Here is a 72089-nt window from a genome sequence, read left to right as displayed (position 1 = left end):
ATCAAACTCAAACCCCCAAAAGTGACAACAACAAAAAAAAAAAAAATGAAAAACAAGCCAAATTATGTAGTAGAAGTTGCTTGTCGATTAATTTGAAGCAAGAGTAAAAACAGCAGATATAGGGTTTCCAAAAATAGCTGAAAATAGTAGCTTGAAAATCACAACAGCTATCTTTGTGTACTTGCTCATAGTCCTTGTTCTTCTTGACCGTGTGAGAACAAGTTGAGCTTCTCTATCTCCTTCAGAAAAATAACCCATCCTCCAATTCTGAAGAATCAAATCCTTGAAACAAGACACATGATAGCAAGAATTTCCATCATAATAAGACCATCCTTGAACTTTTCCCATAACATGCTTATGCTTACATTTACCACACTTTGAATGAACTCTCTTTGACAAATTCAACGTCACGTTTCCGTTATCATCAGATATACTATGTTGCAACTTCAAACAACATGGATGAAGATCATAGTCTGTGCTAGAGCAATGATAAACAAACCCTAACACATCTTTTCCACAAGCATTACAGTATCTTGTTTTATATCCAGGTGGTTTTCGATGGAACTCGAAATAGCTTTTCTCGAAAAATGGATGAAAGGCGTAAGGATCGGGATTTGCACATACTTCATGAAGGACATAACTGCAATTGATATTTTCGCAATGGTAGCTTGATCCGAACCCTAGTTCTCCACAACCAGTGCATGTGTATGGGGCTCCTGGAGGCTTTCTTTGCAATGAGTGTTCATGATCCATCTTAATTATTTTTTGTAAATCCTGTTGAAAAAATACAATAAAGAATTTACAAAGTTAATAAATGTTTGGTAAAAGAAATGGAAAATTAAACTTATGTGTTTACTAATGCTTTCGGTAAAAAAAATAAAAAATAAAAACTAGTAATGGTTAAAAGTGTATCTAACTATTTGGCATGAAATACGTACCCAAATACTTTATACTGTTGATATCAATTAAAGATACATAAGTTGGCTATTTATAGGCAAAAGAATCTTGTCACACAAGTGACTTCTTTTATCAATTATTGATAATTTTCCTTGAAATTCTCTCAAAAAATACGTAATTTAATTTACCAAATACTTCGTATTATACGCATAGTTACCAAGTTGTTGTTTTTTGGCGCGTGTGAGTAAGACTGTTGTCATTGAAGCTTCGTTGGCGGAAGGAGAGATTTTCTCTTCAATTTAATTTTTTTTTAAACGTTATCTTTAATTTCATTTCCTTCTAAGATAAGTTATCGTTAATGATTTATTATTTAGAATATAAAACTCGGTCCAACCCATCAAAACAGCGTTCCGAATATTTAAGTAAAAAAAAGACAAAGAAGACGTAAAGAATAACGAAGATTAGTACGCAATGTGCCGGAAAGAGAGAAGAAGAACACGGTACCATTCCTTTCTTCTTGCTACTATAAATATTGCATGCTTAATACATCTAAAGTTTCAATTTCAAATCCATGAGTAGAGCCACACAAATTATTACAAATTCACTGTTGGGATGGATTTGCCATTTAGCTACAAAGCTTAGGAGGATTGGGGAAAACCACTTTGGCTACAAAGCTTTGTTGGGATGAACAAGTTAAGGGTAAGTGATAAATCCTCTTTGGCTCTCTCATGCATGTTTGGATTAGCAGTGTGTTAGAATGAATTGCAGAAATTTCGAAACAAACATAATATTTTTTTGTCTGACAAACTGTCTTTGGTTTTACTAGGTAAATCCATGGAAAACATTATTATATTTGTCACCTTCTCAAAAATGCCCACGTTGAAGACTATTGTAGAGAAGATATGATGAACACTGTGGATATCCAGTGCCTGAGTTTCAAAGTGATGAAGATATGGTGTCAATAGGTTAGGACTTCTGTTCAAGAAAGTTGAGGGAAGTCCACTATTGTTGGTTCTGGATGATGTTTGGCCAAGCTCAGAATCCCTAAGAAGTCACTAAGAAGTGATTGCGACATCACTAAGAAGTCGGCCAGATGACTTGTGGCGTAAGATAGTGACGGAACTGTCACGAGGTCTTCTGTTCTTGATTCTAATACCGAATTACTTACTCGCCTCCAAAAGATATTCGATGTTTTAGAAGATAATCCCACAATCATGATTCATGAAGTGCTTCATGGACATAGCCTTATTTCCTGAAGCCCATAGAATTCATGTCGCTGCTCTCGTTGGCAGAGCTGAATAGACTAGATGACAACGGAATAGAAGCAATGGAAATCATCAATAAATTAGGCCTCATGAATTTGGCTAATGTGATAATACCAAGGTACTAGGACTATTATTATTATATTTTCTTCTTGGCTAATAAAATTGTTAAATATCTCACATGAATGATACTCTACATAAATCCTGTGAAATAATTTCTTATCTTTAAGTAACTAATTAACCTCTGCTCATTTACCTGAAAAAGTGAAAGTGACACGGACAATAACAACTACAATAATCACTTCATCATCCTTCATGATATTCTAAGAGAACTTGGAATTTACCAAAGCACCAAGGAACCATTTGAGCAAAGAGAAAAACTGATTATTGACAAGAATAAAAATAAAAGTGGGCTCGCGGAGAAGCAGCAAGGTTTGATGACCCGTATATTGTCAAAGTTTATGAGATTTTGTGTTAAACAAAATCCTCAACATTTCGCTGCCCGTATATTGTCGGTATCAACTGGTTAGTAATACTTATACTAACTTTCTCTAAATTTGACCAACTAAAAAATGCTATCGAAAAATTTCTTGCAATCTGTTGCTATTCATTTCTTTTCCGCAATTGACCACGTGAGTTTCACATTTGCAGATGAAACATATGCGTTGGATTGGTCTCAAATACAAACAGCTCAGGCCGAGGTTCTAATTTTAAATCTTCATACCAAGCAGTACTCATTAACCGAGTGGATTGCAAAAATGAGTAAACTAAAAGTTCTGATAATCACAAACTACAGTTTCCATCCTTCTAAACTGAATAACATTGAGCTTCTCTACAGAACCTAAAAAGAGTCAGATTAGAGCGGATTTCCGTTCCATCCCTCGACACATTGAAGAATCTGAGAAAATTATCTGTCTACATGTGTAATACAAGAATGACTTTTGAAATGGGTAGCATCTGATAGAATTTTGGCAAGTGTACCAAATACTATCGAAGTAGTAAAAATATCGTTACCACGAGGACTGTGTTAATCTCAATTTAGAAATAAAGTAAATATTTAGGATGTATAAATTATTTTGTTTAGATTTTATTTGATTGAATAAAATTAAATAACATAAAAATAAAGATTGAGTAAGAAAATATAGATTTGGTTAGAAAATATGAAGAGAGATGAGATCAGGTCTTTCGAAGCATCTATGTTCCCCTAATTGGTATAATGCACCTATTCTTATGAATGATTTTCTAGTTCCACGATAGTTAACAAAATAGTCCTAATCAATCCCTTGAGTTAGGACCCTCTTCTCAAACTATAGCCCCTAATTCCTTAGGTGGTCTAATAATCTTTGAAGGTTTTAAGAACGTTAACCTAATATCACTAACAAACGATTATCAATTCCTAGACTAACCCTGTTTATTAGAACAATTCAATTCTGTCTAAGTAGAAAGCTATGGTCAGTAGTCATTCATTCTCACTAAATCATGTTTATATTTGATCAGGATATAAAAAGCATTAAGAACAATTGAATTGAATAAAAACTAGATTGTCATTAACAATAAATAGAGTTTCACAGCAACATGGTTCAATCAGGGTTACACAGAATCATCTTAGACTTAAGACATGATAAAAGAAATAAACAACATAATAAAGAAAATAAACTGATAGAGTTCCGTCGTTGCCGGCTTGCTCCTCAATTTTCTTTCAATCGGTGTTGTTCTTTGTTTTCATCTCCATGTGCAAGCCTTATTTCTTTTTCTCCTGTAGCGTGAATACGGCTGCCTTTCTTTCCAAATCGTGACTCTACTGTACCAAAAGTGATGTCACCAGCGTGAATCAATAAAACATGTTGTGCAACCTCCTTATATAGTCTTCTGTAACCTAATTTTCCAAAATCTAAACATATGTTACGTTTTCTTCTTTTCTTTTTGCTCAAGCCACACATTTCATTTTTTTTTTAGTACAATGACCTAAGATAACATCAAGCCCATTTGTTTCTTCTTTTTGCACCTTCCATGTTGTGAGATTATTTTCTTTCCTTTCATTTCTTTCCTTGTGCCACATGTCCCTAAAATCGTGTCACGAAATAGCCATCGTGACACGTTTTAACCAATGTCGAATGAACCTCATCATGTGCTCCAAATCGTGATACGTTTTCAACAATCATGACACGATTTTGTTTTCTTCAAAATCTTCTATTTTTCTTGCTTTTCTTGCTGCTTGAGCTTGCTTGTGAACTCAAAAATATCATAAAAAGACTCTAAAAATATGGAATGACAGACTGTCATCAGCATCCTAATTTCAGATGCATTTCCAAATCCTGAAGAATTGAACATTGATTCCTGCAAAGATTTGGTGGTATTGCCAATTAGTATATGTGATATCATCTCACTAAAGATGCTCGGTGTTACTATTTGCCACAAGCTTTCTTCAATTCCCCAAGATATTGGAAAGTTTACAAATTTGGAACTTCTAAGCCTCGGTTCATGTACTGACTTGGAAGCTATACCGACTTCCATTGGAAAGTTGTTAAATCTAAGACATCTTGACATTTCAAACTGCATCAGCCTTTCAAGTTTACCCGAGGAATTTGGTAATTTGTGCAACCTAAGGAATCTATACATGGCAAGTTGTGCAAGTATTGAGCTTCCATTTTCAGATGTCAATCTTCAGAATTTGAAGACGAAAACCTGCGATGAAGAGACGGCTGCTACATGGGAAGATTTCCATCATACGCTTCCTAGTATGAAGATAGAGGTTCCTCATGTTGATGTTAACTTAAATTGCCATCATTAAAGGATCTGCTACGACCGCTTCTTTGAATGGATTTTGTATCACCCCCCTTCCTTCCTTTGAATGGCATTCCAACCTTTCCTAGCACTTGTATCTGTAAAGTGCTCTAGTATTATAGTATATAACTAAAATTCTTTTGTAATCTTTTGTAAATTCTTTTGTATAAATGCATGATTTGTATTAGCTATTCTTAATCAATAGATTAAATTTTTAATTTTTATCTACTCATTCTATAGATTTGTTTACATGATAATAAGGTGCTAGTAAATCCTCCTATGCTTCTCCAAACCCACCACCCTCTTCATCTCCCTCAATCGATATTAGTTAATGTTTCATGTCACCATCAATACCGGAAAATAAATAATCAGACACCATTTTCATAATTGATTTGAACAACCGGCAACAAACAAGAATGAAAATTCTTCAATTTAGAAGTAAAATTCCCAAGAAACGGCAGATAATCGCCATCATCTTTAATCTTGTTGTTCTTCACCAAATACAACCCAATTCATCCTTTTGTGACTAATTCCTTCATTTTCTATTAGAATTACACCAAAATTACATCAGGAAGAAATTGCAAGAGCCAAACCAATAGCTTCAAGGCTCGTCTACAAGCTCACCATCCTTCACAGTCTTGAAAGAATCCAAGCCGCAAAGATTGTGGTCAGGGAAGAAGTGGTGGACTTGTTCTTTGTCTCGATAAAACCCTCCGTCAAAAGTTTCTGCCACCTCTATCTTGTTGTCCTTCAAATCAGACTAAGACTTGGCAAGATCAGCCTCCAACTGTGCAGCCTTCTCTTTCAAAATATCCCCCTCTGTAGTCAAATCTTGCACCTTCTTGTCGGCTTTCTCTTTTCCCTACTGAATGTCTTTCAGACTCTTCATAGACGCGCTCGCCTTATGCTTATACTTCTCCGCATCTTGCATGGCGTCCTTATAGTTGACCTCCAAAGCTTTGTTCTTCCCCTCCTTGGAATGAACCAACAAGAGAGATCGGAGGATGGACATTCCCACGTCCAGAACTAGCTCCGAAAACTTACCATGGCGACCCGCTTCGACATCAACGCTGGAAAAAGGCACATATTCCTCTACATACTTGCGATAATCAAAGATGTGGTACCAGAAGGACCCCGCCACCTCGTCATCGATATTAATAACTTGAGCACTCGCCTCCGCCTTTCAAGTTTTAGTTTTTTTCTTTTGAGGTGAGTCCTTCTGATCCTTCTCTCAAGTAACATCATCTTCCATGTTCCTGCCAGACGTCTCCTCCTTCGCGTTATTATTCTTACTTTTGTTTTATCTAAGAAGAATTCTGCAAGGGTCGCTAGTACCCCTCCACAACCCGCTTGTTCTTCTGCTCGGCTAGATATTTCTTCTGCTGCGCTCCAGACATTGGAATCATTGGCACTACCAAAACAAAAGCAAAGAGGCAATCAATAAACAAACAGAAAAAGAGATAAAAAGCAAAAATAAAGGTAAATACTCATGCAAATACATCTCAATGCTCTCGGGATCGCTCTCCCTATTTAGAAGCTCATGGATGTCCATAAGTAACATCCTCTCCAGAAAGCCTACTACACCGTGCTCATAAGGCATCATCTTATCAAAATCAAAGCCCACAACATAAACAGGAACACTCGTCCAACATAAGGGAAACCTCAACACCCCGTCTACCTTCACAGAAGTCTCGACACATCCATTCTCCCCCTGCACCCTGACGAACGTCTCCCTCCAATCCTTTTTGAAGTTAGAAGAATACGTAGGAAACAACTTCTTGTAAGGATGGGCGTTGATAGAGACCCATGATAACTTTTCCACACCCTTTGTACCGTAGAAATGAAAGAAGACCCCTATAGAAGGCTCCAAATCTAAGGCATCACAAAGAACCTCGAAACCCCGAATAAACGCCTAACTGTTGGGCTTGATTTGAGACGGAGCTACGTTGAGATACTTTAGCACATCCATCTTAAAGGGGTAAATGGAATCCTCACACCCAACTCCTCCAAAACTACAACATACATATGGAACATCTCGTCCTTAACCCCCTTTGGGCGTTGAATGCACACCTTCTCACCAGGAACACATGGCATCAGAATCACGTCCTCCTCAAGACCGGTAGACGAGATATGCAATTTGCTCCAGAAAATGGAGATATGCTTCTCATCAGTGTACATAGATACTGGTCATAGAACATCCTCGGAAAACGTTTCCATCACAGAATAACTAGATGACATAAGATATAAAATTTCCCTTTTACGGATCGGCACTGGGGAGAATAAAGGCAGATTTCCCTCCAATAAAGTGGTCGTGGGGGAAGAATAAAGGAAAATATAATCACTATCGCTACTATCAAAATCGTAACTTTCACCATCACTACTACTCGACAGTCCACCTAACAGCGAGTGACCAAAGTACCCTGCTCAAAGACACTTCGCCTTATCCCAAGACTCGTGCTTGGGAGGTTGTGGACCATCAACCTTACAAATTCATCACTTCGCCTTGTCTCAAGACTCATGCTTGGGGGGGGGGGGACCGTTAATCTATCCTTAAACGTAGAAATGCCCTACAGAAGGGCTCAGGCGTCCTCCAGAAGAGCTCCTTAAGCCATAGGCGTGTTCCCCTAAGGCCACCGCCTCACCAGGCTTCTAGAAGCGTCTGTAAAGTGACTTAGGGCCCAAGCTTCTTGGGGCTTAAGTCACCGAATCACAAGCCCACAAGAAGATAGATATATATACCCCTCTTGAGAGCAATCTCAAGGCAGAACCTAAACAAACTAAACCTTAGTTCTAGATATTGTACTCACTGCAGGTACAGTTCAATTAAAAGTGAACCATATATTCAATTTACATTTATTAAAAAAAATGTTTTATGAGTGTACCCAAAAAAATGTTTTATGATGTTCATGTGCTTTTATGTCACGATGAGTCTATTTGATGCAATAAAACTACATTCCTATGCTTTTTTATTTTTTAGGATGTAATACAACTACCTTCCTATGAGTTTTTCTTTTGTATGTAATCCAATGAAAAAATGACAATTGTTTACATATTTATTCTAAAAAACTATTCATTAATATAAATTTTAATAAAAATATATTCCTAAATAAAATTTTTAATAAAAAAACATTAATAAATACATTTCATTTATCAATAAAATAACAAAATAAGGTTGAGACAATTATCGTTGATACTAACAAAACACTGAAAAAATATTTTCACAAATAGAGAAAAAAAATTCAGTTATATCTGATTGATAATCCCAAAATAACATAACTTCATTCTTTAACAAAAAATCATAACTTCAAGAAAGTTACAAAATATTTATTACAAGACATATATACCTACTTTTCAAAAAAATTACACATTTTCAATATTGTTTCTTTTCTAAATAATTTGCCTTTATCTTTTTTTAGTTAAAAGAAAAATTATAGTGAATAATAAATAGATAAAGAGACCGGGTGTATTAGACCTGACTCAAGTACAATCCAAAATGGGGATAAAAGATAATAAATCAGATCAAGTGGATCAACCCTAATATATCCTAAAAAAAAATTCACTAATTACGAGCACAACCCAGCGAACCTGTATACGGGCGTGAAATCAGGTTACAAAAAAATATGAAAAGTGAACATATGTGAAAAACAATTAATGGATCGACCGACAACAAGATATCAAAATCCAAGTGCTAGTAGCTCTCTGAACAAATCAGCGAGCATAAAAGCTCTCTTGAACTTAAAGAGCTAGAGTGTAGGAAAACAAGACACCTTAAAAACTGCATATCTCTGCATATTTAGAAACAACCGAGAATCAAAGAAGTCAGACCACCATGTCATATTATAAAATAAATTTTTTTATTATTGTAGATTATTAATTATTATATCTTTTAGAAATATGACTATAAAAAACATTGAAAAATGATAAATGTGTCACTAAATAATACAGTTGTACAATTCTTACATGGGAATCATAATGAAATCTTTATTATTTTTACATATTTTTAATATACTGCTTCATAGTATTTAATAACAACTATTTCAATGATTCCTTAAAAAAAAAAAAAAAAAAAACTATTTCAATGATTTTTATCATGGACAAATTACTCTTTTAAAAAAATCATGGGCAAATTACACTAACCTCCCTTAAGGGCTTCTTAAATAACATAAACACCCGCTCTATTTTTTAACTAAACACTAATCTCCCTTTTTTTTTCTTTTTTATCAAATTGACAAGCACTTCTCTTATAAAATAACATGGGTAATCTTTCCCAACTAAACACTAATTCCATTTTTTTGAACAATTAACTTCTTCATACGAGTATTAAACCCACTTAATTTAATTTTCGACCATTTTTTTTTCCATTTTTCACTTAGGTAATCTTTCCCAACTTATTGTTTCTAGTCAAGGTGGTTTAGTTTTTAAACACTAATGTAATAAAACGGATATATCAAAGTTATTTCCTTTTCATTGATCAACCACAATGTCCATCCACCAAAATTCTTCTCATCTCTATATTCTCTTTTGATCTGTTCTGTCGATGTTTGATTTTATTTGGTGGTAAAAACAGATGTTGTTATTATTTCTCCATTGCGAGAAAAAAAATCTAATTTAACTTGATTTTGAAAAAAATTGAAAATTAAATTTATTTATTTTTACTAATGGTTTCTGTCAAAAAGGAAAAAAAAAATTCAAAAATACTAATGCTTAAAAGTGTATCTAACTATTTGGCATGAAATACGTACCAAAAACTATTTATAGGCAAAACAATTCTTGTCCAACAAGTGACTTCTTTTATCAATTGTTGATAACTTTTCCAAGAAATTACTTCATAGTTACTTTTTTTAGTGTGACAAAAATAGTATTAATTAGTAAGACTGTTGTCATTGAAGCTTCGTCGGCAAAAGGACGGATTTTCTCTTCAATTTCATTTGCTTCTAAGATAGGTTATCATTACTTTCGTCATACAAGTTTGAATTATTTCGGCAATTTAATAATGATTTATTATTTAGATTATAAAACTTGGTCAAACACATCAAATTTTGGTTAAGTAAAATGGCTCAACATTTGCATGAGGACATTTTGGAAAAGGCAGGATCATCTTCATGCTTTTTAATTAAAATAAACATATACTAGTTAATTATATTTCTGGAACATTTATGGAATTTTTACATACGATTTTTTTTAAGTAATTTAGTAACCTGAATTCAGCTTTATTAGGAATAAGTGATGTTTTTGAAGTTCGGATTTTAAATTTTATATATTACAATGCATTGTCTCTATCAACTAAATAATGCTCATAAAGACGTAAAATTAAATTTTATAAAATTAAAAGGTGGAAACCAAATATAATGTTTTATTAAAATTTACTAAAGAATTAGTAAGATTCATCTAAGAACCATGTACTGACTTAGTTAGTTACTTGGCAGGGCCAAACAATTCAAAACGTGTCCAATAAGTGACCTCTTTTATTTATTTTTGATAACTTTTCCAAGAAAAAGACTTCATACTACTCCATTCGGTCTCAAATGTAAGCAACTTTTCACTTTTTTGTTCATTCAATAAATAATGTATGTAGTCTTTATTATAAACCATATATATTATTAATTGAACGAACCTAACAAATGAAAAATTGTCTACATTTGAAACCGGAGGTGGTATACGAAGTTACCTGGTATTTTTTATATTTTGTTTTTGTGAGAAACGAAAAGTTTCTTAATCCGCAAGACTGTTGTCATTGAAGCTCCGTTGGCCTCATGACGGATTTTCTCTTCAATTTCATTTGTTCCATAGATAGTTATCATCACTTTGGTCATACAAATTTGAATTATTTCGGAAATTTAATAATGATGTATTTTTTAAAATATAAAACTTGGTCAAACGCATCAAATTTGGATTAAGTTAAATGGCTTAACATTTGTATTGAACTCATGAGGACATTTTGGAAAACGCAACTGCATCTTCATGTTTTTCAATTACAAATATAAATCATTATCTGTCCAAACAAAATCATTATTTTCCTAGACATTTTCTGTAGTTAGAGACGTCACTGTTTCGGTTAGTGGATATGGTTATTGAAACATTAGTGTTATGTTGAAAAATAAATTGGAAAATTAAAAGTAATTATACTTTGATCTAATATTGTGTGAATTGAATAAATAGAGTGTGAGAGTTCCACATAAAAAAAAAAAAAGAACTTATACATTAGAAGTGTTTAAACTGCGATATTTAATTTTAAATACTTGATAATGATAAAAATAATAGTAATTATTATTTTTATTCGTGAATATCACTTTCCATAAATTTAACTTATGGTGGTTGTGATAAGGATAAGAATTTAATTAAATTTCTTATATTTCCTTCATTCAAATCCAATAGTTTGTTTCCTCCACTTTTGTGGAATCGTTTCTTTTGATCCAATTCACAAGTGTTGTTGAACTGATTAATGGATAAACTCCATTTTAATCTTATCCATTAGAGTAACTTCCGTCGCAATTTTTGCTAAAACAGTTATAAAATCTCTAAATAAATAGAGGACTCTACTCGGTTCAAAAATTACACCAAAGAGTTTCATTGAGTTGTCGAGAACTCTTTCTCTCTTCTCCCTTTGTTGACTTGTGTTGACGAGTCTTTCTTCTCTTCATCTCATTTTTCTATCCCTTCGAAATTAACAGTGTTCTTAAGACGATAGTCCCTTTTTCGGTTTAATGTCCCTTCGGAATTAAGAATGGTCTTAAAAACATAGTCCATTCGATAATATATGTCCCTTCGGAATAAAGAGTACTTTTAAGATCATAGTCCCTATTTGGAATAACAATGTCTCGTCGGAATTAAGAATGATCTTAACGGTATATAAATATTATTCTATATTTTTCTAATTGAGGAGATATGGTGGTATCACCATATTTGAATGGTCGTAGTACCATATAGATAGTTTGGAGAACTTAAAGTTAGAATGGTGTTAACAACATATTTGAGTGGTCTCAACACCATAACAGAGTGGTAACAATACCATATTAAAGTGGTTTCAGTACTAAAGAGTGATCTTAGTACCATATTTGGAGGTGTAATTATCGAACGGTTTTTCTACGGTGCAGTAGTTAATCGAACAGTTGTAGCTGGACTTGTTTTATCATGGAGGTGGCGTGGTTGATAGTCTGTCTTGCACAATTTTGGACAGTGCCACAAAACGTCTTAAAGAGAGCGACCTGGTCGTGACTCAATATAGTAACAACTTCGGTAGATAATAGAATTTGGAAATGCAAATACAACAGTTTGGAAATCCAAAAACAACAATTTTAAGACGTTTCGATCTGCTATGTCTACCGAAGAAATTACTAATTGTGGTTATGTTGTCCCGAAATAAAACAATGATAAATCAAGCTATAGAAATACGTCTTTCGACTAAAACGATGAAGTGCTTGTTGTTTCAACAACAACACTAAGAAATTTGCATATCTCTTTCAACATTAAACATGAAAACAAAGGTCATTCAAACATGATTCACCAAATCAACCCATTTTCACAAAACCAACAACAACAACTTATTTCACATCACAAAATCATGATTTATGAACATCCAAGCTATGAATCCTCAACAACAACATCATCAATTAAACATAATTCTCATCACAAATCAACAACAACATAGCACAATTCAACAATTAGAGCACAATTCACAATATATCATTTTCACATACTATGAACATGCAATTTCATCAACAACAATTCAATTATCACCAATTTCATGTACTCAAACATATCATCATAACAAGAGCACAAATTTCAACAACTAAGTGCAAAATAATCACTTATTCAAATAAGCACTTATGCATACAATTAGGGAAAAATTACAACTAAGTGGTTATGATTGAAATCTAACCTCTTTACCTCAATAAGCAATAATCCTAGCAAAAGCTTCAATTTAGCTCCTAGAATCTCTATCACCTCTTGGGTCTTCAAGCTTTTCTCCCTTCTAACCCTTTTCCTCTTCTCTTGAACTTTCTCTCTCTTACTCTCTCAAAATTCTTATGAAATGAAATGAAAACCTATTTTTCTCTAAAGTCTAGAACTTATATAGGCTCCTCTCAAATGGGCTTAACCCTAATGCCTTGTTTTATTGAGAGAATTCACATCTATCAATCACCAGTAGTGTAACGCTCTATTTTATTATTTATTTATTTTATTAAGTTTAGATGTCTTTTTTATAATTTAGTCGATTTATTTTGATGAGTGATATTTTGTTATGTTATATGTTGGTATTTATTAGTATAATATATATGTTATTTGGTGTAGAAATATATATGTTATCTGGTGTAGAAATATATATGTTATTTGGTTTAGAAATATATATGTTATCTAGTGTAGAAATATATTTGTTATCTGGTGTAGAAATATATTTCTTATTTGGTGTAGAAATATATATGTTATAGAAATATATTTGTTATAGAGATATATTTGTTATTTGTTATAGAAATATTTTATATTATATATATATATATATATATATATATATATATATATATATATGCAGATTATATGTGAGATTTTTAAGTTGGGAAAACGGGGTGTTACAAGTAGCTCATGTACTTTAATGATTTTTCTTCTTGTGGGAAGTTCTCTTTCTTGATTGTTTGAGCTTGAAGGGCTTGTTGAACTGATCTTTCTGAACCTCTATCAATCACCAGTAGCTCATGTGCTTTAAGGGAAGTCTGCAATTCTTTAATCTTCATAGTTTTCACATCCTTTACTTCTTGAATTAATACTACTATGAAATCAAATTTCTAACTTAAGGATCTCAAGACTTTCTCAACTACCATCTGATATGAGATGGTTTCACCATAATTCTTCATTAAATTCACAATCTCAATCATCTTGGTGAAATAATCACTTACTTTCTAATCTTCCTCCATTTGCATCATCTGATACTTTCTTCTATAAGACTACAACTTGACATGTTTCACCTTTTCTCCCCCATTATGATAATTCTTCAAATCTTGTTGCCTTTGAAATCTTCTCAAAATGTTAATTATCAACATTTTGCTGAATGTTAAACAATGTCTTGCAATCTTTCTTCTTGTATTCTTTGAAAGTTGCTCTCTTCATATCAGTAGTATTTGCAGCAAGATCTTCATACCTATTCTCCACCAATTCAAGACCATCATGTGCTCCAAATAATGACTTCATCAATGCACTCCACCTTTCCTAGTTCTTCCCATCAAGAGTAAGAATGTTTGTTCCAAAACCATTGTTATTCATCTTGCTTTCTCAAGAAATCTATGCTTACACCTCACTCAGTGTTTCCCAACGATGATTCCCCTCACACTTCACTTGTGTTTCCCTTAGATTTAATCCAGATTCTCTATACCAATTGTCAGAACATAAACTGTGTTCTTATGCACAACAGAAATGCCTATGTAGATAAGCTGTTTTGTAAGCAAGATGAAACTAAGAACAAAAACTTGTAAAACTAAAAGATAAAAGTATGGAGAAATTATGCTTGCAATGTGAATCTCATTAGTATTTTTTATTTTTTTTGGAAAGAGTGAATCTCATTAGTTATGATTGTGCACATTACAAAGCCTTTATATAGGCAAAACTAACACTTTCTTGTAGAACAAGCTAACTTCCTAACTAACTAGTTTTCTAACAAAATCTCAACTAACTTGCTTAGGTGGCAGTTATGAATTAATTCTTAACACAAAATACATGTACATAACGGGTAACAAAGATATAGGTATCCACCCTAACTCATATCCAAACCTGTTTCGAATGTAGAAAATCAATTCATTATCCATTTCTCTCTTATCTCCTTCCATATGTCACACTCTCGACCTCTCTCTTCTTCATCACCATAACCTTTGATCTCTATCATATCTTTCTTGGATAATGCATTACAACATTGTGCTCGTGGCTAAAAGAAATTCTTATTAAAAAAAATATCCACTTCTGGGGATGGGGCGGGTATACCGAATCCGTCGGGGATGAGATTCGATTTCTCATCCTCGCTGTGTATGGGTAGGGTAACAGGTAAGTATATAAGAGTAGGGTATAGGAAAGAAGAAGATAAAACCCGTCCCCACCCCGCCCATTGCATGCATAAAAACAATAACTTATAAGCTCAAACGCTATTTGAAATAGCGCTTGAAAAATAAGCTATAAGCTCCTAATGAAAAGACGGTTACCAAACAAGTATTTTTCTATTAAATGAACTTATAAACTCACGTGTGTCTTGCCAAACCGAGTCTAAATATCACACCAAACCGAGTCTAAATATCACATAAGACAAAAGCCGAGTTTACTTTTTACTACCTCCGTTCTTTTTTAATTGTCACATTTTGAAATTTTACACAAACCAAGACAATCAACAATTGATACTCCTTTTGATGCAATAAACTATATTTTTACTATAATAACCTTATTAATTTAATATCTCATTACATATCTCTCTCTCCGCAATAAATAACTAAGGATAATATTAGTAAAACAACATTTAATGTTGGTTGCATTGAACTTTGAAAGTGACAGTTAAATAGGAACAAAAATTTTCTCTAAAAGTGACACTTAAAAAGGAACGGAAGGAGTACTTTTTTGGCGTTAATTTCGTAGCAAGGAACGTTGTCTCTTAAATTGAGGCTAATGCGTGTGTAAGACTTATAAGTGTGTAACAATATAAACTAAATAATAAACCGATTCACTTTCCTAGCAAAGAAATCGAAAATGACATTCCTATGACTTGACTAGCGAATTTATTCTGTTCATACGTTCGTTTTTAATCTTTCTTTTTTACTAAAAAAAAAAATGAAAAATAGTTATTTTAAATTTCGTTAGAGATATGGGGTTACATGTCTTTTTTTTTTTTTTTTTTTTTGGTTTACAAATGGGTTTACACGTCTAATGAAAAGTTAGTTAGAACTTAGAAGTATATAGGAGATAGATAAAAAAAAGATAGTGAGGATGGGAGATATGAACATGACGAAAAAGTGAAAGTAAAAGAATGAAAGGGTATACTTTTCTATAACTAATGAGGGTGTCTATTATGGAGGGAAGCGATCCAGAGGTGGATCTTATTAATTTTTGTAACAAATTTTATATTAAATGTTACTCAAATTTTTTAATATTCATAGATCCTGGTTCAACCGACAAATATATTAAAATTGTTGGTTGGATGCTCTGTTTGAGATTTCAACTCCGATTTTTTTATTTATTTGTATTAATTTCTAATGACTATTGTCATCTCTACGGTCCATCCTTGGACCGTATTTAAGTGGTCCAAAACTGATAATTTTATTATTTGATATAAATTTTAGTCAATTTAATATAGACTTTTAAAAATTGTCAAAACATGGACGCTTACAAAATTCAGCAAAACAGAATTTTGTAATAAAAAGAAAATTTCCATAAAAAAAGAAAAAGAAAATAGAGAACAAATATAATATTTAATTAAAATTTACTACAAATAAATAAATTCACGTTTGGATCCGACTATATTAGACGAGTTAAGATACTCTTCATTTCCTATAATAAATTACAATGTTCATTACTATATAAATGTATCTCAACTCATATTAGACACCCTTAAAATTTGATTTTAAAGTTCGTAATTATCTAACACTGAATATTTTTGTTCAAAAAAGAACACAAAGTATTAATTTTTTTTTTTTTTTGAAGGAAACGTTCAAAGATGCTAATGATATATATTGTAATTAAAAATCAAGAAGATGCCATTGCATTTTCCATAATGTCTCCGCGGTATAATTTTTTTTTTTAGTATTTACTTTTTTTAATTATAACTCTGCGGTATATAAAAGTTCAATGTAAATTTCAAGCTGTTACCACGAACCATAAATTTGTTGGGTTTGACCAAGTATTATATTTTAAATAATAGATCATTATCAAATTGCTTATATAATTCAAATTTGTAGAACCAAAGTGTCAACAGCCAAAATAAGATCTAGGTAAATTATGTGTATAGTATGAAGTGATTTCTTGGAAAAGTTATCAAACATAGAAACAGAAGTCACTTGTTTATATATATATATATATATATATATATATATATATATATATATATATATATATATATATATATAAAGAAGAATTAAGTCATTTGTTCCTCAGAAAAAAAAAGAAAAAAAGAAAAAAAAAAGAATAAGTCATTTGCTTTTTTTCTTGACAAGACAAAATGTCACTTGGTGGACACGCTTTCTTTGAGCTATTATAAATAGGTTTTCATCATATAAACACATCTTATTATCAACAAAATATAAACCCATCTTATAGTTCAGCAGAAACATAAACGCATCATAATCAATTACAACACTGGAACTTTTGGTAAGTATTTCATGTCAAAAAATAGGATACGTTGTAGGCATGATCTTCGTTTTCCGTTTTTTGAGGGGCTTTTCGTTTATACACTTTGGATTATATATATATATATATATATATATATATATATATATATATATATATATATATTACCCGTTTGCTTTAGATTTTCTAAAAATCAATTTTTATTTTTACAATAATATGCATATTAAAATAGTTTTAAATTAATATGATTGAAAAAATATAGACATCATAGATTATGCTTTTCTCAATCTCTTATTAAATTTGATTTTCTTTTAAAACAAATCAAAATATCTATTTAATTTTCAACATAAAAATATTTTTTTTAACATAATGATTTTTGAGAAAGGTGAAAATTAATTTAGTTCTTATCTTATATATCTAAAAATTAATTTCTATTTTTCTATTGACCAAACATTGATTAATTTAAAAAAGTTGTTTGGTCTTTTTCAACAGAATTCACAAGATATGACTGAGATGGATCATCAACACTCATTTCTGTTGAAGCCCGCAGGAGCACCATACACATGCAGTGGTTGTGGAGAATTAGGGTTTGGATCAAGTTACCATTGTGAAAATATCAATTGCAGTTATGTCCTGCATGGAGAATGTGCATATCCTGATCCTCATGCCCGTCATCCATTTTTCAAAGAAAGCTATTTCGAATTCCATAAGAAACCAACTGGAAATAAAACAAGATACTGTAATGCTTGTGGAAAAGATGTGTTAGGGTTTGTTTATCATTGCTCTAGCACAGACTATGATCTTCATCCATGTTGTTTGAAGCTGAAACATAGTATTTCAGATGAAAGTGGAAACGTGACACTCTATCATAAAGCTCGTTCAAAGTGTGTGAAATGTAAGCATAAGCATGTTGTGGGAAATTTTCAAGGGTGGTCTTATTATGATGGAAATTCTAGTTATCATGTGTCTTGTTTCAAGGCTTTGATACTTGAGAACTGGAGGGGGGGTTATTTTTCTCAAGGAGATAGGTCAATTACAAATTCAACTTCTATGAGTGATAGGGAAACTCAACTTGCACTCACAAGCTTGGAAATGGATCAAAGTTCAAGAATTGCAAGTAGAGAAAGGACTATAAGCAAGTACACAAAGATAGCTGTTGTGGTGTTCAAGCTAATATTTTCAGCTATTTTTGGAAATCCTGTATCTGCTTTTGTTGCTCTATTGGAAGCTCTTGCTTAAAATCAATGGATAACGAGTGGGTAGGAGACTCCAAAAGTCTTAATTATGAGTGGATTGCTTCGGTTTGTGTTGCTTGTTTTTGGATTTGGATTCTCTCCATTAAAAGTTTTCTCTATTTTGGTGTGTTATGCTTTGCTGTGTGACTTTTGGTTTGATCCTGTGTGACTTTGTTGTATTGCATTGTTTAGTCTTTTAATTTTGGTCCTCTTGTTTTGAATGTTTTGTATTGAGTTGATTATTTATTGTAATCTTCTTTTATATAATATATTTTTGGTGTGTTTAATATAAACCTCTTAATTATAGTTTAATGGTATAGGTGGACATTTACTTGTTTAGTGAAAAATAATTTTACTTGTTTAAATTTTATAATAATAAAAAATTGAGAACAAAAAAAAAATTCATTAAAATTTATCAAAATTGTAGGAGGAATCAGCTATTGAACCACTCATCACGAGCTTAAGTCAGTTGGTATAGACAATGCATAAAATATGTAAGGTTTGGGGTTCGAATCCCGGCCACCACCAAAATAAATATTTGTATCCGACATCGTCTAATATTTTTGTTGTTTTAAACAAAACAAACTGACCCCTCTTAGAAAATAAATTTGGATTTTTGCTCTCCCCCTGCACTTTTCGCTCGCACCCAGCTGAAAATACTATAATGCCCTTGCACTAGTTAACTAGCGCAAGTGTAAAATTATACGCAAGTTAAGTTAAGTGGCGCATAGTGGCTACTTTTATTTTAATTTATATCTAAAGGGGTAAAAAGAGCCTAGAGACTATAGAAGAAAAAAAGAAGAAGAGAAAGAGGGGGAGAGAGTGGGAGGAGATAATGTGAGATGGTGTGAGGAAAAGAGGAAGTTTGTGAGGGTATTTATAGGTAGGAATGATAACCTAGTTTGTATCTACCATAAATGTGGTAAAAAAAAACGTGTAAAAGTGGTTAAAAACGTGTAAGTTGAATGTTGAAAACCCGACCAAAGTGAAAAAAACGTTTGTTCATCAGTTCTGACCACCGGCCAACTTGCGTGAGTTAACTCGCGCAAAGGCTCAGTGGTGCGTGACTTAAGTCACGCAGAGATTATAAGGTGCATGAGTTAAGTCACGCAGCGTGACTTAACTCACGCAGGTGTATATTTGAAAATCATTCTGGGTGAGAGCAAAATGTGATGGGGGAAGAGCAGAAATATAAATTTGATATCAGTCTAATATTGACCTACTCTAGGTGAGAGAAAAGCTCTTCGTTCTAGTATAATGATGGATAACTTTATAAAGGATTTCAAAGGGCTACAAGAATCAATCTTCAAACCCAATTCTATACAAAATCCAAAATCTCTTCCCGTGACCAAGACACTCAATCCTAATAGGGTTTATACAAGGTGAATCCCAACCCTCGTGTTTGTTTCCAACAGAGATCTCTACAAACCCTAGTTTTTTTTTGTTGGCATCTAATCCTTGTTTTTCTACTCTCTACACCTTTTTCATCTGATACATGATTTGAATTTATAGAGAAATAAAACCATCAAAATTAGGAACAAATCTCACGCTGAAAATACGTTTTTATTTTTCTTCTTCAGCGCAAAATTGTGCCCTGATTTTCGCAAATCATGGCCAGAGGTATGCAAATCGTGGCCTAATTTTTCACGAGAAAAAAGTCTCAAAACTTGTCCAAAAATTATGGTCCGATTTCTCCAAATCTTGGTCCGATTTTGGCAGAACTCCAAGCATGAAATTTTAGTTACAAACAACAACAACAAAGAATTGGTTGCACATTCAGCTCGTAAAAAGAATAGTAGTGCATAAGGTGTTTACCAATGAACCACTTCCAAGACTAAAATTGGACCTTGTCAACCAAATGTCCAACCTCAATAGCCTTACCTAAAATAATATGGTCATTATGAACTTTTCAGATAGACCATACAATTGTATGCTAGACTAAAGTGAAACCTAACCGTTCCTTACTCATAGTCCCTAAAGAAACCAACACTTGGAACAACCCCGCCAGATTACCCAGCAAAACTCAATCCCAACCTAACCAACAACATTCAATACCAAATTCAGTCTCTTGATTCAACGACAAATAGAATGAAACAAATAATTCTATTTGTGCAGGACCATAGATTAACATTTATCAAGGTTCGTTCTCCCCACAAGTCTTGATGATAACAAAGTAATCAAGAACACGTGGATAGTCTAATATATGTCTAATTTGTGCAGAACTATATATTAACATTTATCAAGGTCCAAACATATATAAAGCGCATCAAAAGCACATGAGAAGCTAAAAGACTTGGTAGAAGATATGATGAAAGGTCAACCATAAGTCAACTTTTGGATCAAAAGAAGAGATGCACTCAAAGACTATTGAAGATCAAACTCTGAAGCATTTGCATCTGAAGGTCACTTGACTCTGAAGGTTAGAAGACTCTGAAGGACACGTCATAATGTGTCTTCTTCTCAAGATGTCCCTATCATATAGTATAATTTGTCTTCTTCTGAATCATGTGCCAAGTCAAATTCAACGAAAAATGGAATGAAACAAATAATTCTATTTGCAGCAATGGATTTCGAATGTCTTTTCAAACGACATTAACCATATTAGACAACATTTCAACGTCTTGATTTGATAGCTTCTGAAAGACTCTTAATGCGTTGGGACTTCCCTAATGTCTCTCAAATCCTTGCCTATATTAGGAGCTGAAGACTTGATGAACTTAATAAGACTCTTCTAACAACTTCCATTACTCTGTCAAATTTTATAGCACATAAACACTTAATAATTTCTTACTAAGTTCATTTCTTAGAAATTTTAAGTCTTAAGAGTCTTGCTCTATTTTGCATTTGTTCACACCTCTAATCGTATATCTAGTGAAAAAATCAAACAATCTTTTATTTGATTAAGTTAGATTGTAGAAGTCTCCATCTACTGTGATTGAGCATTAGAATTTTGTTGCTTGTGTGCTTATGCATTTAGAAGTCTTTTGCTTGTGTGTTTGAGCATTTGTAATTAATTGTGATTATAGTGAAAATTCCTTGGAAGTGCGAGGGTACTGAACTACTCTTCGATTGTAGAAGGAATTGGTATAAATGTTATATATATATATATATATATATATATATATATATATATATATATATATATATATATATGGGTCTTGCTAACCATTGCCCTTAGTGCAATGATTATTGAAGGCAAAAGTAGTATGTTTGCATTGGTTTCAACAAAATTATGACTATTAAAAAGTTAAATTTATCACTTTTCACCATTTTTCAATATTTCTATTTTTATCCCCTTATCCGATGCCCCAAGGGCAATAGTTAACATTCTCATATATATATATATATATCCTCTCTGTGTGTGTGTGATTTATCCGTTGCAATCAGATTCTGATTCACTTAGACTCTGATCAGGCTAAACACTTAAAAATAGTGTGAAAAAGCCACAAAATTCAATCACCTTTCTTATGTTTTTCTCACCTCTATTCTAAAATTAGGGGGCAAGGGTATGACGGAGCTAGCAATATGCAAGGTGGGTTTGGTCGTTTTAGAATTTCAATCCAAAATGAGAATCCATCTTCTTTTATGTGCATTTTTTTGCACATCAATTGATTGACGCTTGTTGCTTGAGCTAAGACTTACAAACCTATTAAGTGGTTTTTTCGGTAAGGTCAATCAATATGCTTGTTAATTTGATATGATCTTTGATAAACTTTTAACAAGTGTACTAAAACTATCGAAGTAATAAAATAAGTTCGTATCTACGAGGACTGTGTTAATCTCAACTTAGCAATAAAGTTAATATCTAGGATGTGTAAATTTTATAAGTGCCTGAGGTAGTAGGTTTGTGTGTAATAAAAAGTAAATAACAGAAAATAAAATGGTTTGATAATTGGATAAAACAGATGATAAAGCCAGTGAATCCTCTATTGTTTTATGTGAAATAGCTTATCTCTCTTTACTCTCAACACTTATTCAATCTTTACGACAAATTAACTAATTAGTTTTGATCAATCTCTTGACTCAAAACCCTTTCCTAAGTTATAACCTTTTAATCTCTTAAACCGATTGAATAACCGCAGAAGCGATGTCAGAACATTAATTCATATGTCATAACCCTCAATCTCCTATCTCTAGATTCCTATGTTGAATTAAATAGAATTCAACATAGGAACCTAGAGATAGGAAATTGAGGATTATGACACATGAAATAATGTTCTGTTATTGCTTCCGCGGTTATTCAATCGGTTTAAGAGATTAAAAGGTTATAACTTAGGAAAGGGTTTTGAGTCAAGAGATTGATCAAAACCACTTAGTTAATTTGTCGTAAAGATTGAATAGTAATTAAGAATAAAGGGAGGTAAACTACTCATATAAATCAATAGCGGATTCATCAGCTTAATAATTCATCTCCAATCATCTTTCAAATAAACTTCTATTTACTTTTGTTACAGTCCTTGTGAAACGATATTTAATACAGTCTTTATGGAACGATATTTATTACTACTTCGATAATTTTGATACACTTACCAATTGTCTATCACCCACTTTAAAACATTCACTAGTTTGATGACTTTGTATTGTGCCATTTTTGGGTAGTTAAAGAAGTGGGGGATGATCCCTCATTTGAATGATTAGGTGAAAATGTATTTTTGCTAGATGTGCTTCAATCATTTAATTTTTTCTTTATATTATATACAATGGTTGAGATTATAGGAATTACAAATGATTTTAGTGTAGCGCTAAAAAGACGTGATCAAGATATTTTGAATACTTTGTCAATTGTCAATGATAAAAAAAAAACAATTAAAATAAATGATGAATGAGGGTGGGAAGAACTTATGTCTAAGGTTGTTGAAAATAGACATTAAGAATGATATTTATGTGCCTAATATGGATGCACCGTATGTGTAAGGTATGATATTTAGATTTGCAGTTGCATGAGCTCGATGATAGGTTTGACGAAGAGAGTATTGAATTTTTATAATGTGTTTCTTGTTTAAGTCCCACAAAGTCATTTGCAACTTTTGATGTGAACAAAATATTGAGGATAACCGAGCTTTATCCAACTGATATTTTAGATGTGTCAGAAGGGGTTTCAGATCTTTGTGCAAAACTTGTGGAAATAAATAAGTGCAGCACATTTGCTATTGTTTATAAGCTTTTGAAGTTGATTTTGCTCTTGCCGGTAACAACTGCAAGTGTTGAACATGTTTTTTTTTTTTCCTTCAGATATGGAGGTTATGAAGAGTCAATTATATTGCATCAAACAATGTTATTTTAGCTTATTTTCACCAAATGAATAATAATAAATGATTTTCATGGTAATTATATTGCCTCAAACAATGTTATTTTTTTTTAATATAATTTATATTAAAATTTCTTTAAAATTTTAGCCACACTAATCTCAAATGTCTCGATCTGCCCCGCCGATAGACTCTAAAATCACAAGCACTGATCAAGAATCACCATTTATGTCAAAGTTGGTTGCTTAAATCTAATTAAAATGGAAAAATGGAAAAATTTATAAATGGAGAGGATCTTGTGTTTCTATTCCTATTGATTCCTGAACCAACATGTGACCACTTGATTGTGCCTATTTAATTAATTCAATATCTCTATTTGTTTTTGCAGAAATTAACAAATGCGCCCAGTTGATTTCCCAAGTTGTAGTTTGACCAAGTTTTAGTGTTTTGCTATCGTTTAATTTTATATCAACCACTATTAATTTTTAGGATAATAGAAAAATAAATAAAAATTAGTAAACACTTAAAGAAGTGTATATAGTTTGAGAGAAAAAAAGTGAGTGATGTGATAAATTGTTGATATGATTGGAAGAAAGTAATACATAAAAAATGAGGTGTTCACGATATTGGTATGGATGCTACGATTACACTATTACCCACATGCACATTGATACACATTAACCAAAACAAAAAGAACCAGTCTTATGAACAATAAGCTATACTCTTTTCTAGGAAACCGATCAAGTCTTGCAATATTGAAGCATTTTTCTCATATAAATAGAGATGTTTGAGAAAGCATCTTTAATACAAAGAGTATACAAGATACTAGCTAAATCTTGAACACTCATACTCAGCTCTCGAAAGTCAACAGTTATACATACATATAAATGGATCATCAACACACATTAAAACTGAATGATTCAGGAGCACCTTCATTTATGTGTAGTGGTTGTAAAGAGCTAGGGTTTGGATCTAGTTACAGCTGTGGAAACAGCAATTGCAATTACATCCTCCATGAAGAATGTGCAGAACCTATTACACATGCCGTTCATCCATTTTTCAACAACTGCACTTTCGAGTTCTATGATAAAGTACAAGAAGGTGGATTTTGTGATGCTTGTGGGAAAGATGTGTTAGGTTTTTTCTACCATTGTTCCCGAACAGGATATGCTCTACATCCTTGTTGTTTGAAGCTGCAAGATAAAATTTCTGATAAAGATGGAAACGTGATAATGACATTGTGTCATGAAGTTCCATCAGACTGTGTTCACTGTAAGCAAAAATATGTTGCGAGGAACCAGTTTGAAGGATGGTCGTATGTTTATTCTTATGAAAAGTCTTGTGTTCATGTGTCATGTTTCAATGATATGATTCTTGAAATATTGAATAATAAAAATAGGTCAAGAGGGAGAAAGCGTGCTTTCATGAAATTTATCGGGAAATTAGTGGTGGACGTACTAATCGACATAGTTTTAATGGATCCAACTAATTCTATCACTACCATTGCGGAAGCCATTGCTTCTGGTTTTTCATGAGTGATTAGTACTAGCTAACAACATATTTTTTGATATACTTTTTTTTAACAAACTCTTTTCTATTGGTTGATATGTTGATGAATCTCATTATGTTATGTGAGTTTCACATAAACTTAGTGAGATCAGTTTAAATGAATTTCAATCGGACTTAGATCTTCTACGGCAGATGCATGGTGGAACAGTTGTGAAGATCCTTAAATTTATTGTGAAGAAATTTCTCTATAGATCTAAGGATTCTCAGAGCTGCTACATCATGTAGGTGCCGTATAAGATCTTTATCCATTTCAACCAATAGAAGAACATTTGTTAAATAAAAGTGTGTCCGAGATTATTTTGTTAGCATTTCTCAAATAGCTATTTGTTAGACTTGCGATTTCTATTCTGTCAAGCAATTATTTTAGGACAGTTATGTTTTGGCTTAGAATCTACTCTCGAACATTTGGGGAAGGGAGAGGCCAAGGCTCTCGAAACCTTGGAGAACAATTATCCTAGTGTTATTATGTGTGATTCTCTTTACTATAATTCTGTTTGTATCAATAAATACCAGATATGTTCCAAATCTGTTTGGTATTGAACCAATATCTATCACTATTTTCCTTTTGTACGTGGTTGTATTTTGTCGCCATGGCTTCTTGATATCTCTTCTTGTGTTTAGGGTTGTTATTTTGTGTATCGTCTATAGTTGTTTTATTTATCTTCGAATACGGAATGATTTTACTGAAGTCTGTCTATCATTGTTATCAAAAACCCGACTTAAGTCTCAAAATCCTGGTTTTTGCGACTTTGCGTAGCTTCAACGACTCAAATTCATAGCAAAGTCTCAAAAACAAGCAAAATCCTATCAAAATCACACAAAATCGTGAAATCCATTCAAAATCGTAGGATTTAGATGAATTTTGAAGGATTTTGTTCATTTTTTTGATACGGGTCAATTTTTGACCAGGTTCATAAATTGACCCAATTTGAATCCATGACCCGTTCTATAAATACCCAAAAGACCAAAAAATTTCATTCCTTCACTTCCCCCACATTTATGCATATGTATTTTGTTCACTTTGAACTTTAGTCATTTATGATGACTATATGCAATTTATAACATATATTTAACATTATTTTTGTTTTGGTAGAATCCTCGATTTTGATTGCGATTTTACGAGTCTCGATTTTGCTACTCCCTTTCGATTTAAAGTAAAGTATCAATTTTGATAACCTTGCTTCCTGCAGCTGTTCTTAAAATAAATTTTATTAGCCATTAAAAAGGACACATGGGCTTTACTTACTTAATTTCATATGTTACTATCATAATGTATATCTACATGATATTTAGTTGTCGTATGTTTTTATGAATTTCAAAATGGTTAACCCACTAATGTGTGTGTGTGTGTATAATTAATAAAGCTTAATTAGAAATTGTGATGTGTGTCTAGTTGAACTTATAAAATAGGAGATTGGAATCGACAGCTTAACTGAAATCAATAACAAGCAGTCAACCAGCTAGCTGTTAAAGTTTAGTTTCTGCAACTTGCATTTGTTTTCTTAAGTCTAAGCCCATGTGATTGGTAGAAGAAAATGGAGAAAAAAATTATTAGCATAATCACAATTGTTTAGTTTAGATTATTCGAAGTGTGGTTCAAGGTCTTGTGCTTTAAATTACTTTTCCATATGCATCTATTGAATTATTTAAGTAAACTCGACTAAATAAGTTATACTTTGCAAAAAAAGACTAGAAAATAACTCCTAAAATCTAAATGATGCTAAAAAGACTATATCCTAATTGTCATCATATTTCCACACTTGACATTTGGCATGTTTTCAAGCAATACACTTGTGAAATAATATTTGGCAGTAAAATAACAATTCATCCTGAATGATAAAAATACATAAAGTATAGCACAAAGATGCTAGCTAGAATATAACCTTTTTCAACCTAATTACTCTAATTAATTAATAATGGAAATAGTGTGATCACTTAATTGACATGCACATGCCAAGGTGAATATATAGGTTATGACTTGGCTTCGGTAAATCCTTGGAGAGGATTAGTGATATTGTTACAACTGATTACACAATTGTTTATGATCTTGATCTAACAATGATCAATTTAATCTCACAATATCCTGTCGCTCTTTCTCTCTAATATCATATTGATCACGTTAAGGTGAATATGAACTTTTTAAATACACTTATGTAAATAGAGGAGGTACTTCAGCAACGATGTACGACAACAACACAACAATCCTCATTCTCAGAGTAAAGAGAAAAATAGAGAATCCTCACAAGATAGTTGAGAGAAAAATATAGAGAATCTCGGTGTTCAAAGAGAAAAATATAGTGAGTCAATTTATGATAGTTGTATCTACAAATTGAGATACATAATTAATTAAGTCCATCTAAAGATGAAGCTTTGTATTCCCGTTATTATTACATTGAGGAGTTAAGAGACTTACGAGTCCCGTACCTTACTCACGTTGAGAAGGTTTTCCACGATCTAGAAGGAAGTTGACAACCCATTCCCTACCACTTTCCTAACACTCCCTCCGACCCAAAATTAGAATCAATACTACTACCTCTCGGATAGAGTATTTAAAATATATGAATGAAGTTGCAATATGTTAATGCAAGAACTGCATGTTAGATATTGATGTGTACTTGTTTTTTCTTTTGATTTCTCAATCAACTTGCACCCGCTTACTTATTTAGTTAATTGAATATTTGTTTTTTAGAAATTAAAATGTACTCGGATACTTGCTTTCCCAAGTTGGAGTTTGACCGTATTTTGATTATGCGTTATGTTAGGCAAAATAGTCTGTTACATTAAAATACATTGTTAATATTGTCGTATTAGTCATTCAATATACTTATTAATTACAATATCAATCCTTATAAGTATTTGCTTGATGTCATATCGGTGTCTATATAAAAAGAGTTAATGTCAATATTGAGATGCTATTTTAATGTTAGACTATTTTGCCTAATAAAGTTCACAATCAAAAAATATTTGAGAACCAAAATAACTATTATTCTGATTTGCAATTAACAAACTCAAGTCAACAAATTGCAATTTTAGTAAAAAAAAAAAAAAACAATAAAAGAACCGGTATTAATTGAACGCCTGGCTTATTTTATTAAAATATACATGAAGAATAGTTCTCTTGTTACACCTTTTTTAGGAAACCCATGAGTCTGGTAGTATACTTTTTGCATATAAATAGAAATGTTTCGCAAAGCATCTTAATACAATACTTCCTCCATTCTAAATTATATGACGTTTTTGCATATTTCACACGTATTAAAAAATATAATTAATTTTGTATGGGACGGAGATATTATGAGTTGTTTTACAAAATTATCCTTAACAAATGGTATGGAAAAAGTAAATTAAAGAATCGAAAGAGGAGAGAGTATAAATAGCTAAGGGTAATAGTAAAAGTAACATTATATTTTATTGCTATTGTAAAGTGACTTATAATTTAGGATTAAAATAATTTTCAAAACGACTTATAATTTGGGGTGAGTTTGATTAAGTTTTTTTGAGATGAAAAGTCATGTTTTCAAGTATAGTTTGAATGGTCTAAGTGTTTGGGACGCGTTTGCGAAAACGGAATTGAAAATGGATCGAAAATCAGAATATTACGCGCGAAAACGAAAAAATCAGATTTTTCCACCTGTCAGTGTGCCACGACCGTGCGCCCATGTGGCACAGCCGTGTGTGTTTTCTCGTAATTGGGGATCACGACCGTGCGCCTTGATGACGGTCGTGCCAACCCCTCTTTGCACCGAAACCCCGATTTTTCACTTTTTAACGATATTTTAAGTATGTCAATGGATCCCAAACACCTAAATCTAATGTATTGATGTATAATTGGACTTCTAAGGGTGGATAAACATAGGTGATCATTAGGAGTGAAATTGGTTTTGAAAGAAGTTAAAAATGAGACGAAATTTGAGTTTTTAAGAAAATTAAGGAACCTTGTAAAACCAAAATGCTATGAGTGGTTAACTAAGATGGTAGATAATATGTAGGGATGTTTTTATACTATGTAATAGCTTGGAATCATACTTTGGTTGAGGAAAATTAAAAATAGGCGATTTTGTGCAAATAGACAAACTTTGTCAAAATGAGCTTTTATGGTCACATAACTTGTAAATGGCTTTGTAAACATGATAACATGGTAAATTAAGAATGAATCAATGTTTGATTGGTGTATTAAATGGTTTCTATCATGATGTGGTGGAATATTCATTTTTATGTTGTTTTGTGATTTATGAAACAATCTGTTTCTTTATGGTGATGATTCTTGATGATGATTATGATAATGATTTATTAATGATGATATGTTCTTACATGCAAAGTGACGATGTTATTGATGATTAACACATTTATAAAAAGTGACGATGTTATTAATATTGATGATTAACGTATGTATTGTTGAGTCATATGTTCATGCATTCATAAATTGTTGAGTAGGATATTTATACCCAATGACGATGATTAGAATACATTTTATTTAGTAACGATGATTAGAATACTTTTGTATTCAGTTACGATGTTTATGATACGGTTGTATCAAGTGACGAGATTGGTATCACATGAATATAGAGTCGTGTCTAGAGCATTGCATGCATTTGATGATTGGTTAAATGCGTCATACATGACTATGTGAATTGGTGATTACGTGCATTGGTGAAATTTAGTGAATGTTGTGATTATGAGTAAATGGTGAATTATGCATGTTGTTTTATTATGCTTGTATGCTTGATGATTAATGTGGATGTGAAATTCATGGTGAATGATTTGATTAATTGTTTATTAATCATTTGAAAATAAATATGTTGCTTTACTTCATTTGATTATATATTATTTTTGGAATATAATGCTACCCCTAGTCGTCGTTTGGTTGACCGCCTGCCTATTTGTATGAATGGGTAGACAGCTTGCAAGATTAGTTGCTTTGTCTTTGCTTGTGAGTATGCTTGAGGACTAGCTTTAGAGCTACCTTATTTCCTTTATGTTGGAGTCTAGTTTCTAGGGCTCTGATTAGAGTGTTAGTCTTTTGTCATTTACTTTTAATGTCTTTATGAGATTTGTTACTCATTATGTTGAGATTGAAGATTTTATTTGGTGATGTATTATAATACTGTGACATGACTATTATTTATGGAGATTTTATTTGTTGATGAGATATTATGATTGTATTCCGCTACGAGTTTTGAAAAATTATTCATGCATGTTTTAGTTTAATTGAAGATGTAGCATCTAAACTCTTGAATAGTTGTATTCTTTGCATGATTTATCGCTTTAAGGATGTTACACAAAGACTCTTAGACTTATTGTGCAACAATAGAAAATGCTAAGTATTTTAGTCATTTTTAGGTAGTTTTTTTTTGTCAAGTAGTCTGGCGGCTAGTTCGAACCCCGACCCCTGCATATATTATGCATTATCCTTTACCAAGTGAGCTAAGCTCATGGGGACATTTTAAAGTAGTTTAGTTTAACAATGCATGTAACACCCCGATTTCCCAACATAAATATTATTATAAAATCAGAGTTAATCAACAAACGGAGTGTTACACTGCTTTTCAAAAATTCTTGAATAGGATAAAATGTTATTCATTAAATAATGGTTTCGATAAAACATATTAATTCATCGCTTATTTGCAAAACGTTTAGACACCGACTTTTCAAACGAAAATCCCAATTTCCATCGACTCAAACTCCAATACTGATTGGAAACTTAGTCTGTGATTAATCTACAATCTAAACATCCTTTATCACCCTAATCCATCAGATTATCTACTTCTTTCAACAATTCAATTCTACATTCTAACCCTAATTCCCAAATTCATAACAACCACATGTTAAATCAATTTCAGAATTCACATACACTATGATTATTGAGAGTTAGCCTCACCCTTACCTTGAACTGATGAACAAAGCTCTACAAAAATCAGATTCTCCCCTCTTGGCTCTTCTCCTAGCTTTCTCTTGGTTTTTCTCCGAAAAACTGTTTTTACGTGAAAACTTTTCTAAACCTAGTTTCCTCTTTATATCTCTTCTCAATCCATTTTATCTTATTTCCTCTATTTCCACTAAACTCTTATAAATTCCAAAACAGCTCCACATCTCTATATTTATTTAATTTCAAATCTTATTCTAGTAAATAATAAAATAAGTCTTTAAATAAAATAACAACTAAACACATTATCATATAAAATCGCAAAAGTCATCAAAGTAGACTCTAAACTCTATAAAATAATTAAATAATTAAAGAGGGCGTTACAATGCATGGGTTTAATAATGTTCGATTTTATATATCATTAAAGACATTGGATTATGCATTGTCAGATCACTCCTCTGTTCACAAAGTAGCAACCCTTAAAGTAATAGGATTTTGTTTCTTGCTTTTAATAAAGGTAAATTCTGCTCCATTTTTATATCTTAATTTTTTTTAGCGATTATTGGATTTGTTTCAATCACTTATACCTCAAATTTACTTTTATTCTCACATTACTTCTAAATACTTGCAGCTAGAAGATATTTGTTGCTCCAAGTGAAGCTATTAAAGATGTTATTGCAAACTTGTCAAACAGTTGAAAGTACAACCAAGAAGAATTATGTTGCATCATTAGCTTTCTTAGATTCCATCATGGCTATTGTTTTTTTAGTTTTGTGGAAAAAGTGATTAGTAGGAGTAGAGGTGTCAAAGGCCCGAGAGGCCCGACTATAGAAATGGGCCAGCCCGACCCGACCCGTTTATGATTGGGCCGTGAATTCTAGGGTCCGGCCCGGTTGGGTCATGGGCCAGCCCGGCCTGGCACGTTTATGTTTTATTTTTAAAATTTATTCTGTTATGAAAATAAGTAAATAGAGACATGAATAGAGAGAAGGAGAAGAAGAGATACTAGAGAAAAGTATTCTTATTCACTTAGATGTAACTCAATGTTACAAATGAGCTCTATTTATAGGAAAATAGAGTAGCTTATGAATTAAGCCTAATAATCTAGTAATATGGCCCACTAACACATTTGCTATTTGGACATCCACTATTAATATTTATAACACTCCCCCTTGGATGTCCATTGAGGATATGCCTCATTAAAACCTTACTAGAGAAAAACCTAATAGGAGAAAAATTCTAGTGAAGGAAAAAGAGTACAATATCCCTTTTGTGTATGATAATCTGCCTCGTTAAAAACCTTATCAGGAAAACCCAATGGGACAAAACCATGGTTAAGGGAAAAAGAGTGCAGAACACATTTATGTCTCCCCCTCATAAAGACAATCATCTATGAGACGAAGAAAGTCAAATAATATTTGTTCTAGTTACTCAAAAGTTTACTTGCAGCGACTTTGTTGAAATATCTGGTTTATCTTCATAGTCTTCTTCAAATTAGTAGTGCTTGAGAAGTTTCTTCATATTGAGTTGTTGCAAAACCCCCTTTAAGAAATCAACAAGTTTCTTGTACTTGTAAAATCATCATCCTTAATAAAAGAGCGTTCTTCACTTCCTTGATTATGTTGCTTCTTTAAGATACAAAATATATGCTTGACTTTGTTCTGATATCTGTATTTACTAACATTGGCAAACCAAAATACCACAATAAATATCATTAACAAAATACATTGATGTCCTCGCTTGAACTAAGATATGGTACTTCAGGACCAATTCAAGCTGTTTATCATTTTCTTGAGGACATGATCTATACTAATATCAAGTGACATCACAATCATTATAGTATACAGTCAACTAGATGTGTCCATATCAAATACATTTGTTATATAAGTTTCTTGATGCACAAAATCTCAATTAAATAATAAATCTGCAAATCCAAACAAACTTTGTGCATGCAACATATTTAATTTCAAATATTTCTATAATCAATAGATGTTAGAATCTCTTCAGGAGTTCAATAATATTTATACCATCATCATTAAAATGATTATAACAAATTCATTTTCAAAGATTTAGAATGGACATATGATGTCATTTCTTCAATATCTCACGAAAATTAATTTTATCGGAGAGTTTCATATACTCATCACTATCATGTGAGTCATACAACTATATTGCAACACATCTTTCATATAAATTGAGTCTTTCATGTAATACTAAACTTAATCAAGCAAGAAAAAGTTCTTGAATTAACTTCAGGTAAATATGTCTCTTAAACATAAACGTTAGACATATATCAGCTCACTTCCGGTGAACATATCAAACTCTTTACATATGTATTTTATCAATATAATTCTCTTTCGCGCGAAAAATCTTATATATCTAATTAACTTCACATCTTCAAGTGTGCGGACTACAAGTCCAAAAAGTTCAACTTTACAAAGCGAGTTTGATTTCATTTTTTAATCCATGATCCTCATTAACACTCATCACATATAACGCTATGTTATAAGCAAAAACATCGTCAACGTTGACTTTTATTTTTTGTTCCACCTCATTCCATTCATGACATAATTTATCGAGATCTCTTTATTTTTCATACATCTCAGGTACCTGGTCAGTTCTTCTGGAACTTAAAATCAAATATGTCAGATGACTCTTTTAGAGTTTACACATCCTTATTTGGGTTATCTTTATTTTTAGCTCCTTTTATTGTTTGAGGATTTTATATGTGGAACTGATTGGTCTACCACGCTTCATGCGCAGTTGAGACTCATTTGCAATAATCGACAGGGACATCTATTTCGATTGGAGCATTAGCAGCTGCTTATTTTATTTATTTAACTTTGCAAACGAGTTATATTTTGAGGATCAAGATGAGACAATAATATTTTCTTTCAAATAATTCATTTGAACTTCAGGTTCACATTTTCAGCTGCTTATTCTCTCCCCCTAATATTGGGAAAACTAATCAGCCTACTAGGCTGTAAACAAGCTGGCTCAATACAATTTATAATAGATGAAGATTCATATCAAATAGATTTTCTCAATATTCTATCATATTCAATCTAAGTGCATTATATTGGAGTAATTGTGATAGACACAACACATCCAAAAATTTACTTAGGTGAGAAATATTAAGTTCTTAACCAAAATATAAATTATAAAATAAGGGGAGGACTTACATATGGTAACTTGTTGGCTTGATGCGAATCAATATTTCAACATATTGGTTATTCCCAAAGTAGATTTTTGAAGGTATGGTCTCATAAGTATAAATCATATAATTAACTTTAGACGTCTAAAGAATGGATCTTCAAGTCCATTTTATGAGCATATGCTACAAGTTGTTTAATATCAATTTCAATTGATAATACTTATCAAATATTTTTTTTTTTGAAAAGTTCAGAAAATAAACTCTTTGTCAAATTTGTTGACAAGATAATCGCACAAACTTCTGGTTTGTGGGTTAATAATAACCATACATGTCATTTAGTTTATCTACACTTTTGATGTATTGATTCACAAATATCAACTTATACGCATTTATATATATTGAGAGACCAAAATTCTCAAATTTTCTACTTTGAAAAAATAGTTAAGACACAAAAAATATTTTATTGAAAAATCTTCTGGCTCTTCAATACAAATTCATTAATTTTTTTTTTTTCGCATCATAACGAATCCGGGATAACCCAACCGGTATTGCCAACTACAAACTTAATATAATTTGTAAACTTCTGGTTTACAATAATATGTGATTCCGTTGCACTAATATAAGTGTAGTACATATCAGAGGAAAATAGCTTTTCCACAACACTTATTTTCTTCAGAGTATATTTCACCGAATAACAAAAGGAAAAAATCATGCTCTTCAGAAGCCTTCATTAATCATGTAGTTCTTGAGGAACTACAAGATAAATCATTATTTGAGCAATCCTTCAGGGATTGTTTAATACACTCAAAATGAGCATTCTAAACATGATTTGTAAACTTCTGGTTTACAATATTATGTGTTTCATTTGTTCTTATCTATTTGAAACAATAATGAACAAAAAAATATATCCAAGTGAAACAATATAATAAATATTCTAAATTTATCTTTTGCATTACCATAGATAGAAATATAGATAAACGCAAAATTTCTCCAATAAACAAACTTTATAAATCATACCCATTTCTCAGGTGAGTAATAAAGCAACACAAACTGTCAATAAGATATATTTTCAAAGTTTGACATAAGAGAATATGGATATCTCTCATGTAATATTTACAAGATAAAAATCTTGTGGAATAAGGAAGAAGAAAATCTTAATCAAAGATATTTGTTCATAGAATAAGAGAACAATCTTGCAAGTTTATGAAAGAAAACAAAGCATAGAAGTTTAAAATATTACCTCAAACAAAAATTCTTTGATACTAATTTTCAACTCATCTAAGTTCATACTAGTGGAATTTTATGACTTTGACATGTATCATATCAATAGTAATATCTACTAAATGAACTTCAATAACCACAGTGTTGGATATATAAAACAAATAGCATGAATCATTCACTTCTGGGAATGACGTTCAATTTATGATGTGACATTTCACTATTTTAATAAATAACCACTTATAAATTTAACTAATATTTCAAAAATATTTTTTTGAAGATGTTTTCTTAATTTTTTTATACATATAATCCTTCAAGAATTTTTAGCATTAGTTCTTCGGGAACTATACTGCAATTTTGAACGATCCTACGAGATGCTTGAATATTAAATTTGTGAGTTCTTCAAGAACTATGTCACAAATCTTTTATTTCCTAAAAAAAATGTCACAAATCTCTCTAAGAAATGATCAAGGATAAACATAATTTTCGCATTCATTCAAGGTTTCTTGATATTACATTATTAATTCTTCAGGAATTTATACCAAAAATGTAGATGGTGTTTGAGAATATTACTTTGAATACTCCTTCAAGGATGTTTAAATTTGCGAGTTCTTCAAGAACTATATCACAAATCTTTAAAATAAATTGATCAAAATAAATTCATTAGTATAGAGAAAATTAATTAACCAGATTGATCATGTTTATTTGAACTGAGTTTGTTAACTGAGTTCCATATTAACTAAGTTCCATATAATTTTTTATTTTTTTTTCGTAACTGAACTGGTTCCACCAAAGTCGCTTATTTTGTTATAAGAACTTGATTGCATCATTATTAGTTTATTAATAGAAAAGCAAATGGTGCTATTTAAATGCAAGAAGAAACACATGTATGATGACATGTCCTTTTAATTTAAAGAATAAAGAGTATAATTAATTATAAGATAATTACTACAAAATAAGTGATGTTATTTCTTAGGTGATAAGTGTAACACATGATGACTAATGACTACATGTTCTTCAATTTTAAAAAAATAGAAGTATACTTCTCATAATTAGTTGAGAAAAATGCTACACGTTAAGGTTATAGTTCCATATTTATCGGATAAAAAAAACAAGTCTATTACTTATATTATATTATACGATGAGGATTTTAGTACCTCCATACGATGAGGATTCAATTACTCATGCAACCATAACTTTTAAAATGGTAGCTATTCAAATTTCACGATAAATGCACAAACGTACGATAATAATAATAATAATTGTAGTGCTTTTGCGATCCTTCAGGGACGTATATTCATTAAATATTTGAGTTCTACAAGAACTATGTACTAAGTTTGATAAATCATTTATTCAATCCTTCAAGGATGCATCACGATTGAATTCATCAAGAATACATTAATATAAAAATTGATTTTTAAGCGATCCTTCGGGGATGCACTAGTATTGAATTCTTCATGAATTCATTAAAAAATTAATTTGTATGTGCAATCCTTCAAGGATGCATTAGTATAGTGTTGAATTCTTCAGGAATTCATGAAGAAAATTTTGCATTAGTACTACCGTTGAATTCTTCAGAAATTCATTAAGAAAATTTTATATGTTCAATCCTTCCAGGATGCTTTATTATTGAATTCTTCAAGAATTCATTAAGAAAATTTTATATGTGCAATCCTTCCGGGATGCATTAGTATTGAATTCTTCAAGAATTCATTAGTCTTTATTTATTTACTTTTAAGCGGTCCTTCAAGGATGCATGTATGTTGAATTAAAATAAATAAACACTATAATTTGCAAAATAACAATGATTTTGTATCATCGATACAAAATTACAATTATTTGATGATAGAATACAAAAAAAAATCATGTACGTTCTTAACAAATTAAAGCAACCGATTCAAAAACACAAACGCATATCACCAAAAGAGTCATGATGTTATATGAATTTATAACAGCAATTAAACAGGCACATAGATTTCGTAACTATCATGGTCGATTACCAAAAGAAAACCAAAAATCAATTTCTAATGATCATATTCCTATGCAATCACGTATGTACAGAAGTAAATTATATGCAAGCGAAAAACTATGAATTAGTGAATATATTATATGAATACCTTTTCAGTGATTAGAGCGTGCTGATAACGTGTTATGAAAATAAGTAAATAGAGACATGAATAGAGAGAAGGAGAAGAAGAGATACTAGAGAAAAGTATTCTTATTCACTTAGATGTAACTCAATGTTACAAATGAGCTCTATTTATAGGGAAATAGAGTAGCTTATGAATTAAGCCTAATAATCTAGTAATATGACCCACTAACACATTTGCTATTTGGACATCCACTATTAATATTTATAACATATTCACTTTTTTTTATGTATTTTCTTATGTATTAGTTATTCACCATTATTTTTTTGCTAAAATATGAATGAATGGACATAAAAATATAAATAATTTTTACATTAACATTGAATAATAATTAAACTCTAGATTATTCTTTCAATTAAATCAAATTAATAATTTATAAACTTTAAAATTTTAAAACTGTAAGCTAAATTCATCTATATTTATTAAGTTTATTTATTTAAATGTTTTTTTGTTAATAAATTTTAAATTAGTTGATAATTTTAAAAAAAAAAAATGTTGTTTTTTAACAAAAATAAAATGAAATATGGGCCAATGGGCCGGTCCAAAGCCCGTTGGGCCAGCCCGGCCCAACTTTTGAATGGCCCAAATGGGCTTGGGCCAAAAAAGCCCGAGTGCATTTTTCGTTAGTTTTTTAGGCCCGACCCAAAACTATGGGCCAATGGGCCGGCCCATGAGCCCGACCCATTTTTGACAGCTCTAATAGGAGTAGTTAGGATTATTTCATTGTCGTATTATCCAAAATGATTGATCTAAATGCTGATCGAAATGTAGTATTGTGATCTGTCTGGATTGTATAAAAATACATGTTACGTGATTTTTAGATTCATGGTGGTGGATTGACTACAACATCTATTTTCTAATTTATTTCAATGGAACAATTTTTTTTAGATTCACAATTTCTTTAGTCTAGACAATTTTACGACTTTTTACAATTTCTCAAAATTATGAATATAATATTTTTTTATTGTTACTAGTGATACAAAAAGTGTTACAATAATCTAACATATTACGGCACTTTTTTATTTTTACGGATAATATTATAATATGTAACTGAAGTTCTTTAATAACATGGATTTTATCTAACAACTGTTCAAATATTATTAAATTCAATCAGTAACATTTTCTTCATTTAGTTACAATTTCCAAGTATTACTAAATCATAATTATATTGCATTGGAATCACAGGGCAAAATGCTGTTAACATGAACGGAAAAAAAAAAAAAAATGAACTAATAATTTTAGTTCTTTCAATAATATTAAAACAATCAGTGGGTATCCTTTGTTTAAGACATTCAACAAAAAACCACATCCAATAAATTAATTCAAAGCTATTTTACTTGTTTCGCATTAGACTTCCAACGCTGACTACGCCACCTGCTATTTCAAAACTATGCAAAGCAAATAATTTAAATAATTTATTTTTCACTCTTCATATCATCATATGATTTGCATATCTGGCTTAAACAAGGCATCAGATTTAAACTATAATTTAAACATTCAATAACGTTAAAACTCTTGCACTATGTTTAATATTAGAAAAACACAAAGCAATTGAAGAGAAGGGAAAGAAAGCTTGAGAAAGTTTTTTTTTTTTTGGTGAACAAGAAAGAATCTTCTTTCTGTTGTTTAGTTTGTGATTAAGAATAGAGAAATGATATTTAAATAACTATTTTATGATAATTTGTAGATAACTTTCTCTCTAATACTCACATGAAAAACAAAGTTATCACAAAAATTATCATGATTGTTCAAATATCATTACTCTTATACAAAGGAAAGGAAAAACAGAATATTGTGGAACCTGCATCTAGAGTCTTTCCTCTCATATTTGGACGGAAAGTGTGGATATAAAAGGACCATTTTAGTTGAAATTACTTAAAAAAACTCAAATTGTTGCAATTTAATAAAGAAAAGGGTTATGCTAACTTGTACCCTAAGGACCCAAGTTAAGGAGCTTAAAATGAAAATAAAAAATAAGTTTTATATTTAAAATATAATTTTTGAAACTTTTAATACATTGAATACAATTTTTCAATAAAAAACCTTTCACATTTAGTTTCTTAACATACGCCGTAAAGACACAAGTTAGCATTTCTCAATTGCCTTGCACAAGTCACATGTAACTACTTTCAATAAATAATATACATTATATGAGTTTTTAAATTACGTATTTAGTTGTCTTAATCTCTCTAACTCATTTTATCATTACTTGTAAGTTTTTATGTCATTTTTCAAATTATACTTCTTTCATCTTTCTTTCCTTTCACTTTCAATTTTACTCATGTCAAATAACTAAAAACTCATGTAACTTTCGATTTCATTTATTCCAGTTACATTCTTTCCTTTCACTTTCAGAATTTACCTCTACGGTTGTACATGAAGGATACTCAATTTAAATAGACTTTGTATATCTATCGATTACTAAAAAGGAACAATTCAAATCCAACAATCAAGGGCCAATAATGGTTGAGGGAAGCATCCAATTGAATCGGTTTGACCTAATACACTATTTAAACAACACAAACAACACATGGTTTCTCTGCGATGTTAGTTATTAAAGAATAAAATAATATATATGCTTTTGGAACCGTTTACTAATGCTATGTATATATACTATAAGGATCCAACTCTTCTCATCAAAGCAATAGCATTTGCAAACACAAAACTATCTTTACAAACAACCTTCCATTTAACATCGGTTCGCTCAGTAGAAATTTTGGATGAGAAAGATGAGTGTAGAAATTTTGGATGGTGCCACAATTGTCCACTTCCTTGAAGATGAAGAAGCGTTTAATAGCTCAGTAGGAAATCAGTTTGCTCGGCTCGACACAAATAAGGATGGTCTGCTCTCTTATGATGAGATGTTGAAGGAGCTCAGGAGCCGGGGCCGTCCCTAAGAATTTGGAGGCTCGGCTCTGGAAATGAAAAGAGGCCAATGATAAAATGAAAACGTATTTTTTTTAAAAGAGTAATGTTCTATTTATATTTTTTAAAAAATAAATATAATGTGCCGTATATATGTGGTACACCCAAATGTGAAAATGATTACCGTATATATGAGGAACCCCTCCACTTAACACCAAAAGCAAGAGGACCTAATTCTAATAGGCCTAAAAGGCTAAAACAAGGGGACAACAAATGGTTGGGGGTATTAAAAAAAATTAGAGGGCATTAGTACTAATGGGTATTAAAAAAAAAATCGAGGCCCATGACTGGCCCCTCTGTTGAGCTGTTTGCTCCCCCTCAAAACCGAGCCTGTCAGGAGCTTGAGGGTTTTTGAAACACATTGGTTTTTTTGTTATGAATTCCAAATGTCTACAAGAAATAAACTACATGAGTTTTTACATTTGTAGCAGAAAAGTGATTGTATTGTACTTCTGAAAATAGTTAAAGTTTTTACCGTAAATTCATTGATCACTTCATATTATACCAAAAGTCTCGATTAGGTAAGAGTGTGGCACTAGAGAATTTAACATGGTCTGCACACATTTCAGTCACTCAATTTCCAACACTGTCATCCAACATCTAAAGCATCAAAATAAAATTCACTTGAACTAAATTTTGATTTCACCAAAAAGAAAATTATGCGTTTTATAATAAGCCATTAAACACAAATACGGACACGACACAAGACAATAACACACCGACGCATTAATAATTTAAGAAAATCTTATAATTCAGTGTAATTATATGTGTCGTGTTTCATAGATAATAAGTCGTATTTAAGTGGAGAATAAAAAAGGGTCATAAACTCATAATTTAACCTCTCCATTTTTGACTGATTGAAACTTTAGCACACACCAAAAAAACAATTCTGCTCAAGTTATTTAATTTTGGGTTAATTAAGTTTTTAGTCCCTATAAATATTCATGGTTTTTTTTTTAGTCCCTACAAAATAAAATCACACTTTTTAGTCCCTTTGACATTTTCCTTAAGCATTTTAGGGACCAAAACTGCTGATGAAATTTTTTTACAAGGACTAAAAGTGCTGATGGAAAATTTTATAGGGACTAAAAATGTTGATGGAAAATTTTATAGGGACTAAAAAGTGTGATTTTATTTTATAAGGACGAAAAACAAAATTGTGAATATTTATAGAGACTAAAAACTTAATTAACCCTTTAATTTTAACCCATTTTTGTACTCTAACTTTTAAAAGGGATTTTTGAACTTTCTTTCTAATTTTCATCCCATTCGGATTAAAAAGCAAATATATATAAAAATATTCAATAGATTAATTTTTCACACATACAAGCACATAAAATACACAGCGAGTGCGATACAAATATTTTTCGGTGTTTTACATATCAAATAGACAAATATCTAATCAGAACACTATTAATGTTCATATTTTAAAAGGAAAATGTTACATAGACGCCTTTTAATTGCATACACCCTTGTACACCCCATGTATTAGGAAGAGAGAAGAGAAGAAGAAAGAGAAAGTGTACTTGTGCGGGGTCCATATGACTACATGTCAGATTTTTGTGTGGGTGTCAAAGGGTGTATTGCCACCTACAGGGTGTTTATGTATCATAACTCATTTTAAAAATAGTTGCGACTGTTCAAAATATTATTATGTGGGTACATAAAAAATTGCATCCCCGTATTTAAACACATCAAATCCGTAACGAGTATGGTGCAAATATTTAACGGTGCGATACGAATATTTAACTAGTGCCTCCGGGGCATTAGTTAAGGACCTTAAATGGTAACTTTTTATGAAAGTTTGTGTAATCAGTGCATTGAAAAATGAAAACTTTGACATTTTTAAAGAATAATTACTTAATTTAGTATACTTAAATAATGTCCTGAGGCACTCGTTAATAAGATCCTAAATAAAAATATATTTAAGAGAAACATTATATTAATGTTGATATTTTGAAAATAGTCATGAGTTTTCAAAATTTTATCCAATCGACTTTCTCATATCAATACTAATAATTTTTATTTAATATTTTTAAACATTTCACAATATTATATATGTAATTATTTTTTATAAAATTATCCCAATGTTATGCGACCCATATGAATACACAAATCTTTTACTAGTTGTCCTCGTGAGCTTAGTTCTGTTGGTAAGGACAATGCATAATATATACAAAGTCCGAGGTTCAAACCCCGGCCACCAACAAAAAAAATCTTTTACTTGTTTTCTAATAAAATTTAAATTATAATGGGATTATTTGAAAAGCATGCTTTATATTATGTAACTTCCTACTAAACATGGGACAAAATGTTGTAAAACAAGAACAAAAAAGGAATAAACAAAGAAAATCTTTGTAAAGCATAATAATCTTGTTCTTTGAATAATAACTAAAATAATCAATGGGTACCCTACCCTTTGTTTAAGACATTCAACAAAACACCACGTCCAATAAATTAATCCTAACCTACTTTACTCGTTTGACATGCATATACTAAAACGGGGGCATTAGGCGTCCAATAAATAATTTAACACATTTCTCTCAAAAAAAAAAAAATTAACACATTTAAACTACTAGATGCAAGAGACACAAAAAGCACATGGTTTCTATACCATGCTAGTAGTTAAAGAATATATTCTTCTGGAAGCAATTGTTAATGTCTATATATACATGGAAGGATCCAACTCTTCTTATCAAATCACAACATTTGCAAACACAAAACTATATTTGTCTATACAAACTATTTTTTACATCAAGTTGAAGAGAAAAATGAGTGTGGAAATTTTGGATGGTGCCACAATTGTCCACTTCCTTGAAGATGAAGAAGCATTTAATAGCTCGGTAGGAAATCGGTTCGCTCGCCTCGACACAAACAACGACGGTCTTCTCTCCTATGAAGAGATGTTGAAGGAGCTCCGGAGCTTGAGGATTTTTGAAACACACTTTGGTATTGATGTGGATTCAGACCCAAATGAGCTTGCTCGTGTTTATGAATCTTTGTTCATACAATTCGATCACAACTTGAATGGCACAATTGATTTGGAAGAATTCAAGAAGGAAACTAAGCAGATGATGCTTGCAATGGCAGATGGGATGGGTTTCATGCCAATTCAAATGGTCTTGGAAGAAGACAGCATCCTCAAAAAAGCTGTTGAAATTGACTCTAATAAAGTGGCAGCGTAAATACTATTTTGAGATTTAACCAAGTATTCTAGTATTTTTAACATTTTGTTTGTTATTATTATAATTACCACTGGTTTTTTTTGTTATGAATTCCAAACGTCTACAAGAAATAACAAAAAAATATTTTGAGATTGTATTGTACTTCCGAAAATAGTTGAAGTTTTTACCGTAAATTCATTGATCACTTCATATATATACCCAAAGTCTCTGATTACGTAAGAGTGTACCTAAGGATGTTTATAGGGGCCAACCAAGAAAATCCGGTCAAACCCACCTAAAAAACTCCAAAAAATGGGTTGGGTTAGGTAATTGGGTGGGTATGGTTTCTAAAAATGGAAAACCCATAAAAATAAATGGGTCTCCGGTAAAACCAAACTCAAACCCAAAATAAATGTGATTAGACACGACAACATAAAACTCGATGGGAACACCCCAGATGAATAGTTTTATGAAGTCTTGAGGCCATAGGTTTCGTTCTTAAAGGGTTTCAATAGTAATCAACCATGAGAATATGTGTGGTTGTTATTGAGGCACATTCATGGAGACCGAACGGAGATATGAAATACCTTAGAGAAATCTGTATTTAGAAAATAAATCTAATATAAGAGGAAGGTATAGGTTTGGATTGAAAGTTGTTTGTCCACGACGAACCAATAATCCCGAGCCGTTTTTAATTCTGAATTTTATACCGTTAATCAGTCAAACTTTTAAACTTTATTCTTTTTAGCTAATCTTAATTAGAAAGTAAATCAGTAATTACAACAACTCCCTATGGAACGATATTTTTACTACTTCAATAGAACCGTGCACTTGCGGATTTCACACATCACATATCATACCGCAAGGTACACAATTTATACAACCATGATGTTCTCTCATACTTACATGATGTTCTTATCATCTCTCTCTCTCTCTATATATATATATATATATATATATATATATATATATATATTGTTTTTTACCAAATAAGAAGAGAGAAAAACATAATTGTCATCAAAGTTATCATTAAATAGATGTGCAAATGTCATTGCTCAATTTATATATGTTTGATCCATAGTCCAAAATGACATAGAAGTAGAATATGTAAACAATCAGTTTCAAGATGGGTGTCTTAAATGGATGAAGGTGTCATGTGTTTTATGAAATACAAAAGTACCTTTCATGATAAAGGAAATTGTTAATTGTACAACAATAAGGCAAAAGATGTAGTATGCAATAGAGTGTTAGATAGTAAAGAACCAACACCGGAATAAAATAGGTGTAGCAGAGATGAAAATGTTGAGTTAAAAGTGTTGTAAGACTATTAAGACTATTATAGAAAATATGGTGAAAACTCGGCTCTGGTGGTTTGGGCATGTGGAAAGAAAACCTTCAGATTTTTCTAGTAAGGAAGGACACTCAAATCACTAGAGGTAAATGAATGTTTAGAAAAACTATATCAAAAATTATTAAAAAAGATCTAGAAAATTTGATAGATTGATATGCATGATTTTGTCTAATGTACAAAAGCAAATTAGAATTGTACCATACACAAACTTATTTTTCACCATTAGATCATTAAATTTCATCATATTTCATCATATTTCATTTAATTAAATAGTGAGATTTATTGATCAAACGATATAAACTACTTTGTGATGGTGCAAGTCATATGTTCTTTATACATCATATACTTAACACTATGATGTTATATGATCACTGACACTGCTTAGTCGAATGTTTTGGTTCCATCCAAAAGCATGTTTTATATTATCGTAATTTACTACTGATCACGGGGCAAAATGTTTCGACAAGAAAGGAAAAATAAGAAGAATAAACCAAGAAGATCCTTTGTAAAGCATAATAATTTTAGTTCTTTGAATAATATTAAAATAATCAATGGGTACCCATTGTTTAAGACATTCAACAAACCACCACGTCCAATAAATTATTTCATACCTACTTTACTCGTTTGACATTTGACATGCATACATACACTAAAACGAGGGAATTAGTTTTCCAACGCTGACTTCACGACGTGAAGTTTCATTATTATGCAAATAATATATTTTAATAGAAGAAAATATTTTATTAATTATAGTAACGCTAATTATCATTTTACAATAATCCTCCAGTGAATTTGAACTAAATACCTTAAAGTTACTAGATTAATCTTTCACCAATTAGATAGAATGTAAAAAAAAAAAATTCATCAATTAATCTAGTGACTAAAAATTTACCTATTTGAGATTAATAAATGAAGTATTGGTTGTTTGAACTACAGTATATATATATATATTATACATTGTCCTACCTATGAAGCACAAATACTTATCGGAGATTAATAAATGAAGTATTGGTTGTTTGAACTACAGTCTATATATATTTAACATTGTCCCTACCTATGAAACACAAATTGGATTAGGCGTGTCTCGGTGTCGGACATGTGTCGTGTCCGACACCGGCACTTGTAACTACACTGAATTATGTTATTTTTTCAAATTATTAGTTGTGTCGGTGTGTCTGTGTCGGGTCCGATGTTCGTGTCCATATTCGTACTTCATAGGTCCCTACCAACTGAGCTAAGCTCAACGTGACATGCAGAATGTAAGTGCTATATATAATATATTCATATAATCATATCTTTGGTATATCCGTGGATTACTGACAAGGAACAATTTCAACAATCAAGAGCCAACAGTTGAAGAAAGCATCCAATTTTAACGGTTGGACAATAAAATAAACTAATAGATGCAAGGTACACAAAAAGCACATGGTTTCTATACCATGTTAGTAGTTAAAGAATATATTCTTCTGGAAACAATTGTTAATGGTTATATATACATGGAAGGATCCAACTCTTCTCATCAAATCACAAGCATTTGCAAACACAAAACTATATTTGTCAATACAAACTACCTTCCATTTTTTACATCAAGTAGAAAAGAAAGATGAGTGTAGAAATTTTGGATGGTGCCACAATTGTCCACTTCCTTGAAGATGAAGAAGCATTTAATAGCTCGGTAGGAAATCGGTTCGCTCGCCTCGACACAAACAACGACGGTCTTCTCTCCTATGAAGAGATGTTGAAGGAGCTCCGGAGCTTGAGGGTTTTTGAAACACACTTTGGTATTGATGTGGTTTCAGACCCAAATGAGCTTGCTCGTGTTTATGAATCTTTGTTCACACAGTTCGATCACAACTTGAATGGCACAATTGATTTGGAAGAATTCAAGAAAGAAACTAAGCAGATGATGCTTGCAATGGCAGATGGGATGGGTTTCATGCCAATTCAAATGGTCTTGGAAAAAGACAGCATCCTCAAAAAAGCTGTTGAAAGAGAGTACAATAACGTGGCAGCTTAAGTGCTATTCCAATTTTGTTTGTATTGTTATATTGATACCTTTGAAGTTTGAAACTCCTTAAAACTGTTTTATTATGGATTCCGAATGTATTCATGAAATAAACTAAAATATCATAATCTGAGCTTTTACATCTTTGGTATGGATTCCAAATGTGCATTGTCAAAAAAAAGTTATGAAGAATTTGACAATTTCCATCAAGCAGTAAGTAATTAATATCACCCAACATCTAAAGCATCTAAACAAAGTTCACGTGAAAACCAAAATTTGATTCACCAAAATGAAAGTTATTCATTTTATACCAAGTGGTATTTGAGTACTGAAAAATAAATTATCTTCCCACACAAGGTTTTAGAAGGATGTTTCAGATGGTCACGGTGAAGTGGAAATGATATATGAGACAAGATGGCACGAGGGATTAATAAAGTAGCAGAAGAGACGTTGCGAGAATCAAAGAGGTTATGGACGTAGGGGTAAAGAATTTTGGTGGTGATGGAATGAATGGGTGCATAATAAAGTTAATTAAAATGAGAATAGAATGTTCTAAAGTTTGTGAAGGTCATACCAATCCTTAAGGGCCTGTTTGTTTTGGGTGAAAGTAGAAGGAAAGATTGAGGAAGGATAGAAAGTAGTAGGATTAACATTCTTTCCTTAGTTTGGAACCACCATAAAAAGGGGGAGGAAAGGTATTTATCGATGGGTCCCACACCAAAAATGTTTATGCCCTGTTGAGAATAGAAAGTATGGTGATTGCACTATTTTGAGCAAAATTATATAAAAGCCCACGAAGGCAATTGCTTTTCAATGTGACATTAAATTAAAATATATTAAATTAAAATTAAAATATAAGTAATGAAAGTAAATTCTTATGGTTGTGTTCTATCAAAATAAAAATTGTACGGTTATGTAGTTTTTAACTATTAATAAAATTATAATTTTAAATTATATACATATCACCTTTTTATAGGGATATTTTAGTCATTTTATTAAATATAAATCTTTCATTCCTTTCACTATCACTCATACCAAACAACTAAAAAATCATTAGATTTTCCACTCACTTTCTTTTCACTTTCTTTCCTATAACAATCATTCCTAACTTTCACTTTCTTTCCTTAAACTTTCCTTTACCATCCAAACAAAGCCTGAGTATTAAGAAGGGAGGAAATTCTATAAGTATATATGCTTGCTAAAGGGAGGGAAAGAAAGACGAGAGATTTGCACCAAGTGAAGTATATGAAAGATGAAGAAGGGTTCACGTAAAAAATGTTAGAATTCTGCTCTTTACCCAACAGAAATTGCCCGCCCCCAACTGAAATTCCGAAATTGCACCTGCGTGAGTTAACTCACGCTAGTTGTGTCCTTTGTGTGACTTAAGTCAGGCTGCGTGAGTTAACTCGCGCTACATGACTTAAGTCATTTATCAGCAAAACGAAAACTCAGTTCCCTTATTTCCTAAACTTCCCAACTTTGAATTTTTTGCCCCCAAATCCGAATTTCATCATTCTTGCGCCATTCAAAGCCAATTTCTCCCACATATCAAGTAAGTGATTATTAAACTACTTCATTGCATTTTTTTGGTTGAAAAATTAGTTTTTTTTTTTGTAGCTTAAATATGTAAATCGTCCCTGTAATTTGGCTTGTTTTTGGTTTTTGTCCCTGTATCTTTTTTTGTTCTAAAACAACCCCTGTAAGTTAATAACTTTTTGATTTTCGTCACTCCCGTCAACTTCCGTTACAAAAACGCACATGTGGCAAACGGAGGATGACGTGACAGTGCCTGACGTGGCAGACGATGCTGACGTGGCAAACTTATTGATGAGTCACCCAGTGAGAGGGACCAAAACAAAAAAAAAACAAAATTTGTAGAGGGACCAAAGTCAAAAAAACGAAATTCGTAAAGGGACCAAAACCAAAAAGCGAGAAAAAAATAGCTTTCTTCATCTTCTTCCTTCCACCTCTTTTACATCTTCATCATTGTCTTCATAAATTCATCAAAAAGCCCAGGAAAAAATACTCATAAAAGAGATAAAAAAAAAAAAATAAAAAAAAAAAAAAACCTCAAAATCATCATCTCATTCTCAATAGACAACTTCTCACAAACCCAAACAAAATCTCCATTGACAATGGTCAGATTGACATCTCAACACTAAAATTCACAATGTTCATAGTCTCAAATAAACTTTTATTGTTAATATCAAAATCAAATTATAACAACAAAATCCTCATTGTGAATGCTCGAATTCCCAATATTGAAAAAATTCACAAAATTCTCAAATTGAAAAACCTAAAGAATGATTTTTTTTTCATTACCAACTCTCGTCTCATCATTGATCTCGCATCTCTAATGTTTCTTGGTCACTCCAAATGCTTTCTTCGTCAATTCTTTGAACTCTAATCTCATCATTTTTGTTTCGAACATTTGGGTCGTGTTCTTTTTTTCCAGTTTATTTGAAAGATTGTTGTGTGAAATTGAATTATAAGAAAAAGGTTCAAGTTTGATATGAATATTCTTTTCATTTGAAGATCTACAGGGATAATAAATAGAATTGAAAAATATGTTGGAATGTTGAATTGAGATAAGTTTTATTTTAAACGATTTTAAAGTGTGTGAAATTGGATTGCACATTGAACAGTGGGTATATTGGTTTAATTTGATTTTGTTGTTTGTGAGAAGAAATAAAAGAGAAGTTATCACATGAAGGTATAATTGAAGGTGTTAGATTGAGTTTGTTGTTGTTTTGAGTTGATGGATTTTAGGATTTTGAAGTGATGAATTTACGTGTTTGTTTGATAATGATGATGAAGTTTATGAAGACAATGATAGTAATGAAGAAGAAGATGTGGGAAGAAGATGAAGAAATGTAATTAAATTTGAATTTTTCGTCTTCTCGTTTTTTGGTTTTGGTCCCTCTACAAATTTCGTTTTTTGGTTTTGGTTTTTGTTTTGGTCCCTTTACGAATTTTGTTTTTTTGACTTTGGTCCTTCGACAAATTTCGTTTTTTGATTTTCGTCCTTTTTACTGTGTGACTCATCAATAAGTTTGCCACGTCAGACACTACCACGTCATCCTCCGTTTGCCACATGTGCGTTTTTGTAACGGAAGTTGACGAGAGGGACGAAAATAAAAAAGTTATTAACTTATAGGGGTTGTTTTAGAACAAAAAAAGATACAGGGACGAAAACCAAAAACACACCAAATTACAGGGACGATTTACATATTTAAGCCTTTTTTTTAAGAAATTTAACATTTTTAAGTTTTTATAAATTTGTCTTGCATGTTAGTTTTTATGATTGTTAGTGATGAATTAAGTTAGGAATTGTATTTTAGAAGTTGTTTGGAGTGAAATTTGGTAGTTTTAAGTATTTGAAATTGTTTGATTTGGTTAATATTGCATATCTTAATTATGAATGAATGAATGCATGATTTAATGAATTGTTGAATGAATGTTCTTTAAATTGTGAGTTTTGGTTAAGGAACTTGGGAAAACAGGGAACAAGGCACTCCTGATTGTTCTGGTACGAGCACAAAAGTTGCGTGAGTTAACCCACGCTTAGATTAACATTAACGCATAGTGATTTAAGTCACGCAGGATTTTGAACTAGCGTGAGTTAACTCACGTTGATATTAACACTAGCGTGACTTAATTCACGCGGCATGACTTAAGTCACGCAGAATTTTGAACTAACATCAGTTAACTTACGTAGGTGTAAAATTGTCTTTTCAGTTGAGAATGAGAAAAAACTGTTGGGTAAAGAGCAGAATTCAAAATTTTAGGATAGATGGAATGATTATTTCCAATGAATGTTATTAGATTCAATCGGACTCTAACATAAAGACTCTAAAATACTAGACATTAGAGATGATGGCCAAAATTATACTCCCATTAAACTCAATAATATGCAAAATTACTTACTTTCATGCATATTAAGGATGATATGTATCAATGAGTTTAACTCAATTGAAAAGGACATTACATCAAAACAGGTGTTGTAGTTTGAACCTCACCACTTCATTTATTCACCATTAATCACTAGGTTAATTGACTAGAAAATAGTAGTTAAAGGCCATTTAATTTTTTTTGTTTTCATGTAACTACACCATTAAATTCATTATTTCTCCTAATTTCAAATTTTAACATTTATATTTCCAAGCATTTATTTTTGTTCAAAGGCTCAGATTTAACTGAACCCTGCGGTCAGTGCAGAGGATCCATTCCCCAAAAAACTATGCATAATTAATGATGATCTTTTCACAACATTAAAAAATTAATGTAAAGATATTTAAAAAGTAAAAAAAAAATTAGTTGACTCTTGCTTATGTTTGAGTCGGACAAATATGAGTATTTCTTTTTCTTCTTATAATCGAGTCAGGAGTTATACCTTTTATCTTCAAATTCAATAACAAGAGATAAAAGAAGCACTAAAAAGTATGAATATTGACAAACCAATTGAGTCGGACAACGTACCTATTAAGGTATGAAAAACTCTTAGACATAGAGACATTGGATGCCTCTCAAAGTTTTAACGAGATTAAGAGATCAAAGAAAATCTCAGATGATTAGAAAAGAAACACTTTAATTTCGATTTATAAGAACACTTAAGATATATAAAATTGTACAAATTATAGGAGGATTAAACTTATGAGTCATGCTATGAAGTTATGAGAAAGAATGCTTGAGCAAAACCTAAGAAAAAAGAGTAAAGATAATGATAATCAATTTGATTTTATATCTTGGAGGTCAACATGGAAGCGTTTTACTTATTGTGGCATATGAGGGATCAAAAAGACATACACTTAGTTGTAATTTATTTGTAGATGATGTGTGATATAGTACAAAAAGATATTGCATATAAAGTCATAGAAAATAAAGATGTACAAAGGGGTCACGACTAGTGTAAGGACTCAGGGTGGGGACAAAATATTTTTCCATAACTATAGGACTCACCAAGGGTCTAGTTGAAGTCCTTATATTTTTACTTTACTTTTAGGCGTACCTACGAATCACATTCAAGAGTCGGCACCAGGATGCATGTTTTTAAAGATGATATAGTCATACTTTGAGAGTCGGATGAGGAATTAAATTGGAAGCTAGAGACTTGGAAGCAAGCCATAAACTTATGACTTTTACATAAGTGAAAGCTATACGTAGTATATGGAATGTGATTTTAGCAAAAGGTGGAACATTTCTATGTACAAGTAAATGTTAGAGATCGTATCATTCCACGAGTTACACCATATATATATGAATGATACAAAGTCTAAAATGATAGAGAAGTAGAATATGCAAACAATCGGCTTCAAGTGGAGCGTCTTAAATGGAGAGGATCTTGTGTGTTTTATAAAATACAAAAGTATTTTTCAAGATAAAGGAATTTTTTATTGTACAACAATAAGACCAAAGATGTAGTAGCAGCAGAGAGTGTTGGATGGTAAAGAGTGAATAAAAGAATAAAATTGGTTTAGTAGAGATGAGAATGTTGTGTTAAAAATGTGGTAAGACTATAGTAGAAAATATGGTGAAAACTCGGCTTTGATTGGTTTAGTAGAGAGTGTTGTAATAAGGAAGGATAGTCAAATCACCAGAGGTAAATGAATGTCTAGAAAAACTATATGAGAAACTATCAAGAAAGATTCAGAGAATCTGTTAGATAGAGATATACATGGTTTTGTCTAATGTGCACACGCAAATTAGTTTTGTACCACGCACAAACTTATTTTCCACCATTGTATCGTTAAATCTCATCATATTTCATTTAATTAAATAATGAGATTTATTGATCAAATGATTGAAATAACTTTGTATATGGTGCAAGGCATATGTTCTTTATACATCATCATATTAACATTAACGCTGTCATTTAATCGCTTTTTTTGGTGGTGGTCGAGATTCGAACCCTGGACTTTACATATATTATGCATTGTCCTTATCAACTGAGCTAAACTCACGGGGACAGGTCATTTGATCACTAAGGCTACATAGTAGGATGCCTTCAACAAAAAACTAAAAAAACGCTACTTAGTAGAATAAGATTTGAATGGTTATTATTGTTTGGTTTCTTTCAAAAGCATATTTTATATTATCGTCATTTACTACTAATCACGGGGCAAAATTAGGGGTGGCAAAATGGATGGATTGGATGGATATGGATTTGGATCCTAATGGATGGATCAAAAAAGGTTCATTAGTCCATTACAATCCACTATTCTTTTTTCTTAAAAAAAACCATCCAGTCCATCCAATTAGAATAAAGTCCATCCAATCCATCCATTATTAGATTTTAATGGATGGATAATCCACCCGATCCATAAATCAAAGTGTATATTTTTTTTATAGATGTATTATTTTTTTTAAATTTGTATTAATTTTTTTGATAGGTGTATTATCAAAAAAAATTATCTTATACAAAATAACTTATTACGGTCTCTTTTTAAAAAAACAGCTTATTTATATAAAAACAACTTATTAGGATCTCTTTTGAAAGACAACTTATTTATGAAAAACAACTTATTTATGCAAAAGAACTTATTATGATCTCATTTTCAAAAACAGCTTATTCAAAACAACTCATTTAAGCAAAACAACTTATTATGATCTCATTTTCAAAAACAACTGATTCAAAACATCTTATTTATGCAAAACAGCTTATTTCGATCTCATTTTCAGAAATAGTTTATTTATGCAAAACAGCTTATTATGATCTCATTTTCAAAAACAGCTTATTCAAAACATCTTATTTATGCAAAACAACTTATTTCGATCTCATTTTCAGAAACAACTTGTTCAAAACAACTTAATTATGTAAAATAGCTTATTATGATCTCATTTTCAAAAACAGCTTATTTATGCAAAACAGCTTATTTCGATCTCTTTTTCAGAAACAACTTATTTCTGCAAAATAGCTTATTATGATCTCATTTTCAAAAACAGCTTATTCAAAACAGCTTAATTATGCAAAATAGCTTATTATGATCTCATTTTCAAAAACAGATTATTCAAAACAACTTAATTATGCAAAACGACTTATTATGATCTCACTTTCAAAAACTGCTTATTCAAAATAGCTTATTTATGCAAAACAGCTTATTTCGATCTCATTTTCAGAAACAACTTGTTCAAAACAACTTAATTATGCAAAATAGCTTATTTTGATCTCATTTTCAAAAACAACTTATTTATGCAAAACAACTTATTTTGATCGCTTTTGCTGAAACAACTTATTCAAAACAACTTAATTATGCAAAACGACTTATTATGATCTCATTTTCAAAAACAGCTTATTCAAAACATCTTATTTATGCAAAACAACTTATTTCGATCTCATTTTCAGAAACAACTTGTTCAAAACAACTTAATTATGTAAAATAGCTTATTATGATCTCATTTTCAAAAACAGCTTATTTATGCAAAACAGCTTATTTCGAGCTCTTTTTCAGAAACAACTTATTTCTGCAAAATAGCTTATTATGATCTCATTTTCAAAAACAGCTTATTCAAAACAGCTTAATTATGCAAAATAGCTTATTATGATCTCATTTTCAAAAACAGCTTATTCAAAACAACTTAATTATGCAAAACGACTTATTATGATCTCACTTTCAAAAACTGCTTATTCAAAATAGCTTATTTATGCAAAACAGCTTATTTCGATCTCATTTTCAGAAACAACTTGTTCAAAACAACTTAATTATGCAAAATAGCTTATTTTGATCTCATTTTCAAAAACAACTTATTTATGCAAAACAACTTATTTTGATCGCTTTTGCTGAAACAACTTATTCAAAACAACTTAATTATGCAAAACGACTTATTATGATCTCATTTTCAAAAACAGCTTATTCAAAATAGCTTATTTATGCAAAACAGCTTATTTCGATCTCATTTTCAGAAACAACTTGTTCAAAACAACTTTATTATGCAAAATAGATTATTATGATCTCATTTTCAAAAACAACTTATTTATGCAAAACAACTTATTTTGATCGCTTTTTCTAAAACAACTTATACAAAACAACTTATTTATGCAAAATAGCTTATTATGATCTCATTTTCAAAAACAACTTATTCAAAACAGCTTAATTATGGAAAACAGCTTATTATGATCTTATTTTCAAAAACAAATTATTCAAAAAATCTTAATTATGCAAAACAGCTTATTATACGCTGTTTCGAAAAAGCTGTTTTTGAAAATGAGATTGTAATAAGTTGTTTTGCATAAATAAGCTGTTTTACATGAATAAGCTGTTTTTGAAAATGAGATCATAATAAGCTGTTTTGCAAAATTAAGTTGTTTTGAATAAGCTTTTTTTGAAAATGAGATCGTAATAAGCTGTTTTGCATAAATAAGCTGTTTTGAATAAGCTGTTTTTGAAAATGAGATCATAATAAGCTGTTTTGCATAATTAAGTTGTTTTGAATAAGTTGTTTTTGAAAATGAGATATTAATAAGTTGTTTTGCATAAATAAGCTGTTTTTGAAAATGAGATCGTAATAAGTTGTTTTGCATAAATAAGTTGTTTTGAATAAGCTGTTTTTGAAAATGAGATCATAATAAGTTGTTTTGCATAATTAAGGTGTTTTGAATAAGCTGTTTTTGAAAATGAGATCGTAATAAGCTGTTTTGCATAAATAAGCTGTTTTGAATAAGCTGTTTTTGAAAATGAGATCATAATAAGCTGTATTGCATAATTAAGTTGTTTTGAATAAGCTGTTTTTGAAAATGAGATATTAATAAGTTGTTTTGCATAAATAAGCTGTTTTTGAAAATGAGATCGTAATAAGTTGTTTTGCATAAATAAATTGTTTTGAATAAGCTGTTTTTGAAAATGAGATCGTAATAAGTTGTTTTGCATAAATAAACTGTTTTTCATGAATAAGCTGTTTTTGAAATTAAAAAAAGTGGGAGAGAGATGATTTAATTATTAAAAATAATTGTTTAGTTAAAAAAAAGGTGATAATCAAAAATATAATTATTTAAATAAAAAAGATTAATATTTTTTGAAGTTATCTATTAAACTTTTTTAATTTAAAGAGGTGATCCATTGGATTTTTAAATTAAGGTGGATGGATCAAATTCATCCATAGTGTTTAATGGATGGATCAAATCCAATCCTTTAACAAAAAAAAATTTTGATGGATAAATTGGATGGATATGGATCTCATGGATCATATTGCCACCCCTAGGCAAAATGTTCCGACAAGAAAAGAAAAATAAGAAGAATAAACCAAGAAGATCCTTTGTAAAGCATAATAATTTTAGTTCTTTGAATAATATTAAAATAATCAATGGGTACCCATTGTTTAAGACATTCAACAAAACACCACGTCCAATAAATTATTTCCAACCTACTTTACTCGTTTGAAATTGGCATACACTAAAACGAGGGCATTAGTCTTCCAACGCTGACTTCACGACCTGAAGTTTCATTGTTATGCAAATAATATATTTTAATAGAAATTGAGAAGAAAATATTTTATTAATTAAAGTAACGCTAATTATCATTTTACAATACTTCTCGAGTGAATTTGAACTGAATACTAGGTTATGAGATTAATTTTTTTGCCAATATAAGATAGAACATAAGTTTTTGTTTTTTTTGTCAGATAATCTAATGACTAGAAATTCAACTTTTTCAGATGAATAAATGAAATATTCAGAGTTTGAAATATGGCTCATACATATATTACGCAATGTCTCTACCAACTGACTTAAGTTTACGACATAGATAAAACGTAAGTGTTATAAATAATGTATTCATATCATCATATCTTTGGTATATCCGTGGATTACCGACACGGAACAATTTCAACAATCAGGAGCCAACAGTTGAAGAAAGCATCCAATTTTAACGGTTGGACTATAAAATAAAATAATAGATGCAAGGTACACAAAAAGCACATGGTTTCTATACCATGTTAGTAGTTAAAGAATATATTCTTCTGGAAACAATTGTTAATGGTTATATATACATGGAAGGATCCAACTCTTCTCATCAAATCACAAGCATTTGCAAACACAAAACTCTATTTGTCAATACAAACTACCTTCCATTTTTGACATCAAGTAGAAGTGAAAGATGAGTGTAGAAATTTTGGATGGTGCCACAATTGTCCATTTCCTTGAAGATGAAGAAGCATTTAATAGCTCGGTAGGAAATCGGTTTGCTCGGCTCGACACAAATAAGGATGGTCTGCTCTCCTATGATGAGATGTTGAAGGAGCTCAGGAGCTTGAGGGTTTTTGAAACACACTTTGGTATTGATGTGGATTCAGACCCAAATGAGCTTGCTCGTGTTTATGAGTCGTTGTTCATACAGTTCGATCACAACTTGAATGGCACGGTTGATCTGGAAGAATTCAAGAAAGAAACTAAGCAAATTATGCTTGCAATGGCAGATGGAATGGGTTTCATGCCAATTCAAATGGTCTTGGAAGAAGACAGCATCCTAAAAATAGCTGTTGAAAGAGAGTCCAGTAAATTGGCTGCTTAGATGCTACTATGATCATGCCAAAGATTTAAGTAATTCTACAAGTATTGAATTTTAACATTATTCTGTTATTCATGTTACCATCAAAACACCTTAGTTATACCGTTTTATGTTGCGAATTTCATATGTATGCATGAACTAAACTATCTTAATCTGTCACAAAAGGAATTGTATTGTACTTGTGACTGTGAGAATGATTGAAAGTTATGGCTGCAATATATATATAATTTGACATTTTACACAAACATTACATTCCAGTTCCTCAATTTCCAACAGGCTCTAACACCCGACACCTAAAGCTTCAAAATAAATTTCATGTGAAGCTAAAATTTCATTCAACAAAAAGAAAATTATACATTTTATACTAAGCGATATTAGTTAGTTCTCGACATCACATATTACCCACATGTTTTCCATGGTTTAACCATGAACAAACTTTGCTATAATCTTCCTTAGGTTACAAGAACATGCACATCTCACGATTCTGAATAAATGAAAGGATGTTTTCACCAAACAGCTCAACCAGTGATGTCAGGACACGTCCTGAATTCAGCTCATCTTTCCAAATATGGGCTAGGACAGAAGAGATCTTCAAATCCTGAGTATCACCCCCACTGCTTCTAACTACACCATCTGTAGTGATCTTATTATCCTGAGTATCACCCCCACTGCTTCTAACTACACCATCTGTAGTGATCTTATTTTTCGTCTCTCCAGATGATGACGCTGCACCAATTTTTAACTCAGCTGAAGAAGCTTGAGTTACTGTCTCCTCTTCCTTATGAGATGCTGAAGAATTTTCCTGAACTACACTAACCTCTCCATCAGTATCTACTTTCTTCAAAGGGGGCTGCTGCTCCAATTCCATAGGGCTTGCCTTGCGTTTATCTTCATGATCAAACATGAAAAAGGAGTCAGTATACGAACTAAGCATTAAAGAAGACAACTATGGCACTATCTACACTTATATATCATCACAAGTCGAATCATAATATTCCGTGTATTGTTTTTAAAGAATTGAACAAATAATATATTCAAGAGAAACAGTGTCTATTTCATCCAGTTTTCAGATTAATTCAATCAGCCCAGCTTCTCAAACGTAAATATTGGAAGTGTATCAAGAAATTAGAGAAAAGTTTGGTCAATCACTAGCTTACAATTGTTACATTGATCATCATATATCATTTCTATTTTGTTTCAAGATATCTCCACTGTATCTTTAAATTTTACAATTCGATACGATTTACATTTCTTGGTAAAAAAAAAAAAAAAAAGTTAAGAAATTCATTATTTGAACGAGTGTTTGATAAGCCATGATCGTTACCAACTTGACTACTGCTTCAGTTTCAAAAACTTCATTCATTTTAGTGAGATTCCAATAGTTTAGCATGCAGGTTCTTTCCTTTTGTAGGTATTAAACTCCATTAAATAAATTAACTATGCAAAAGGGGTTCTCCCTCTATGAACAGGTTTAAAAGTTACAATACCAAGACATTTACAATTGACCAGTATTTTCTTAGGCAATTAGGAAAATACTCACTAGGTGGAGAAGTAAGAACACTTGCACTGGTCTTCCAGACAGTATGTGGGAGAGGAGATGGAAAAGCTGGGAACAACTTTAGCGAAACGTATACACATTGACCTGCAGCACGCTGAATGAAACATTACATAAAATTATCAGACAATCATTATTATACGGAGACTGGTGTACTGATGCTTATCAGTTGTAACAAGTATCTGATAACATATCTTACCAGCAAGGCTCCATAAACACGCCAAGCTTCATGCCTTTTCATTTCATTTTTCTGTGTCTCAAGAAGCATCTCTGGTTCAAGAAGTCGTATATATGCTTCAAGATTTGGCAGCAAAAGAAGGCGAACCTACCTCCAAAGTAAGGAAACATATCAAAACCTTGGATGCAAGAATAGAAGCTGACTTGAGTTAAACAACTAAGAAACACAGGTTTTTCAAACGAGTCAATTAAATCCTTAAATAACAAAATTATGTTTAATACATGTTTGATAATAATATGAATAACAATCAAACATGTAGCACTTTTTTTTCTTTCCAAAAAGTAAAAACTTTCAGTTTCACAGAAGTCTAAATATACTGCATGTATTAAGTATATAAAGTAACAGTTTCTGTCAGACTGAACAAAATGGGAACCTAATGATATTCATGACAACATGCATACGGACAACTCACTGGAAGTTATAATTTGAACTAACCAGTATATCACATGACAGATTTGGAGAAATTTCATATGCTGATAAAATTAATTAAAATGAGTTGAGCATAAACGTTCAAACTGTTTCAGTCTGCCAATTACGAAGTTAGTTCCTCCTCCCTCATCTTTCCATAGCAACAACAGTGTCTTATTTCCAGGTGCTTAAAATATAGTTATGTGGATATATGAAAAGAAATTTCAATCTCGTATTCTGATACCATGTAGTACAATATTGAAACATAGAATAAACAAATGAACCGGTTTATTCATTTTTCTCTTTCCCAATATTAATCCTACTTTTGGTGTTTCACTAATTTATATTAATTGCAAAGAGCATGGAGAGGGACAATACCACATTGGGTCCTAGTGCTCCTAACCCCTGAATTGCACCATAGTGTTGTGTCATTGCCTTCTTTGGATCCGAGAATGCATTCAGCAATGTTTTTGACAACCGGGACTGTAGATTGCTATAAACATGTCCAAACCTGCATGACAAAAGCTTTTAAAATGATAAATTTACTATACAAAATGACCAACAAACAAGCTACCTAATAGCTCAAACGGGCAGGGATTATCTCCCGTGAGAAATCCACCGGAGGCTGTATAGTGTTAATCCATTCCATACCATTCATTAATTTTTAATAATTTAACCTCCATAATTTAAAGTGCGTGGGAGAGATTCCACTGGATAGAAATTTAACGGGAGACAATCTCCTTCCATCTCAAACCAGGTGAGATACCAAAAGTCAATTACCAAGACTAGATTTTCCAGTTAACAGTTTGATATTTCAAAAGTATGCACAAAGTTCAAAATCATCAAACGACAACGACTCCACAAGGAAATTGTTCGATAGCTCAACAAAAAACAAGTTTAAACAATACAAATTCACCAAATGAAAGGAAACATTGGAGCATGTCCTTGAAGTTGACCTACGAAAACAATGGTTCATTTGGAAGGAAATACAAATAGTCAAATCAACAACAAAGATATTATTCATTGGCTTTGCTGCAATAAAATGGAGGAAATGTGTAATGAATTGCAACAAGTGAATTGGATAGCAATAAAAATATCAAGTAAAAAAATTCAATTTCCCTTAACCGATAACATACAACAAAGAGATTGAGGATATATTACCTTTTGCATATTGATGCAACCAGGTTAGCCGTGAAGTCTCTAAGTTCCCAATGGTTGTCTGTCAATCTACTTCCCAACCTTTTAGCAACAAGGCAGGTTACAATTGATGGCATCAACTGGTGTAGCTGAAGCAAGCAAAAATTGAAGATAAAAAATTTAGAGATTGTTTCCCATGGGCCAGCCCACAGACCAGGCTATCAAAAACTAAATTTAGAGACCTTTTTTTTCATTTTAATTAGCTTTTATATTTTTTAGGTCAAATGTTATTATAACCATCTTGATGATGGAGCAAGAAATGGCAAATCAACATCAATACATTAGCATAAAGCATGCATGTGTGTTTCAGTGGCTCTACAGAATTCCAAAAAGAAAATGTTGATAACATTAATGTCATGACAGAACGAAGTATACAAATATGCTATACCAACAGGAGATGAACTTACATAAGGTTCAATATGGATATGAGGGTTTTGCAAAAGGCTATTAACAACTCGCATCAAGGCAAATAGAAGTGGAAAGTTACTTAAACCACGAGAAACCTGAAAGGAATGGAGAAGCACACAACTGTAAGGAGCTAGTGGAAAGCAACCCTTTCATTCTTATCCACCATCACAAGAAAAAGACATCTTGTTACCTCATCAGCTACAAAGCATGTGAAATAAGGAACCAATGGATGAAGTCCTGAATCAGTAGCCAAACTTACTAATGCTTCTTTAAAGAGAACCGAATCAGGCTCATTCAAAGCTAGCTCAGTCACTTTATCAAAATAGAGCTGCAAAATATATTAAGCTAACATAAATGAACTAAAGGATGATAGACAAGATAGCTTGCAGTGGCGTAATAATTTTGATACCTGAAGCTCTCTAGATAAGACATGCTTAACAGGTAATTTGATGTCAACTGGAAGGTTATCATCCTTCTGTTCATGCTTTTTGATATCCGAAGGAGCTGAAATTACTGCAAATAAAATAATGGAAAAACAGTTATTCTTAACAGATGCAGGGGAAGCACAAGTTATAGGTAAGTTGGAAAGTTTACAGAGAATCAATTAATAGGTTGGGAAGGATTAGATGCCAATATGAAAATAGAAAAACAACTTCAATAGTCACATATCACAATCTAACCACTAAATCGACAAACAATTCACGAGTGAACAGAGAATACATAAGACATGGTAATGATAACATCAGAAAAAAAATATACATCGACAGTTCTTCTTGAGCTATATTTTAGTTTACTTGAAACCTAGATAAGAGAATTGTAGCATAGAAAATTCATCTTTTAGCAACAAAAAAAAACTACTTGTAGCACTTCAGGTTAGATAGCTACCATCTACAGGAGCATTTTCTGGAATAGCAGGTTGCACTCCTTCGATGGCAAGCCAGTGACAGGTAAGTGCAGTATCAAGGGGAGCTTTTGGTAAAGCAGCTTCAATGACCTACAATTAACACAAGCTATAATTTAAGAAGGTGATGCATTCCAGGTTTAAATCTGATTGAAGAACGATGATTAATGTCTCCCTTACATCTTTTAAGTCTAGATCCTTGTCGTCAATATAAAACAAATCTCTGTGTCCAACAGCTCGTTTGAATCGTAGAGGACCACCAGATGCAAATCCATATATTGGCTGATATAAGAAAAAAACAAAAAGTGATGCTAAGATTAGAGACAAAAGGTAAGCATTTTCAAAAACAAGAGACGTTGCTAAAGCTTCTAAACAGTAGTTGTAACATGCATCACTCTATTTGGAAATAGCTGAAAATCATGGCACTTTAGTCCTTGCTGAGCACATATTCTTATATCCACAGTCAAGTTCTCATTCAGTAGAAAATAAATACACATCTTCCAACAACTTCAGAGGATGCTGACCAGAGTATGAAACATTAAGATACTTTAAAATATTCTCCATGTATGCTCTGAGATGAGGTGTGTCAAGTAAACTAAAAAAACAAGGATTGTATCTACATTCTAGAATTAAACATATCTTTTAAAAGATCAAAACAAACACGAAGGCATTTCTAAGCCAGAAACATGTGACAACTATATAAGCATGCATCTTTTATCACAGAAGAAAAATAATATCATCATGCACTCTTTTATGGTTCTTGAGTGTGCAGTTAGTTTGGAAGCTTAAATAAATAACAATCTAATCTAACAAAGTTATACGAAGAACCGCCAAAGAAAAAATGGGAAACAGATAAACTACTTTCACATCAAAGGCTCTACAATTAAGGACAGTGCTTTCCTTCTACAATAGTACAATTAAAACAAAATTGCTTTATGTCAATTATGTGTGGATATTATAATAAAGTACACTAATTCACAATATCCAAATTTCACAAAAATCATATAGGCTTTAATCCTTTTCTATCAGCACATGTTTATAGATAGGGTTCGGAGCTACTATTAGGAAAAAGACAATAATTGTTCAGGTCATACATAAGAGCTCAAAACATACTGAAAAGTGAAAATTTTGATAAGATTTATCATTAAAAAATTATACAATGGGTCGATTGATGCTAAATGACGGTAGAATTGAAACCTATCACTCACTTAAAACAAAATTTATTCAAGTCGCTTACTTCAACATTCTTCAAATTGAGTGCAGCATCAACATCATCTGCAGTCAGAGTTGTTCTCTTAGAGTGTCGCATGCATTTGATTGCTTCCTGTGTGAAAGTTTCCATTGTTGAAAGAAGATAAGAAAAAAAGAGAAAACTTATGATAACATAGTCAAAACTTTTTTATTTTCCTATACGAGCCTTGGCACAACAATAAGGTAAATTGAATCTCCGCTTGTAGCAATGTTGTCAAATAGAGGCACTATAGCAAAGCTGAATTTTAACAAACCACTATTGTTCTGCAACACGGGATTTAGTATATAGTATTATTAAATAATGGATATAGCACTCTAGTGCAGCGGAATTTGAACAAAAATCTATTTTCTGCAAACTGCAATTGACAACACTAGCTTGCAGGAGTAAGGTTCCATACATCTACCATTCCCAGGTTTTAACCGTGTGCATTAGGCCTCCCTAAATTATGAGAAATCTGATACAAAAGCATTGCATATCTATTATACTTCCCTACCATTACTACAAACCTCCTAAAGTTGAAGGTGTGACCAATGTCTTGGTATTGGTATCTAACACCGACACAACAGCACCGCATGTGACTACATTCAATCACTTCCATTTTCTCAAAGTATTAATTGTGTCATATGAAGAGCACCTACACGACACGTACACGTCCACAGTGATAGTAATTTGAGAAAATGATATAATTGAATGTAATCAGATCTATCGTGTCCATGTCGGTCACAAACACGATATGTAACATTCCGGTCCCACACAACATCAGCAGCTTTCTCGTCCCCCCACCCCTCATGTCCCCTATACAAATAGTGAGTTTTTGCCTCCCATGGGACTTGAACTCAGGACCCTGGGGATAATACTATGTTTCCTAGACTCCCACTACCAACATGCCTTTGATCAGAAGTGTCGGTGCCATAGAGCATGTCTCAGTGTCAATGTGTGTCTGGTGTTTGTATAAGTGTTTCAGAGTTACAAACTCACTTATTATCTAACCAGTCTCACTAACTAACTATTCTCCTAACACCGTGATTCGAACAAGAGCAAAAAGTGCAGGAGAAAATAATCTTAAATTTTCAACAGAACACGAAATCACTTTTTTTCTGTTCAATTTTTACTTCATAAAATGAAGAAACCTAACCTGCATGATCTGGCGCATACGGTATTCAACATCAGGAGCAACAGAAAGCGCAACATCAGGAGATAAATTGTTAATCCCAATACTCTGAGCAATAACCTCGATTGTTTCTTTAGGAACAATGCTCATATTCACCTACCAGTACCACTCACTGAAACAAAAACCAGTTATTTTTATATACTAATTTCAGTAGAAATTCAAAACCCTAGATTAAATTAAAACCATTGGTTACTAACTTATTAAATCGGTATTACCTTTGCAGTTTGAGATGCGATGTGAGTGCGTAGCGACTGAGGGAGATTAGTGTTAGTTTAGTTGGATGAAGGATGCGGTCATGTTATTACCTTTGACATATTTTTTTGTGTTATTATAGGAATTTTTAATTTTGATGGAAGATGGTAAAGTAGGAGAGTGTTTTTATACTGTTGCAGCTGCTTCTATTTTTATTTGAGTTTTTCTACTTGCACCTTAGTTAATCATGGTTGCACTCCAAAATGACAAGATTACCCTTTCATAAAATTTGATTTTCAAAAAACCTATTCCTTCTTTTTTGGTTACACCCCAAAACCCCTTTTCCAAAACCATAATTCTCCAATCGATCGATTGTGTTCTGCGAAGATTTTCAAAACCATACTTTCTCACGTCCATTCATGATTTCAAAGAAAATTCGAAGCAAATCAGGTTAGCAAGTGTTGTTCTTCAATCGATTGTGTTTTTCTTGTTATGGGTTCTCAGTTCTGCGATTTTGTGTTTTCCTTGTGCGACTCACAGTTCTGCGATTTTGTGTTTAATTTGCGTTTTTCTTGTTATGGGTTAGCAAGTTTTGTAAAATTATTTCTCCCAATTTCTAGTTTCAATTTTTTTTCCTTCAACTGCACTGATGCACTGTACGATTACGGTTTTAATTTACATTGGCAAGGTTAACTTAAATTCAGTTTAAGTATGTTCATGTAAACTCAGTTTAAGTAGGTTCATGTAAACTCAGTTTAAGTATGTTCATGTAAACTCAATTTAAGTAGGTTCATGTAAACTCGGTTTAAGTAGGTTCATGTAAACTTAGTTTAAGTAGGTTCATGTAAACTGAGTTTACATGAACCTACTTAAACTGAATTTAAGTTAACCTTGCCAATGTAAATTAAAATCGTAATCGTACAGTGCATCAGTGCAGTTGAAGGAAAAAAATTGAAACTAGCAAATAGAAGAAGAAATTCACTTTCTTATATCCAATTGAGTATGGATGAAAAATATTTTGATTCACTCTTTAATTTTCATGGAGATTGATATTGAACATCAAATTGTTTGATCGATCGCTTTGTGGGGTGAAAGAGGGTGAAACTCACTGACAATGTATAAAATTAAGGTTTTAAGAAAATTTATATAAAAGGGCAATTTTGGTATTATAAAAAACTTTTAAGAAAATTTGGGTGTAACTAGAAAAACATGGGGTGTAAATAGAAAAACTCTTTTTTATTTTTATTTTTCAAACTTTAAAATTGAAATTGCAGCTTTTTTATGTTGTTTTTTTTTTTCTTCTTCGGTGATATTTAGCTTAGAAAAAATAGATTTTAAAAAAATTAGACTATTACTTTTTTCATTCTATCCATTTATCGCACATCTATTTTTTTCAAAAATGTCTTTGAGATTTTCGGATTTTAAAATCTGAACCGGTGTTTTCCTTTATTATAGGATGAAAAAAATGAGTTTTTCACATATTCGAATTTTATAATCCGAACATCTCAACAAAAAATAGGACGCGCTATTTGATTTTTTCGGATTTTAGAATTTGAACACCCCTAAACATATTTTTTCTATGGTGCTGATGCAGTTCGAATTACGTAATCCAAACTGCACCAGAACGAATTATGAACATGTTTGTAACATCGATTGTCATTTTAAGGACAATATTAATCTTCCTAACTCTCATCCTCGTGTTTTTATGATCAAGGCTCCCTTAGAAGGGACTTCTTACGAGACTTCGCCCCTCACAATCCAAAATTCCATCTTTTAGACCCTTTCTTTTCACGGTGCTAATGCAGTTCGGATTACGTAATTCAAACTGCATCAACACCAATTCTGAACATGTTTGCAACATGGATAGTCATTCTAAGGACAATATTAATCTTCCTAACTCTCATCATTGTGTTTTTACGATTTTTTTTTTATCAGGTAGTCTAGTGGTTAGAATTCACCTTATAAGGTGAATAAGTGGGGTGTCCGGTGTAACACCCCGTTACCCAAAAACAGTAAAATAGCATATAAACATCAGAGTAATCCCACAACGGGCATGTTACACGTCATTTTCAAAATTCTTAAATAGAAAATAAAACTATTTAATCAAACCACTTGATAAAATATGAAAACATAACAGCGGAATAATTTTCAATCCAACAACATCCTACGGCATTAAAGGCCTTAGCATCATTCGTCAACATTGTTCAAAAGACAATAAAAGGCTCCACACCACAAGTTCCAAAATTTGATACATAGGAGGAAAACAACAATAAAATAATATAAATATTCCCATCCCACGTATCAGAGCCCTAGACACGACAATGAGCCACCACCAACTACTCAGGATCACCTGCAAGTTACCCATAGGAAGGGCAACGTTTTCAAGCAGAAGGGGTGAGATTCACAACAATAAATATAGATATTAAAATCATCAACTGAATCTAACACCCTATTACTTCAAACATATTAATCTTGCAATTATCAATATTTAATTCACAAGCCACAACAACATCACCATAATAATCCATTTAGCAAGTATGTATACAATGTACACATTACCAATAACATCAACAACACATCAAGGTCACAATGAATATATATAAATAAATGTATATTCAACATCAACATCAGATAAAACCGAACAACAATCAAGACTCATGCAAATGACATGACCACTGCTAAGACACCATCTTAGACTTCTAAATGAGATGCATTATGCATGTGGTACCAATCAGGACCGGAGCCCTCACCGCTTTTGAATGGTTAAAGCATTCATCAGGACCGAAGCCCTCACCGCTGTTGAGCAACTAGTACTCCAGGACCGAAGCCCTCACCGCTGTTTTATGCATATGCAATGGACCTACTTGTGTATATCTACATACAACTGACCATGCAATGCAACTCCATGTGACTCCACTTAAACAACATGTATGATTCAATACTTTGCATACATTTCATTCATCATCAGTACTCATCAATTCAGCAATCAAATCAACCACAATAATGCATAATTACATGAAACTATGCTCAACACAACAACATTAAGGTACTACCATTCATGCACGAAAATCAACATTCAGGAACTGAGTAGCTCGCCTCGCGAGCACATCTGCTCGCCATGGCGAGTTCACAAAAACACTAGCTCGCCATGGCGAGTTCAAGGCGAACTCGAGGCGAGTGAAAAACAGGTACTCTCGGGAAAAAGTGACATTTTCTCACTCAAACTCCAATTCTAAGCTCCCTATTCATCTTTTTAACCTAAAACTTTCACCATTCATCTTTACTATCATCTAGGTACCTTAAACCATCCCCAAAACATCTTATAACAACTTTTCAAATTTTAAGTTTTGTCTGGGCTTACTCGCCATGGCGAGTTGCACTGCTCGCGAGGCGAGCTATGAAGTTGCTCACTCGCCATGGCGAGCACAGCTACTCGCGAGGCGAGCGATGAACTTCTGTACGGGCAGAAATCTGGTTTTTCCCCAAAACCCCATTTTTCTTCCAATCACTCCCCAAATCAGTTTACAGATGCAAATTAATTTTCTGTATACACTTAGAACCTATTTCTAACATCAACTTCATGCTTACAACATCAAAATTCACAATTTCAACATAAAACCCAAAATCCCCAATTTTTACCAAAACCTGTTAAACTCAAAATCAGACTTTAAATTCTACACCATTGAAGTAAACCCCACCCTTACCTTAAATTTGCAGAAGAAAAGTGCAGCAAAAATCCACTCTTGGTTCCTCCTTGGTTCTCTCTTGTTTGCTCCCAAAAACTGCTTCTACGTAAAACTGATTCTAACTTCTCTGTATAACTTCCCTCTTAAAAGTAACTCCCTTCTATTTACACTTAACTCCCCCAAATCCTAATAACTCCAATTAATTCCCCAAACACCAAAATAATTAATATTTCATACTTATTTTAATTATTATTAAATAAACCATATAATAAAATAATATACCATATAAATCACCCAAAATCACACATATAAATATAAGCATATGCATGTACTCCACATAAATCACCAAACCATCATATCTAAATATATATATACTCCACATAGTTTAAAATTAATTAAATAAATAACTAGGGCGTTACAACTCTCCCCAAATCACAGAATTTCGTCCTCGAAATCTTACCTCAAGCAAACAACTCCGGATACGACTCCCGCATCTTACTCTCCAGCTCCCAAGTCAAACTTTCACCAGTCGCTCCACCCCAAACGACTCTCACAAGAGGTATCTCTTTACCTCTCAAGGACTTCACCTTTCTGTCATCAATCCTCAATGGCATAGTCTCAACAGTCAGGTTGTCCCTAACCTGCACATCATCGTCCCTCGGAATTACATGAGAAGGATCCGCAACATACTTCCGAAGTTGAGAAACATGAAACACATCGTGCAAGTTCGAAAGATGTGGTGGCAAACCAACTCTGTATGCCACTGTACCAACTCTCTCTGAAATCTGATACGGACCAATAAACTTAGGAGTCAACTTCCTCGACTTCAAAGCACGTCCAACACCCGTCAAAGGAGTGACCCTCAGAAAAACATGATCACCCTCCTGAAACTCAAGATCCTTTCTTCGCTTGTCATGGTAACTCTTCTGTCGACTCTGCGAAGCTTTCATCTTTTCCCTTATCAACCTGACTTTCTCAGTAGTCTCATGAACCAAATCCGGTCCCAATACAACACTCTCACCCGACTCAAACCAGCATAAAGGAGTCCTACACCTCCGACCATACAAGGCTTCGAACGGCGCCATACCAATACTCGAGTGATAGCTGTTGTTATAAGTAAACTCAATCAAAGGCAAGTGACTGTCCCAAGCTCCACCTTGCTCAAGCACACACACTCTCAACAAATCTTCCAATGATTGAATTGTCCTCTCCGACTGACCATCTGTCTGAGGATGATAAGCCGAACTCAACCTCAACTTCGAACCCAAGGCGTCTTGTAAACTTTTCCAGAACCTAGAAGTGAACCTCGGATCTCTATCTGACACAATGCTAGACGGAACACCATGAAGCTTCACCACACTGTGAATATAAATCTCTGCTAATTGCGCTACCGGATAACTGATATTGATAGGAATGAAGTGTGCCGACTTCGTCAACCGGTCGACAACTACCCAAATAGCGTCATGCCCTCTCGGAGTGTTCGGTAGACTCGTCACAAAATCCATAGAGATACTGTCTCACTTCCACTCCGGTACATCTAACGGTGTCAACAACCATGCAGGCTTCTGATGCTCAACCTTGGACTTCTGACAAATCAAACAGGCATAAACAAACTGAGCAACATCTCTTTTCAAACCGGACCACCAAAACAATTTCTTTAAATCATGGTACATTTTTGTAGCCCCCGGGTGAATACTCAACCTACTCTTGTGACTCTCCTCCAGAATCAACTTCTTCAACTCTTCATTGTCAGGAATACAAACTCTTTTCCTTCAACACTTGCAATACAATTCTCAGATGCTCTGCATGCTCCTCCTCATTCTTGGAATAGATTAAAATATCATCAATAAATACCACAACAAACTTATCCAGGAAAGCATGGAAAATTCGGTTCATGTACTCCATAAAAACACCAGGCGCATTAGTAACACCGAAAGGCATCACTTTGTACTCGTAATGACCATAACGTGTCCTAAAGGCCGTCTTCTGCATATCCTCATCCTTCACCTTTATCTGATGATAACCAGACCTCAAATCAATCTTACTAAATATCTTAGCACCAACCAATTGATCCATCAAGTCGTCAATTCTAGGAAGCGGATACCTGTTCTTGATCGTAACTTTGTTCAACTGACGGTAATCTATACACAGTCTCATACTACCATCCTTCTTCTTTACCAACAACACCGGTGCTCCCCAAGGTGAAACACTGGGTCTTACAAACTTTTTATCCAACAGGTCCTCCAACTGTTTCTTCAACTCAGCTAACTCAGAAGCTGACATACGGTACGGTGCCATCGACACCGGCTTAGTTCCTGGAACAAGATCAATTGAAAATTCAACCTCCCTTTCTGGTGGCACATCAGGAATCTCATCAGGGAATACTTCTGGAAATTCATTCACTACAGGTAAACCATCAATCACAGCTTGATTTTCTAACGACAATTGTGTCATTAGAGAATACATCAGGATACCATCACGTTCAAACTGTTTCATCTGTTTTGTAGACAGAAGCTCAACCTCACCTTCTTCTTCAGCAGAAGAGAAATGTACCGTCTTACTAAAGCAGTTGATATGAACTCGATTATATTCTAACCAATTCATACCTAAGATAACATCCATACCCGTCAACGGTAGACAAACTAAATCAATCACAAAATCTCTACCAAACATAGATATAGGACACCGCAGACAAACAAGAGAAGTGGTTACTGAACCCTTAGCTGGAGTTTCAACAACCATTTCCCCTTTCATATCAGACACATCCAAACCCAACTTATATGCACATTCAATAGCAATAAAACAATGAGTAGCACCAGTATCAATAATAGCAATTAAAGGAGTACTATTAAAGAAACAAGTACCTCTGATAAGTCGGTCCTCATTAGGAGTCTGCGTACCAGTCAAAGCAAACACCTTTCACCAATTCTAGTCTTCTTCGGCTCAGGACACTGTGAACTGATATGACCTTCCCCATTGCAGTTGTAACAGACAATGTCCCCACGCTTGCATTCAGCTAAACTGTGACCCTTCTGACCACACCTGAAGCACTTCCTATCATCTCTTCCACAAACATTACTCTTGTGGCCTTTCTCACCACACTTGTAGCAAACAATCTCAACAGGAGCATCTCTCCTCTTGGGCCTCCTATCATCACCCATCCTCTGCTTTCCTTTGTCAGCAGGAGTACTGTAAGGCTTAGGACGATTCTGTTGTCCCTTACCCCTCCTCTCACTCATAATCTTATAATGAGCTTTGGTGTCTTCTTCATAAATCCTACACCTGTTAACCAACTCAGAAAAGACTCTGATCTGTTGATACCCAATGGCTCTTTTGATGTCAGCCCTCAGCCCATTCTCAAACTTGATACACTTGGAGAACTCAGCCGTCTCCGCACTGTAATGAGGGTAGAATGTGGCAAGCTCCACAAACTTTGCAGCATACTCTGTG

The 72089-nt window shown here is 32.2% G+C and overlaps 7 protein-coding genes and 1 pseudogene across 8 annotated transcripts; 6 read left to right on the top strand and 2 right to left on the bottom strand.

The window, feature by feature from the left end:
* Positions 1–87: 87 nt before the first annotated feature.
* On the bottom strand, positions 88–753 carry LOC11438862 (uncharacterized). The gene has a single exon (XM_003621869.4). It carries the CDS (start codon positions 751–753, stop codon positions 88–90), a length of 666 nt encoding a protein of 221 aa, XP_003621917.1.
* A 621-nt stretch (positions 754–1374) lies between these two features.
* On the top strand, positions 1375–4979 carry LOC11445867 (probable disease resistance protein At5g66900; annotated as a pseudogene).
* A 12225-nt stretch (positions 4980–17204) lies between these two features.
* LOC11440825 (uncharacterized) lies at positions 17205–18687 on the top strand. Its single transcript, XM_003621864.4, has 2 exons — positions 17205–17273; positions 17745–18687. Exon 2 carries the CDS (start codon positions 17757–17759, stop codon positions 18489–18491), a length of 735 nt encoding a protein of 244 aa, XP_003621912.1. The 5' UTR covers positions 17205–17273; positions 17745–17756; the 3' UTR covers positions 18492–18687.
* Positions 18688–24574: 5887 nt separating this feature from the next.
* LOC11440342 (uncharacterized) lies at positions 24575–25284 on the top strand. Its single transcript, XM_003621862.4, has one exon. The coding sequence runs from the start codon at positions 24621–24623 to the stop codon at positions 25266–25268; it is 648 nt and encodes a 215-aa protein (XP_003621910.1). The 5' UTR covers positions 24575–24620; the 3' UTR covers positions 25269–25284.
* A 17965-nt stretch (positions 25285–43249) lies between these two features.
* On the top strand, positions 43250–43943 carry LOC11442929 (uncharacterized). Its single transcript, XM_003621858.3, has one exon. It carries the CDS (start codon positions 43285–43287, stop codon positions 43795–43797), a length of 513 nt encoding a protein of 170 aa, XP_003621906.2. The 5' UTR covers positions 43250–43284; the 3' UTR covers positions 43798–43943.
* Positions 43944–46444: 2501 nt separating this feature from the next.
* LOC11443847 (uncharacterized) lies at positions 46445–47281 on the top strand. The gene has a single exon (XM_003621857.4). It carries the CDS (start codon positions 46731–46733, stop codon positions 47142–47144), a length of 414 nt encoding a protein of 137 aa, XP_003621905.1. The 5' UTR covers positions 46445–46730; the 3' UTR covers positions 47145–47281.
* Positions 47282–57075: 9794 nt separating this feature from the next.
* Positions 57076–57871, top strand: LOC25497723 (uncharacterized). Its single transcript, XM_013592432.3, has one exon. It carries the CDS (start codon positions 57221–57223, stop codon positions 57632–57634), a length of 414 nt encoding a protein of 137 aa, XP_013447886.1. The 5' UTR covers positions 57076–57220; the 3' UTR covers positions 57635–57871.
* On the bottom strand, positions 57818–65135 carry LOC11432982 (transcription initiation factor TFIID subunit 6). Of its 2 annotated transcripts, XM_039827740.1 has the most exons (14): positions 64977–65135; positions 64726–64873; positions 63576–63662; positions 62519–62620; positions 62323–62431; positions 61847–61950; positions 61628–61765; positions 61437–61532; positions 60994–61118; positions 60211–60343; positions 59386–59511; positions 59172–59283; positions 58316–58519; positions 57826–58261 (listed from the first exon to the last, which is right to left on the bottom strand). In XM_039827740.1, exons 2-14 carry the CDS (start codon positions 64849–64851, stop codon positions 58089–58091), a joined length of 1635 nt encoding a protein of 544 aa, XP_039683674.1. In that variant the 5' UTR covers positions 64852–64873; positions 64977–65135; the 3' UTR covers positions 57826–58088. The 2 variants fall into 2 exon arrangements, with proteins under 2 accessions (XP_003621904.1, XP_039683674.1); XM_003621856.4 differs by having other exon boundaries at positions 57818–58519.
* Between the last annotated feature and the right edge of the window lie 6954 nt (positions 65136–72089).

This window comes from Medicago truncatula, chromosome 7 (assembly GCF_003473485.1).
Source record: "Medicago truncatula cultivar Jemalong A17 chromosome 7, MtrunA17r5.0-ANR, whole genome shotgun sequence".
Taxonomy (NCBI): Eukaryota; Viridiplantae; Streptophyta; class Magnoliopsida; order Fabales; family Fabaceae; genus Medicago; species Medicago truncatula.
This window is presented reverse-complemented; position numbering and strand designations above follow the sequence as displayed.

Coding starts and splice junctions, on each gene's coding strand:
- LOC11443847 (XM_003621857.4), top strand. CDS start 46,731: ATGAGTGTAGAAATTTTGGATGGTGCCACAATTGTCCACTTCCTTGAA.
- LOC11440342 (XM_003621862.4), top strand. CDS start 24,621: ATGGATCATCAACACACATTAAAACTGAATGATTCAGGAGCACCTTCA.
- LOC25497723 (XM_013592432.3), top strand. CDS start 57,221: ATGAGTGTAGAAATTTTGGATGGTGCCACAATTGTCCATTTCCTTGAA.
- LOC11440825 (XM_003621864.4), top strand. CDS start 17,757: ATGACTGAGATGGATCATCAACACTCATTTCTGTTGAAGCCCGCAGGA.
- LOC11432982 (XM_003621856.4), bottom strand. CDS start 64,851: ATGAGCATTGTTCCTAAAGAAACAATCGAGGTTATTGCTCAGAGTATT. Junction 62,432..62,518: donor AGGATCTAGACTTAAAAGAT/GTAAGGGAGACA, acceptor TGTTAATTGTAG/GTCATTGAAGCTGCTTTACC. Junction 60,344..60,993: donor GTTGCATCAATATGCAAAAG/GTAATATATCCT, acceptor TTTGTCATGCAG/GTTTGGACATGTTTATAGCA.
- LOC11442929 (XM_003621858.3), top strand. CDS start 43,285: ATGGAAGGATCCAACTCTTCTTATCAAATCACAACATTTGCAAACACA.
- LOC11438862 (XM_003621869.4), bottom strand. CDS start 753: ATGGATCATGAACACTCATTGCAAAGAAAGCCTCCAGGAGCCCCATAC.